The sequence below is a fragment of the Glycine soja genome, chromosome 11, assembly GCF_004193775.1.
Source record: "Glycine soja cultivar W05 chromosome 11, ASM419377v2, whole genome shotgun sequence".
In the NCBI taxonomy this organism is placed as follows: Eukaryota; Viridiplantae; Streptophyta; class Magnoliopsida; order Fabales; family Fabaceae; genus Glycine; species Glycine soja.
Window position 1 is genome coordinate 47,658,927 of NC_041012.1, and position 70,127 is coordinate 47,729,053.

A 70,127-nucleotide genomic window follows, 5' to 3' on the forward strand; every position below is an offset into this window, starting at 1 on the left:
GAAGACGATTGGTGTTGTGTATCTCAATTCTCAAGTAAAAAAAAGTTGTGAAATTCTAATTAAATATATTGCTAAATGTATTGGTCACTAAAATATTATATTGGTCATTTGGTAACATGTATCAAAACATGTTATCCACAACATGTAGCGAAGGAAAAACCTTTGAAATAAGTTTTGGTTTTGACAGGTTCAATTCTCCTTAATTTCAGCAGGAAAATCAATCAAGACAGTAAAATAAAAAAAAAACTAAAATACAAGTACAAATTAAAGTACACCATCATGAACAAAGAGGAATAACGTGAACAAAAAAGTACACCATCCATGTCAAGGGAATTTTGTTTCAGCAGGCATGGCTTTATTCTCAGCTCTATCCTGGATCATAGACATGAATGAACCTTACAAATGTGATTCTCCAGGTCGATTGCAAGATGGTGGTTGACAGTTTACAAAGTAATGCACCAAAATTTTCTGAGTTTGGAAGAATTATTGAAAAATGCAGAATTATTCTCCAGTCACTTCAAAACTGTTGGGTCAGTTTTATTCCGAGGCAATTAAATTAAGTCGCTCATTCTTTAACAAGAACATCTAGATTATATGCTAGTCAAAAAAATTTTAATTATGTCCCTATTTCAAAAAAAAAATAATATAAGCATCTTTTTGGTCAAAAAATAAATAAAGTACTCTAAAAAAGCAAGATAGTTGATCAGATGGGAAAATTAAAATTACTTGTCATTCATTTTCAAATTATAAAGATATTACCTCTAATCATTTTTATAAGAAACTAATTTTATATTAAAACTTATTTCTTATAAAAAGGAAAATATTTCAGACAAAATCATTTTCATGAAACCCAGGCAATTTAAGTGCCATAAATTTACATCTCGTATTTTCAGAGGCGGAACTAGGTGTAGCCCAATGCCCCCTGAAATACAAAAATATTATAATATTTACATGTAAAATTTTCTTTTACCCTCTTCTAATATTCACTTTAATCAATCAAATCTACTTGCCTGAGACAACCCATCAATTAAAATCGATTCGAAGTCAAGGCTTGTGACCGTGGATATTGTTTACTCTATAACATTTGATTTCACATCTTAAACCCTATACTTTCATACTAAATATACAGTATGAGAAACAATTTGTTCATTTATGAGTAAACTTCTTCATAACCACTCAGTTTTGTGCTGGGAACCTTAAAACAGTACATCATCAAAGGATTTCTTTTTAACATCTATTTATTATTTTGCATCCTTTTAATTTTATATATATGAAAAAACTTTTAACCTTAGCATTTCAAGTTTAATGCTCTAGTTTTCCTCTTCATCCTTATTTTTTTATATATTAAATTTTCGCCCCAACATTTATTTTTGATTCCGTTCCTATTTGTTTTTATTTTATCAATTCAATTGTCTTAGTGTTTTTATTCTCGCTGTGAGTTGATCCCTAGCTCAAGTTAGCATGTTTTTAGGAAAAGATAATCGTACACTTAAAATTTTATATTTGATGAACATTTGAATATGTGATTAATCGTATATGAATTTAATAAGAATACAGGGACAGTGAAAAATAATTTATATTATTTATTTAATAAGATAAAATATTTTTTATTTTTATTTTTCTATCTAAAATATTTTTTTTTTACTTTTACAAATAATTTTAATATATAATTTTTTTTTGTTTTTGCACAAAAAAATTGAAAACAAAAATAAAGTAATGTCTTTATAAAAATAAAAATAAAAACAAAGCGTTCTGGTAAACCAATTAATCTTGTCTTTAAAATCTTCTATTATCTCCTTCACGGGTAGCCTCAAAATTGCCCTGCCTCTTTCTGTTCGCCCTCCACTCCACTCAGTCTCTCAGCAAATCCTATGAAATGAACTTTTGGTCAATGCAGAACCAGACACACGTCCATGCCAAGTTGCCAACCTTACACACTAAAGCCCACTAACAAATTTGTCCAATTGTCCAAACGCACACATAGCGTTGCTGACCTTCTAATTTCTATTCACCACAAAATCCAAAACTCTCTCGTCAAATGCAAAGTGCTCCTCTTTATTTTCGTCCTTGTCCCTATATTTGACACCACAATATATAGTTATCATACACACTTATGTACCTCCATTCATAGCTCTCAAAAACCCGTTAAATCATAACTATTATCTCCTTTCTCTGCTTTACACAACAAGAGAAAACTATGAGAAACGTTTCAAAGAATAGGTTCTTAACCTGTTTCCGTCCTGTGGTTGACATAGATGACATGCTCGAGCCTAAAGCTGCTGTTGTTGATGATTCTGCTAGTTGTCGTTTTGCATGTATCCCGGTTGCAGACAAACATGACGCCAAAAATTCAACGACCAAAGCCACGCTTTCTGACCAAGATATGTTAGCACAGAATTGGATTGTCGTGCCTCGTCCTCAAAAACGAACGTTTTCTAAGATAATTAAAGCCGATTTGTTTTTATTGGTACGCAGTTTCTATTAACTTTGTTTAATATTTTATTAATAATCTGGTTGACTATTTTTAATAAAATTATTTCTTTTTCAATAATATGTTTTTATCTATAAAGTTTAAATTCAAGACTTTATTTAAGTAATTGAGTTCACTATTATTCCGACTAATGATTGGTAAAGCTGTAGTGTTTGAAACCGTGTTGATTAATAAGTAGATTTTTTTTTGTTTTTATAAACCTACATATTGTTTTGCTTTTGTAGATAAATTAAGGGTATATTACTATATTTAAGTAAAAAAGAATAAAGTTATGATCTTGAATATCTTTGCCTCACAGAATACAAGAGCACGCAATAAAAATCTTGATGGCCAAGGTTGTTTTGGGTCAAAGCGTGATTATTCGGCATACACAGAAAGTTCATCAACCGGTGATGAGAAGAAACAAGCTTTTGTGGGCACCAACATTCAGAAAATCAAGCCCCCAGAATGGTCTTCGTCGATTTCATCTTCAAATTCGCCCGAATCAAAGAACGAGTCCCCTAAAGACCAAGTAGAGAAGCAAAAGAAGTTTCGGTGCTTAGGAATATACTGGGTTCTTGTAAGCTTAGTGGTTACGGTCTTTTGGGGTAAGGTCAATGTTACTATCTGGACATCATTATTGTTATGTTTTTTCTCTATTTGGAACGGAATCTGTTGCTGGAAAAAAGAGGTTCTCAAGTTGCGGAACGCAGAATCCAAAGCACACAAGAATAGCCGTAGGGACCGTAATGGAAGGAGTGGTCGAAACAAAGGAACGTTCGTAATGGGCATTGAATCTTTTACGTGAGGATCCTTCTTTTTGTGCTAGAGGCTCTTCTTCAAAAATAAAGATTTTCTTATGCCCAATGGACAGAGACAAAAGTTTTTTGTGACGTTGACCTTTTTCATAATTGGCAATGGCAAGTAATCAAGTTGAGGAAACCTGAAGCACCTGTTCGTGTTACACTCTAAAATGTATATTTAACGAATGAAAAGTAGGAAAAATATGTATGAACTTTGATGGGATGATGGTTGGTTGTGTATCCCAAATCCTATATATATCAAGGTTGTAAATGAGCTTTTAAATTCTAAATATTTTACAATAAATTTTACACATAATATCAACGCAACAAAATCTTACACTAAGGATATTTATAATACTTATACATCTTGTATAATCAACTCAACTAAATCTCTTGCTAATAATTAGTCATTTAGATTTAAATTATGAACATATTATTTCAGGCAGAAACATTACTTGCATGAAACGCAATTTAAATGTATGCATGTCATCAGTTTTCTAAATTAACATTATTGTTGTAGTAGTTGCTATTACAGCTGTTGGGGCAACTTTTGGCAAACATTTAAACAGAGCCAGTCTTTCTTAGATGGACTCTTCTAAATGCTCAAACACACATAACATAGAATCTTCTAAATGAAATATTTACAAATTAATTAAAAAAATTAACATATAATTTTGAAAAAAATGGAAAAAAAATGTAAACTGTAATGCTGAATCAATTTGAGAAACATATGAACAATGATTAATTGAAAATTCTTCATAAAATATATATATTAGCAGCGTGTGAGATTATTCATCTTTTCACTTTTATTCTAATTTCTAAAGTCTCCCTTATTGAATTTTTTCATCAATTTGAGAAACATATGAACAATGATTAATTGAAAATTCTTCATAAAATATATATATTAGCAGCGTGTGAGATTATTCATCTTTTCACTTTTATTCTAATTTCTAAAGTCTCCCTTGTTGAATTTTTTTATCAATTTGAGAACTGCAAGGCTGAATCAATTTGAGAAACATATGAACAATGATTAATTGAAAATTCTTCATAAAATATATATATTAGCAGCGTGTGAGATTATTCATCTTTTCACTTTTATTCTAATTTCTAAAGTCTCCCTTATTGAATTTTTTTATCAATTTGAGAAACATATGAACAATGATTAATTGAAAATTCTTCATAAAATATATATATTAGCAGCGTGTGAGATTATTCATCTTTTCACTTTTATTCTAATTTCTAAAGTCTCCCTTGTTGAATTTTTTTTATCAATTTGAGAACTGCAAGGCGGAATCAATTTGAGAAACATATGAACAATGATTAAATGAAAATTCTTCATAAGAGATATATATTAGCAGCGTGTGAGATTATTCATCTTTTCACTTTTATTATAATTTCTAAAGTCTCCCTTATTGAATTTTTTTTATCAATTATTTAAATTTATTTTTTTCTAGTAAATTATTTGAAGAAATGTCTATAATCTCCACAAATCGCATGAAGTTTCTCATATGACCAAAACACATCATGAAGGAAGATTGCTTGCTCAGACCAAAGTGTTGAATAGTCAGACCAAAAAGTCATGCTTATGTTATGTTTGCTGAACACAATGGTCCCCAATAGCGCTTTTACTATTCTTCTTGGTTCGGTTCCGACACGAGTTGGACCTGTTCCATTCATCATTTCTTTGTTATTAATTTGTTTGCTCCACTGCAGTCTGCAGTTGCTCATTGGAGTCAGAGCCACACCGATGTACAGCATGAGAAACCAACGGTTCTGCGTGTATCTTCTCACCCTCTTTTTCAATTTGTTCACCCACAATTTTCTTGCAGCTCTCACAACCATTTCTACAAACCAAACTCTCACTGGAGATCAAACTCTAGTTTCTGAAGCTGGGGTCTTCGAACTGGGTTTCTTCAAGCCAGGTAATTCCTCAAACTACTACATAGGCATATGGTACAAAAGAGTCACCATACAAACAATAGTTTGGGTAGCGAATAGAGACAACCCTGTCTCTGATAAGAGCACTGCCAAGTTAACAATATCTGGTGGTAATTTAGTTCTCTTAGATGCGTCTTCAAATCAAGTTTGGTCAACAAACATAACTTCTCCCATGTCAGATTCTGTCGTAGTTGCTGTTCTTCTAGATTCTGGGAATCTTGTGTTAACAAATAGGCCTAATGGTGCTTCTGCTTCAGATTCTCTGTGGCAGAGTTTTGATCACCTAACTGACACGTTCCTTCCGGGTGGCAAAATCAAACTCGACAATAAAACTAAGAAACCTCAATACCTCACTTCATGGAAGAATAACCAAGATCCTGCAACGGGTCTTTTTTCTCTGGAACTAGACCCCGAAGGATCCAATGCTTATTTGATTAGTTGGAACAAGTCTGAAGAGTATTGGACAAGTGGTGCTTGGAATGGACACATTTTCAGCTTGGTTCCCGAGATGAGGTTGAATTATATCTTCAATTTCTCGTTTGTGTCGAACGAGAACGAGAGCTATTTCACTTATTCCCTGTATAACACTTCCATTATATCTCGGCTTGTGATGGATGTCTCGGGGCAGATCAAGCAACTCTCGTGGTTGGAAAATGCTCAGCAGTGGAACTTGTTTTGGTCACAGCCAAGACAACAGTGTGAGGTATATGCCTTTTGTGGTGCGTTTGGGAGCTGCACCGAAAACGTGATGCCATATTGTAATTGTTTGACAGGTTTTGAGCCAAAGTCACCGTTTGATTGGAATCTGGTTGATTACTCAGGCGGGTGTAAAAGGAAAACCAAGTTGCAATGCGAGAATTCCAATCCCTTTAACGGGGATAAGGACGGGTTCATAGCAATTCCCAACTTGGTATTGCCTAAACAAGAACAATCTGTGGGATCAGGGAATGAGGGGGTATGTGAATCAATTTGCTTGAACAACTGCTCCTGCACAGCTTATGCATTTGACAGTAACGGGTGTTCAATTTGGTTTGACAACCTTCTGAATGTGCAACAGTTATCTCAAGATGATAGTAGCGGACAAACTTTGTATGTCAAACTTGCAGCATCTGAGTTTCATGATGATAATAGCAGAATTGGGATGATTGTTAGTGTGGTTGTGGGCGTGATTGTTGGCATTGGTGTTCTCTTGGCCCTTCTTCTGTATGTCAAGATTAGGAAAAGAAAGAGAATGGTTAGAGCAGTGGAGGGTTCATTGGTGGCATTCAGGTACCGAGATTTGCAAAATGCAACGAAGAATTTCTCTGAGAAATTGGGAGAAGGAGGATTTGGTTCTGTTTTCAAAGGAACATTGGGTGACACCGGTGTGGTAGCAGTGAAGAAGTTGGAAAGTACTAGCCATGTAGAGAAACATTTCCAAACAGAAATTACTACAATAGGGAAAGTACAACATGTTAATCTCGTTAGGCTCCGTGGATTCTGCTCCGAAGGTAGCAAAAAGCTGCTAGTTTATGATTATATGCCAAATGGCTCCTTGGATTTCCATCTGTTCCAGAACAAGAACTCAAAGGTGTTGGACTGGAAAACAAGATACCAAATTGCGTTGGGAACAGCAAGAGGATTAGCTTACCTTCATGAGAAGTGCAGAGAGTGTATTATACACTGTGATGTAAAGCCTGGAAACATTCTCCTAGATGCTGATTTTTGTCCCAAGCTTGCAGACTTTGGCCTAGCTAAGCTGGTTGGAAGGGATTTGAGCAGGGTCGTCACAGCAGCTAGAGGAACAACAAACTATATTGCTCCAGAATGGATTTCTGGGGTGCCTATCACAGCAAAAGTTGATGTGTACAGCTATGGGATGATGCTTTTTGAGTTTGTATCAGGTAGGAGGAACTCTGAGCAGTGTGAAGGAGGCCCATTTGCCTTCTTTCCTACCTGGGCAGCAAACATAGTTGCCCACGGTGACAATGTTCTTAGCCTTTTGGATCCTAATTTGGAGGGAAACGTTGATGCTGAAGAAGTGACCCGAATGGTAACAGTCGCATTGTGGTGTGTCCAAGAAAATGAGACTCAGAGGCCAACCATGGGTCAGGTAATTCATATCCTTGATGGAATCTTGGACGTGAATTTACCTCCCATTCCAAGATCTCTTAAAGTGTTTGTTGATAACTAGTAGAATCTTGGTTAGTTTCCTACACCGATTTAAGCTCCACTTAGAGATCACAGGTGAAGAGCCACGCCTCATTGAACTCCTTTCAAGTAACAAGTAATATCTCTTCAGCAAGCTCCATTTCCTTGGGAGGAGAAAATTAGGAGTACAAGTTTGTCTGTCTTGTTAGTTGTTACTGGTACAAAACATAGCATTTTTTTTTTATTTTGGTTTAATTATTAATTTGATCCTTATAGTTTCATCATTTGTACATTTTAATCCTTATAATTTTAAAGTAATTTTTTTAGTCCTCATAGTTTATATTTTAATTCTCTTTTAGTTCATATAGTTTAAAAGTGATTTTTTTAGTATTTATAATTTTAATTTTAATTTTTTTATCTCTATAGTTTGAAAGTGATCTTTTTAATTCCTATATTTTATATTTTAATTTTATTTTAGTCTTTATCATAAAAAATGAGTAATATTATAAATAATAATTAACTACAAAAATATTTGCAAATAATTCGTAACTAATTTATTGTAAAATAATTTGTAATAAAAAATAGTTGGTAATTTATAACTAATTTTTAGTTAATTATTTTTATATATTTTTTGTAACTAAAAGGTAATTAAAATACAAATTATAGGGACTAAAAATATCACTTTCAAACTATAAAGACTAAAAGAGAATTAAAATATAAATTATAAGAACTAAAAATACTACTTTTAAACTATAGGAACTAAAAGAAAATTAAAATGTAAATTATAAGGACTAAAAAATCATTTTAAAACTATAGAGACTAAAAAATACAAATGGTAAAACTATAGTAACTAAATGAGTAATTTAACCTTTTATTTTTTTATTTTTACATAGTGTAATTGTAATGTGGATGTGGTGTACATCACGAGATTGTCTTTCCATGTTCATTTCATAATGTTGGTAGTGTAAGTAATGAGAGTTGAGTATATATAGTTGTTACAGTACTTAATGATATGATCCAGATCCAGATCCAGAGAAGTGGTTTGTGCTACCTATTGCATTAGTCTGTTAGGTTTTGTTTCTCAATCGTATTTTATTATTTTTGGTTTTTTAGTACAATGCTAAATGTATGCCCACCTTTTTTGTCTTCAAACGTTATTTTAAAGATACAATGGTGAAGATACTAATGACAATAATGAGAAAACAAAAAAAGTGGAGTTGGCATTGAATGTCACATATAACATTACTTTCTACATGTTCATGTATGATATAAACTTACATCAGACATTGGGATCCGCCGATTCTTATGTTGTTTATGTTTCTCTGCATAAATGTTTGAATTTTGAAACAGTTGGACGATGTTAGAAACTTTTGCTTCGAAGAAGGGGCCAACAAAGAAGGCCATGCCTAAGGAAGAGAAACAAAGCATGAGGTCCCAAACAAGAGAAACGCAGACCCAAGGACTAGGACTTGTGTGCTCACGGGTAGAAGGTCTTCTCAATAAAGTTGTATCAAAGGGACATGTGTCATAGGCTAAGAATATTGTTAGATTTGTATGAGGTAGTGATGGAATGCCTGCAATTATAGGGAACCGTTAGAGTTAGAGCTTACGCAATGGTTAAGTCGATGTAAGTATGCATTTTGTACAAGGAATGAAAAATTCAGTCTCTGAATTCCTTTTTCTCTATTCTACTAAGGAGGTTGTAGCCCTTGAAACATCTACTTTGGTACTTTGTGTCGTAATATGTAACAATTGGTGCTGAAATCTTATGTACCCAATCTTACATTGGATGATCTTTCAACTACTATAGTCTATTGATAATAGTCAAGCATAGAACAATATCTCCATCATGGATTCATGGTATGGTACATGTAGTGTGGAAGCATCATTTACCACTTGAAAATTGCATTGCTTTACTTGTGCAGAGGAAAACTCTGCTCTTCAAATTGAAAACTACCAAGGTTGCGTCTGCACTTCATCCAAACCATGTTGAATAGGAAAAGGTCCTGCAATCCAAAATTCTCCACTGTTGTTTTGGGCAAAAAACCTGTTTGTATGATCATCATCCTCATCCTCAAAATCCAACTCTTCAAATATATCCTCAAAACCATCATCATAACCTTCTTTAAAGTTATCAATCTCAATATTATCATCGTAATCATCATCACTGTCATAATTATTTTGATCAGCATCATTCAAGCTGCCAACATCTTGGCTAATCCTACCCTTCCTTCTCTCTCGTCTCATTCTCTTGGATTCCCGAGCCAAATCCATCCATTTATCTTGTATGAATAAAACCCCATCCTCATCCTTCTCCAACAAGTCACCCTTCTCACCAAACCCCTCCACCAAGAACACTGAGTCTCGTTCCCCTTTCAAACTCACATAAAATAATTCTGGGTGCCTTATTATCATCCCTCTCAACTTGTTTGGGAGGCCAAACTCCTTTCTGAAATGGGTCAAGTGGTCAATTAAAGTCCGCTTCTCAACCGTCATTGCAAGAACCTCCCTCACCAGTGCACAAGATCTCTTCTCTGCCTCCAATGACTCCTTGGCCAAAGCCTCAGCAGGATTCCTATAGGGGCACACCAATGGCATTTCTTCAAATTTCAGCAAGAAATCCCGATGACGTCTCTTCAAATTAAGCCCCTTTCGAAGGCTCAATTGCTTGAACTTCAAAGGACGGTCAACTATGAAACCAAGAGAATGGGATGATGATGCAGGAGGCACCAAAGGCATTGCCAGGTTGACATCCCAAGATACTAGCTCAAGTGCACGGCCATAGGGCGTGTCAACAATCTTGAATTTGTCCGGATGGTCGTTGCACAACCGGGATCGAAAATTCGGAGGGAGACCAAGATCAGGAGCAAAGTGAACCAATTTCGACAGAAGCAACCGGCGGTGCGAAGACAACAAAAGAAGCTTTTGGAGTTTGGTTGCCAACATGTTGGAAATGGAAGATTGAAGACTCAATTCCTCAGCAGCAAGGGCAGCTGCAGCTGGAGTTAATCGAACACAGAGTTGGGGATGCAACTTGGTTGCGTTGAGTGGTGTGGGTGGCCATGGCACATTGAAAAGTTCAAAAATGGATGGATAACGATGAATCATGGAAAGTATGGAACGAGGCTTAGAAAGACAAAGATAAGTGCGGCATTTTGACAGAATGTGAAGTGGGATATAGTGTTTCGGTTTGGAGAGAAGTAAAGTTTTTAACTTTTGAACAAACCTAGTTTTGTTCTTCGTGACAACATGTCTGTCGAGTGAACGGTCACGTACGAGTTTGATAGATGAACAAGAAATTGAAACTAAGACACTGTTGAGATCGTTGCGGGGTTTTAGTTTTTCATTGATAGAGAAGGATAAAGGTGTTGTTTGGCCAAGAACAAAGGTGGAACTTAGGAAAGAACTTGGTTTGGGATTGTTGAATGAGAGGAGAACACAAAATGTCATTTTTAACGCTTCAACGACTGACGTACCAAACCTGAAAACTAACAGAGAACAAAAATAATTAGAAGAATGAAATCGTAATAAGATAGAACACCAAACTCTAACTGAGTTAATTTGCAAGGCAGGTTTAATTAGAATGAACTTTGTTTATTCACCAAAAAAAAATACAAAATGAACTTTGTTTCAATTGCACATCGCGGTGGCCGCGATTCCAAGGAGGCGTCCAACTTTTTTTTTACTTTTCCGGCGAGGCAGAGACGTTCTGCAACTTCCGGCGACTGGCGAGGAAGAAAGAGTTAAAGAGAAAAAGAGAGACAATGGCTTCTTCCGGCGAGGCAGAAAGACAAAGCGGAAGAGATTAGGCTGATAGATTTTTCTGCATACAAGTGGTGGCTGATAGGACAAAGAGAAAGAAACTCGAGTTTCTTACTTTCTTGGGCCTGCACTTTTAGGGTTTGTGGGTATTGGGCCTGCACTTTAATTTTGGGAACAACTATTCCCATGCCTAAACTGGTATTGACACCTGTTATAGGACCATTTTATCCTTCTTCTTTTTTCCACCTTCAACCTTTTTCTCTTTCACAATCCACCCAATCTTTTTCCTACTTTCTCATTTCTCCACCTTTTTTCTTTTCTCTCTCCCTCAAACCACCTAACATAGTAAATTATTTTTTACATAAGAAAATCATGATTCTATAGATTTAAAACACATATCAAAATCATGATTTCATGATTTTTTTTAAACTTTTCAAAACATGACAGAATCATAATTATATTGTGTATCAAATTTTAAACACACAACATAATTATATTTTCAAAATTTCAAACAAAAAGTAGTACAATAAAAACACTTTTATTGTGTAACCATCAATGTACAACAAAAATGTGTTTTTTGTTTTATAAATGAGGGTAAAAATAATATTTAACAATGAAATTATGATTTTATTTTAAATATTTTTTCACCCCATTTGCAAAACATTTTGGTTTATGCTAGAAGACAATTTCAAAATTACATGAAGGTACCTAGATTGGTCGTGCTAATAACAACACCCTCTAGATTTTACACTCTTCAACCCAAACAATATTATTTTTGGTGGGGAGGTTTTTTATATTATTTCTTATAATTGATCATATATCATACTATTATAAAAATATAAATATTCTATTATATTTAAAAATATAGAAAAATATTAAGAAATAATTATATAATACAACAAATGTTTAGCATATAATAATATATAAATACACAGGTTTAAATATACATTTGGGTTTATTAAAAAAGCTATCCATTTGATCTTTATATTTACAACAACTTTTTTTCTTAGTTTCTATAGTATGAAATATCTCATTTTTATTCTTATAGTTGCAACCCTTTTTTTTTTATCTTTTTTATCATTGTTATCTAAAGTTACTTAATTATGTTTGATATTAATGTGGATTAAATGAGTTATGTCATGTTTTTTTATCATCAAATATTAATCGTTAGTTTGTTAATTTTTGTTAGCATGAGAAAATTAAATTTACAATTTTTTTCTTTCTTTTTTTAATCCTCCTATCAATTTTATATCTCTTATAAACTAACTTGATAACTAAAACATATATATAAACAAAATATACACAAGTAAAAAAATAAAAAGTATAATAATTATATTTATACATATAACTAATTCTGATTTGGAGCGGTATGTTTATCTTATTTTTCTTATTAATTTTATCTCTAATGGTATATTGGTATGTAAACTGCTACATAAGTTGGTAATTTAAAATTAAATGAGAGAACAACTTCCATTCAAGTTGCTCATATCAAATGGTGTCCTCTGACAGTTACGACGTGTTAAATTGACATCATCCAACTGCTTTATAATTGAAACACATTTAACCAGAGAAAGTAGAAACCCAAACATCATAAGAATAAACTAATCTGAATATTCTATGCAAGTTTATATCATGAACCCGTAGGAAAGTAATGTTAAGGGGGTACTCAGTGCCTTTCTGCCAGCAACACTTAATGTTTCTCTTCCTCCTATGTATCTTCAATGCATGGAATCTTGAAATTAATGTTTGAAGACCAAAAAAAAAAAATGGGTGTATAAATTTAGGCATTTAGCATGGCAGTACAAAATGAAAAGATATTCCTCTCCTCCGAGCATAAACTAGAGAGAAACCAATTAAAAGATAATAAAATACCAGAGAAAAACCAAACTTATCATACTGATACAGTAGGTAGCAGCACAAACCACTCCTCTCCTCCGAGCATACTCCTTTCTTGTACAGGAATTTTCTAATGAGAAAAAGATATCCGTATTCCGTAAACAGATTAAATAAAAAAAAATAAAAAATCACACTCATCAGTCATCTCTACTCTGTCTGTGTCTTGCTCCTGTTAGAAAAATTCAGTGATGGAGAGGCCTCTCGATCACCAAGATAGCATCTTGTCTGATCTCACCCACCCCAGATCTTGATCACATCAATGAGTGCAGTAACATCTACATCAAATTACATATTGATTGAATATAAAACCAACATAGAAAATAAAATCTCATGATTTACCCCATATATTACAATTAATGCATTCTTAAAAACCAAAAATTGTCATATTTTGTATCAGTCACAACTAACAAGAGATACAAATATGTCCTCTAATTTTCTCCTCCCAAGGACTTGGAGCTTGCTGAAGAGATGTTACTTCTGGCATGAGAGGAGGAGGTCGTTGAGACATTGCTCTTCACCTGTGAAGTTTGGGTGGAGTCTGATTCAGTGTAGAAAACTAAACTCTCCTGATTGTCAACAAGCACTTGAAGAGACCTTGGAATTGAAGGCAAATTCACCTCCAAGATCCCTTCAAGGATTTGAACCACTTGACCCATGCTTGGCCGGTTAGTCTCATTGTCTTGAACACACCACGAAGCAACTTTTATTATTCTAGTCACTTCCTCAATCTCAGCAATTACCCTCCAAACTACGGTCCAAAAGGCTAGCAACACTGCCACCTTGGACAACAACATTTGCTGCAAAGGTGGGGAAGAAGGTCACTTTTCCATCTTCTCATGGCTCAGAGTTCCTCCTTCCTGATACAAATTCAAAAAGCATCATTCCATAGCTGTAAACATCAGCTTTGGCTATGATACCCATCCCAGAAATCCACTCTGGAGCAAGATAGCCTCTTCTTCCTCTAATGGTTGCGAGAACCCTGCTGAAATCCCTTCCAACAAGCTTAGCAAGGCCAAAGTCTGCAACTTTGGGACAAAATTCAGCATCTAGGAGAATGTTTTCTGGCTACACATCACAGTGTATGATACAATCTCTACACTTCTAGTGAAGGTAAGTCAATCCCCTTGCTGTTCCCAACGCAATTTGGTATCTCATTTTCCAGTCCAACACCTTAGAGTTCTTGTTATGGAACAAATGGAAATCCAAGGAGCCCTTTGGTATGTAATCATAAACTAGCAACCTTTTGGCACCTTCGGAGCAGAATCCGCGGAGCCTAACCAGATTGACATGTTGCACTGTCCCTATTGTGCTAACTTCTGTTCTGAACTGTTTCTCTCCCTGGCTAATACTTTCCAACTTCTTCACTGCTATCACACTGGAATCACCCAATGTTCCTTTGAAAACAGAACCAAACCCTCCTCCTCCCAATTTCTCAAAGAAATTCCTTGTTGCATTTTGCAAATCTCTGTACCCAAATGCCACCAACAAACCCTCCACAGGCTTTCCTGCTCCAAACATTCTCTTCCTTTGCCTAATCACAAAAAACAAAAGAATTGTCAACAGAATCTCAATGCAAACAACCACTCCCACCGCCACACCAATAATAGTAGCATTACTGTTTTTACTATCATGAAACTCAGATGCTGCAAGTTTCACATACAAAGTTTCTCCGCTACTATCATCCGCGGATAACTGTTGCAGATTCAGAAGGTTAGCAAACCAAATCGAACATCCGTTACTGTCAAATGCATACGCTGTGCAGGAGCAGTTGTTCAAGCAAATTGCTTCACATTCCCTGAACCCACAGATTGTGCATGTTTAGGTAATGCCATGTTTGGAATTGCAATAAATTAACCTGTCCTTATCCCCGTTAAAGGGATTGGAATTCTCGCATTGCAACTTGGTTTTCCTTTTACACCCACCTGAGTAATCAACCAGATTCCAATCAAACGGTGACTTTGGCACAAAACCTGTCAAACAATTACAATACGGCATCGAATTTTCAGTGCAGCTCCCAAACGCACCACAAAAGGCATAAACCTCACACTGCTGTCGCGGCTGTGACCAAAACAAGAGCATTATCCAGCCACGAGAGTTGCTTGACCAGCCCCTAGACATCCATCACGAACCGCGATATAACGGACGAGTTATACATGGAATAGGTGAAATAGCTCTCGTTCTCGTTCGTCACAAACGAGAAATTGTAGAGATAATTCAACCTCATCTTGGGAACCAAGCTGAAAATGTGTCCATTCCAAGCACCACTTGTCCAATACTCTTCAGGTTTGTTCCAAAGAATCAAATAAGAAGTGCTTCCTTCGGGGTCTAATTCCAGAGAAAAAAGACCCATTGCAGGATCTTGGTTATTCTTCCATGAAGTGAGGTATTGAGGCTTCTTTGTTTTGTTGTCGAGTTTGATTTTGCCGCCCGGAAGCCACATGTCGGTTGGGTGATCAAAACTCTGCCACAGAGAATCTGAATCTGAAGCAGAAACATAAACACTTACAAATAATTCAAGTCTCAAATCGACTAATAATATAATCATATTAGAGCTTTATAAATGAGGAACAACTCTCACCGCGTGAACTAGTTTTTGAGGTTGAATTACATCCAAACTCATCTAAGATCATATAAATCACGTCCACCATTTCCAGATTTCACCTTCAGAAACTAGAGTTTGATCCCCAAACTCGACTGATCCCCAAACTCGACTTATGTTTTACAATATGTAACTTAAGTAACATCTAACTCTAATTTTCTTAAAATACATCAAAGTTGTAACTTAGTTACTTATATTTTCTAAAAAACAAGTGTGTGAATGTTAAGATACGTGTATGAATATATATTCATTTATTTAAAAGGAGTCGGTTAAGAAAATATAACTAACAATTTTAAAATACACAAAATATAACTTGTTAACTAATTCATTCTAAATAAATAAATGGAGTAAGTTAACAAATCCTATAATAATAATAATAATAATAATAATTATTATTATTATTATTATTATTATTATTACTATTATTATTATATTTATAACATAAAATAAAAATATTAACTAAATATTTTTTATTTATTATTATTATTATATTTTGTGTTATCGCAATTATATTCGTTAACCTTTTTTAAGAGGGATACCGATGGAGTAGTATTTTTTTTTTCAATTACCAATTTAACTTGTTCAAGGTTCTTGTCGATTTAAATTTAACATATATGCACATTAAATTAAATATGGAATAAATCATAAGCAAAAATAATTCCAAACTCTAACAAATGCTATTCGATATTTTTTTTCTAGTAACTATTTTAAGTTTTAACAACTGGTCAGGGACAAACTGTGTAAATTAGAGGGTGCGGTCCAAATAAAGGAGTGTAAGTGCAGGTCCTTCAAGAGTTCAACATGGCTACCTTGTCATTTCAGACTTCAGATACCGTCAAAACTGTATTGGGAGCGGATCCATTTGGGTGTTGTTAGGTGCACCCAACAATATTGCTGATGCACTCAATATTTTTTTAAAATGTCAAAACTGTCCCTCATTTGTATTGGGTGTACATGAGAGTGGTTCGTAAAAGGCTTACGGATCAAGTTGATCCGTTGATCCATATGTTGATATTTTAAGCATGTGGATCAACTTGATCCGTAAAAGCCTAATGGATCAACTTGATCCGTATGTTGATATTTTAAGCATACAAATCAACTTGATTCATAAAAGACTTACGAATCAACTTGATCCGTAAAAGCCTAACGGATCAACTTGTTCCGTATGTTAACTTGATCCATAAAAGGCTTATGGATCAAGTTGATCCATATGTTGATATTTTAAGCATACGAATCAACTTGATCCATTACGAATCAAGTTGATTCGTAAGGTTGATACGGATCAAGTTAATCTGTATGTTGATATTTTAAATCAACTTGATTCATAAAAACCTTACGAATCAACTTGATCTGTATGTTGATATTTTAAGCATACGGATTAATTTGATTCGTAAAAGCCTTATGGATCAAATTGATATGCAAGCCTTTTATAGATCAACTTGATCCATAAAAACCTTTTATACAAGGATATTTTTTACTTTTATCATTAAATGTTAGGTGTACTAGTAATAATATTGGGTGCACCTAGGAACACCCGATCCATTTCAGTCCACGTACAAAGAGATAACAACTAAAGCAACTTTGTTCGCAAGGTAACCCTGAAAAACTCTGGCCACTCGATCAAAAGCACACTTTATCTAACGGCTGAGGTTGCTTTCCCAAAATGGGGAGACCTGTCCATCTCTCCCATATTAGCCGACGCATTGGTTTTAGGTGTCCAAAGATTTTTTTCTCACTTTTTAATTCATCCTGCTAAACCTTAAGGTTTTTTTGTTTTTTTTTTTTTTTATCTTAAGTGGCAATATGGATAACTGATTTAATAAAGTCTTGAAAAAGTAGTGGTCTCGATTTTTTTAAATGTAAGATCACAAGGTTTTTTTTTTATAATATGGATAACTGATCTGATAAAGTCCTAAAAAATTAGTGGTCTCAATCTTTTCATTTTTTTTATGTAGGTCTCAATCTTTTCATAAGATCAAGTATTTTTATGAAACAATTTTGTTCTGATTAAATAAGACCATAATAGGCCCAACTATATTTCTATCTATATTATATAGCTTCATGTTCAGAATTTAAACTACAAAATATTATTTAAACTCAAAAACTTTATTTTATTTGCGCGTCATAGCTACGAATTCAAAACAACAAGAAACCTTGAGTGTTTGGTCTAGTTTTATGAAAAGCGATAATAGGCCTACCCAAAAGGTTGGGATGACTTCCGCTCTAATTGGGCATTTGACTTTCGGAGCCCATGTTTTTTCTGGTCTGTTCTTAACAACTTCTTTTTTTGTGGAAACTGGTCTGTTCTTAAACTAAATAAAGAGATAGATTATTTGTATATGATTTTTTATTGAGAGAGAGAGAGAATAAATATAATTTTTCATAATTAGATGGAAAATTGTAACAAATAATGAGAAATTGGAATGATATATTTAATTATTTGAATGTTATGGATATTTTTAATCAAAATTAAAATTGGACTTATATAAAACAAAAATTAAACATTGATAATTAAATAACTCTCCACTTTTATTCAAAGATAATAATACAAAATTCACTTTACTTACCATATTTAAATTTGATTTAAATATATTTAAGATTCTTGATAAATAACTAAATTTTATTTTGGATTCTTAATAATAAAAAATTATTATTATGAGTACTTGATATTTTTAAATTTTTATTTTAAATTTTTATCGTCAATTAAATAGTGATGTGATATAATCACAACCATTGATAATATTAAAAAAATTAATTTATAAAATAATTCATTATCACTTACTCAAAATAAAAAAAAAATATTAGAAATACAACACCAAATTCTCAATCATTAGCCTTAAACATATCTAAACTTTAATTATTTTTTTTTATAATGTTAGTGGGTTTATAAACACCCTATGATCCAAGACTTGGTTAGACGATAAAGCGTTTTCCTATGTCTCCCCGCATTGATTGGATTAAGACTTGCCTACTATAAATCCAAATCTAGCAGTGCTCCATCAATTAGCCATGCCCATGAATGTAACACTCAAGTCAGATTCAAATTCAATTAATACACCAAAAAACAGCTGTGATTGAAAACATTTTGACAATCCTGAAACCCCGTTTGTGTTTAGCAAGAGGATTCATTTCGTGTACGGTGTACCGCATGGCAACACTCCATTCACTATGTTACAAAAATTGACCCAGGACCTTCGTGTCCAATTGCTAATAAACTAATGTTATGTGCTGTTTCTTTTGGTCTCTTGTCACCTAATCCAGCATTTATCATTTCTGATTTCCAAGAGTTAGCTTTCAACCTCACCTTTAATGAAATCCCTAGGACCCGTCCCTGTTGAAAACTCTTCCTAGATTGTTAGGCTTTTGGCTTCTTTTGTCCTCAACAATGTCTCATGCATGCCACACATGACTTTACATTTTAATGAGTTTCCACTAACGTTACTTAACAATAACACCATTATTATTATTATTATTTTCTGTTTATAGTATTGCTATAAAGTCATTTCTACTATAAAAAATATTAATATTTATAAAAAATTATGAGCGATTGAGTGTACACAATTAATTTTTTTTCATAATTTATTTCATACTCAAACTTAATATTTAAATTCTTAATTAATTGATTAAAATACACATGATGTTATTATTTATGTTAACCGTTATGGTATAGTAATTAGTTAGATAAAGTATATATTGTTTACTTATAGACCAATAAAAAATTTATCACAATAAATTGTGTTACACGATTTCTCCACCGAATAGCCAAATTGAATATGGTTGATAATTTATTGGTCGATATCGTGACATAAATTAGGTGTGAACGATGAAAAATACAATCAGCAGGCGAGTGGACAATTAAGCATTATCTAATCACCAATTAGTTGACGAAGAAACAGGGACTTAATCCAAAAGTGGAAGAAGCAACCTATGTGAAAAGACCAACGCACCCTTTCACACACAAAACTAAATTTTCCAGTTTGAAAGAGGTAAGAAAATTCATTAATTTCTAGAAACCTCTCATGAAAAGAGTCATTAATCCGTGAGAACCGTGAGTGACTATATATCAATCTTCAGAGTCCTAAAAAAGTTTGATCACTTTCGCATTGACCTATATAACCTTTTCTCTCCGGTTACCAGAACCGTAAGTTGCTGAACATGAACCCGCAATCGCCGGTTCGGGCGGAACCGGAGCCTCCGGTTCCGACGTTCTCCCCACGGTTCGCGCTCACGTCCGGTTCGCAGCGGAAAATCGCGATCGCGGTCGATCTGAGCGACGAAAGCGCCTACGCGGTGCGCTGGGCGGTGCAGAACTACCTGCGACCGGGCGACGCCGTGATCCTCCTGCACGTGCGTCCCACGAGCGTTCTCTACGGCGCGGACTGGGGCTCCGTGGATCTGAGCGCGGCGGAGGACGCCGATGACGGCGGAGGAGGCGACGAGGAGTCGCGGCGGAAGCTGGAGGACGACTTCGACAACTTCACGTCGACGAAAGCGAGCGACCTGGCTCATCCGCTGGTGGAGGCGCAGATACCGTTCAAGATCCATATTGTGAAGGACCACGACATGAAGGAGAGGCTGTGCTTGGAGGTGGAGCGGCTCGGGCTCAGCGCCGTCATTATGGGGAGCCGCGGCTTCGGGGCGTCGAAGCGAGCCGCGAAGGGGAGGCTCGGGAGTGTTAGTGATTACTGCGTTCATCATTGCGTGTGTCCCGTTGTGGTTGTGCGTTACCCCGAGGAGAACGATAACGGTAAAGGTGACGGTAACGGTGCTGGTGGTCTTGTTGTGCAGGTTGGGGAACCGGTGGAGCTTCCGCCTGTGCCGGAGGAAGAGCATGAGGTGTATCATGATGCTTCCGATGAGCACAGAGGTTTGGTCTGAAAATTGAAATTCAACTTTATAAATTTTTTATTGTATTATTTATGATTTAATTTTGCATAATGTTTAAATGGTTTGACTAATGATCTTATTTGTGTACATTGATAGCGGAGAGGAATGAGTATTGGACAGAACTTAGATATGTTACTTTCTTCAATCAAAGTTGGCATTTGTCTAAGTTTTCATCTTGACTAGAGAACGGTGTAAAAAGTAGTTATAAATGGATAAAGTTCTCTATAAACACTCCGCAGCCTTGCCGTCCAAGTGGGCGGGCTGTGGACTAGTTCTTTGACTAGCTCCAAGTGAACACTGCAATACCGGCTTCACCACCCCACGCTGCTCATTTGCAATTGAGAGACATGGTGGAAGGCTCTGATATCAATTGATAAGAACCACACCTCAAAAGCTAGCTGTTGGGTAGTAGTTGGAGAGCCCAAGGCCATGAAAAAAATAAGAAGGGAAAATGAATTGAGTTTCTTTCATGAGCTAAAATCAACTCATGTACTTAATTTTTGTGGAAGTTCTCTCGTTTAACTGCTCCAAAAGTTCAAGTGCATAAGTTGATTTTAGCTTATGGAAGAAGCTCAATTCATTTTAATCTTTTTCTTATTCAATAATTATTTATGGAGAAATTTATCCAACAAGACTCATGTCTAAGTTTTGTTGTCCCAAGAGCTCTCTGTTGAGGGGTTTTGGTTTGATGATTTTTTCCGAGGTGATTGTATGGAACTTTACTGTTGGATAAAAGTGTCTGGGCTATAAGATTACGTGTGTCTGGACACATGTTACAAACACAAGAAACCGTGTCAATTTGTTTAAAAACATGGAAGCTATAACTACTAGCTTCTGTCTAAAGTGGGAAACCACATCCCAGGGATGTAACCAAACACATTATAACTTGGGCGCTGAAGCAATAAAGGGGGAAAAGGATTGGTAAGGAAATCTGAAACAGAGACAAAGAAGATTTGGCTTGATGGTTAACGCAATAGCAAAAATTAGAGAAAAACTATATGTGACATTTAAAACATCCTGATCCATATTTGAAGTAACTTGGATAATAAGAAAAGACTACAACTGTAGTGAGTGATCCATGTTTAAGGTCTTTACAAGTTTTACTTTGGCTACCTAGGACCTAACACAATCCTCCTCCTTTATCTGGGTTTGGGAATGACTGAGACCATAGAAAGAGTATTAGGTATGGCCAGCCTATAAAGTGTATCTGTGCTGCTATAGCATTGATGATACTTGTGCTTCAAAAGCATGAACAGTATTAATCTGCAATAGCCCAAACAGCTACCTAGCTTTTTAACAGAAATAAAGATTGAACCCTTTGTCATGCATCAGAAGTCTAATTCTGAATTCAAACTTGTAAATGTGTATTTCATCGGAAGTGTTTGTAGAAAGGCCAGATAGTTATCATTGATTTTTGAAGTCAAGTTTTGCATGTAGTTTACTCTAATTTTAAATGGTTTTATAGTTGTCGACCTAAGGCTCAATCCAACTCCTATCACTTGTTAAGTGTTGCATTCAAGCGTTTGTCTAAATCCATATCCATAACGTGCATAACACTTATGTTTATATTCTTTTCTGTATATGACTGCTACAAGTTAATTCTTGAAGTTAAAAGCTGAAGCTACTAAACTGAGCCGTGGTTGAACACTTACCCATGATATGCACTTAGCAAACTTCACAATTATCCACTATATGCTCCCCACTCATCCCACAATGCTTTGCAATTGGGAGATAACTACCTCTAGGTGTGGGGAACACTTGTATAGGCTGGCCATACCCTAGAGTAGGCAAATTTCACCAATTCCCAGATACACACTAAGGCTAATGTTGGATTTGAGAGGTTTTGGTGGAAACAGTTACTAGAGTGAGATCTTTGCAAAAGGAAATAACAAACCAAAAGATGGATATTTATTTTCATTTTTCATGTTAAGTTCTAGATTGACATGCTACCTGTTGGAATGGTGTTTCCCATAGTGATTACAAAAAAGAATAAAAAATGCAATATTTTTGTTCTTTAGAAGCCATCAAATTATGAAATAACCCAAACCTTGTAGGATTTTATCTATCACTTGGGAGTATATTGTTACAGGTTGATTAGTTTCTTCTTATTTAACTTGCTTATTTTTGGTTTGTGAACAGATGCTTAATGAAAGTATAGAGCAATGTCTATTTCCCTACTAACTTCAGGTAAGGCATGAATAACTTCTGCAATTTTTCAATAACCATTTTATCCTTCCTCAAGTTTGAATACCAGCCATTATCGGATCCTGTTGGATTAAATTCTTTTCTAAATGTATAGAAACACCAATGGATAACTGTTACTTTCTGTGCACTTTCCCATGCTGGGACTTGGACGAGGGAAGTGATAAGGAGTGGTGTTCCCAGTTCTCTCTTTCTGTATTATCTTCTAGAAATATATTTGGTTGGACTATGAAAACCACAACCCCAATGTTATAGAAGACTATAAGTCCACTAACTCTGGACTGATGTTTTGTTTTCTTTACAAGTAAAACTTTCATTTTGTCCATGAAATTGACACCATTGATCAATTTAGTCCTCGACCTTAAGAAAAGCCAAATTTAGTCATTGACTTCGTTACTATCTGTCAATTTAGTCTTGAATTTAGGAAATATCATCATTTTAGTCTTTGATTTTAACTCCTTTCAATCAATTTGATCCCTGCCCAATCTAGTTTCTAAACATTAGGAACCAAATTTGCAGTTTTTTTGTTTGTTTGTAATGTTTAAAGATAAATTTGACAAATGATGTCAATTTCAGGGATTAAATTGACATTTTTTTTTCTCACTGGCAGCTACCTTCTCTTTTTTTTATGACATTTTTCACTTAATAAATATGTTAGCTACTACCTTCAAAGTTTCTTTATATATCATGGCAAATAAATTCAAATTTACAGGCCTTTGATTTTTTTTTTCTTCCAGAAACTGCTCACGGCAGCAAGGCATGTATCAAATGAAGAAGAATGTGTTAGAATTGATAAGTATCTTCGTTGGACAAACTATACATTGTAAAGTGGCTGTTTGGTTGGTTAGCATTTGTATGCTTTTGTACAAGTTTGTTTCTACACTGTTTCAATACCCAGTGACAGGGTTGAATATGCTACCTTTCTACTTTGACGATTGATTTGGAGGCTCTTGATCCTGATTGGAAATCAATTATAGATTTAAGAAACAACGAAAGTTTTATTTTACTGTCTTGCTTCCTGTGAATGCCTGGTACAGTTAATGTTGAAGTAAAGTTGGACGATGACTGAGAATCACAAACATTTTACGTTACCATTTGTCTCGGACGCCTTCCAATAAAACAATTTCCCCGTTTGTTTGCGTTGGATTACAACATGCTTCTAGTTTGCTGTCCATCTTGTTTCATTATGTACTCATTTGTTGATTTTTTTTTTCATGACAGCTTATTCAAATTTGTGCAAATGAAAAAAATTAAGGTTTGGGCTGTGGTGTGGTACTATAATTGAAAATTAACTGATTATAAAGCGAGAGAATGGTTATTAGTGTTTTTAATAAGAGTGCAGATAAATCAACTTGAAAACAAAACATTAGTTTAGCTGAAAGGGAAAATCTCATGAATGCTAATTAGCAATCATTTGCTGAGTTAGTGACTCGTAATTAATCGTGCATCACGTGGTTTACTATCTATATGATTTTTCGGGAATTCTGTCTTGTATAAAATCAACACGCTTGAACTCCATATTATTATGCATTTATGCTTGTTTCAAATAAGTCAAGCTTCAGGGTTAATATGACTGGCTTGTTAGGAGGAGTTGACCGCGAGGGTAGGTTTTATACCACCGGCGACGAAAATTCCATGATTCAACAGTTAAATTAAGTGACCCAAGTACAACGTGTCTTGCTTTGCTTGATTTGGAATTTGACATAGTTTTCTTGATCAATTACAAGACATAACATAACAAGCATTTATTTGCTTTTTTGTCAAATTATGATTCAGTTCAACGATAAAAGTTGGCATTCATGACATTGTCATTTATTGTGGTGTTGTGTGTCATCTCATTTTTGTGGTCCAGTGTCATACCAAGGCTTGAAAGGTGATTCGTATCAGGGTTTATATAAGGGGCTTCTATCGTGCATCCTCATTATTACATCTTACACCTTTCATTATATTCTGAAAAGTTCATTTCCAAATGTAAATTTGCATTCTGAAATAGGCTTTCCGGAATGCAACGAGAGATGTTCAATGCAATAGTAGGAGTGCAAGATATAAATGTCTAAAACAGGAATCGTCTGGTATTACATTATGTACTATATTTGTGTTCTTTCGGCCGGATGGATTGGGTCGGTGCAATTTGTTGACAGTTCTTAATTGGGCCGCACATAGGTTTCTCCTATCTGGACCACTACGGTAACCATTGTATACATATAAACCATCAGCATCCTTTTTTTTGTGTGATAAAAGCAAAGTATATAATTATTTTACAATATATAATTGTATACGTTGGTTACAATTAAGGATGTATTTTACAATACATATTTCAAGATAAATAATGTCAATATAAATATAATATCATGTTACAAAAAAATGCCTATTAAGCTAATAAGTTGTGTTATTAATATATAATTATTTTTAAAAAAATATATGCATTGAACCATGTCAGTAGAACCCAAAATATGTCCTCAAAATGTATCTAATCTAATTTATTGAACTTAAACTCATAAAAAAGAAACCAAGTCGAGTTGGGTTAGCCATATAGGATGGATAATGAACAGCCCTAGCAATGCATAACCTTATAAGGTGTAGGTGTAAATGAAAAAAGGAGAGCAAGAATGACCTCGTATATTGTATATTTGATAAAACTAGGATGATAAAATGGCTTCAATAGATTAGGTTAATTCACTTAACCTACCAAAATGGGGTGGAATAGATTCAAATTTTTAGTCCATTATCAAAATGAGTTCAACCTAATTCACCTTATTTTTTACAAGTTGACTATCTTTTGTCTATCAATTTTTTGCAGGACAAGCTTAAGGCACGTCTCAGAGTCCATAAAGTCAAAGGTTGTAGTGACGAAGATGGACACATTGTATATTAGGGTTTTCACGAGCGAAATTATAGTGGCTTTTAAAAGGGGGAAAAGGTTCACAAGAGCATACCAAGACGATGCTAGATTAAGGATTACTCATGAGGTTCAAAAAGCCAAAGATGTTGATGGCATGACCAATGGTTTGGAGGATTGTCATGAAGAGCTTGCCGAAAGGAGGGACAAAGAGAAGAATTGGAGGAGGGTGTGTGTTAGTTGCTATTCATAAGTTAGTTTGGTATTGAAAATTTGCAAGGAACTAGCATTGTGCCTCCAATTTATGGTTCTTTTTGTAGAAATTATACATATTTTCTTTATTGAGTGATTTTATAGAGTAGAAACTCCAATTTTGTGACTTAATGTTGAATCCAACTTAGTTTCAGGCCAAAGAAGAAAAGGTTAAAGCTGCTAATGACTCGCCTAGTGAGACAGATCCGCTTAGCGAGACATCTAGCTCTCTTAGCGGATGGGAAACCCTAGAAGAGGATAAATCAGAGATTTGCATGCCCAGCGTGCAACCAGTCCGCCCAACAAGGACATTGTCTTTTCTCGCGCTTAGCACGCCCATGCTAGCTTAGCGGATTTTCACTTAATCACGTTCAGCGAGACATGCTCGTTGAGCGAGCCTTCGAAAGCTGAAGAGTCCAAAAGTCTTTAAAACACTGTAGTTGGTGGAGTTTCAGAGGGAGAACCAGTAGAGAGTAGGTAGAGAAGAGTTTTGAGCAACAAAGAGAGTTTAGCTCGGGAAAAACAAAGAGATTTAGGGTTTAGAGGCTGGAGAAGATATTCTCCATCATCTTTTTCCAATTCCTTTCACCAAAAATAGTTTCTTTCTTGTAGTTTAGAAGCTTTTCTTGTAATGGAAGACTAAGTCTCTTTGTTGGGGAGTTACTACCGAACCTCTTGATGTAACACTCATACTATCTATTTAATGTTATTTCTTTGTGTTCATTGCTTCTATCTATGCTTATTTTACATGCGTGTGGCTTGATCACCCATTTGTATGTGTAGTTAGGCTTTTTAGTATTGGAAAATGCTTTAAAACCTTAAAACTTGATAGAATAAGCTAGAAATTTGTATGTTTAAAAATGAAGTGCAGTGATCTAGTTCATTTTACATTGTAGGCTTAGTGCAACTCTTTTAGAACAAGTTTGTCAAGGAATCAAGGACAAAATATAAAGAGAGTTAGGCTCATTCATGTGAAGAATCATGGTTTAAGTAGTTTCTCAGTATAAGAATACGAGGATAACGTTAAATAGAGAAAAACACATTTTATACAGCAAGGGAAATTCAGTAGGACACTCCCCAACGCTTTTAACTTGATAGTTGTCACTTTTTATAACTTTAAATATTCTATTTATGTTCAAATAGATTTTGTAGTCCAAAACCCAACATTTGCCTTATTTCAATCCTTATAAGTGTTTACATATTGAATATATGTGGTCTAGGTGAAATAAATTTCCTGAGGATACGATACTCGGTCTTATCATTTTATACTACTTGTGCGAATCGGTACACTTGTCGACAACAACCAACAGTGTGGTAGTGAAAGATGTTAGTGAGGACAATCAGAGAGAGATGATCATTGGTGTGAGAGAAATAGGGTGTTGTCTAAGAACAAATTGGAACAAAAAAAGAAGAGAAAAAAATTATAAAAAAAACAACCATTGATATAAAATTAAGATTTAATTACTCATTTGATCCATATAGTTTCATCATTTGTATCTTTTAGTCTCTATAGTTTTAAAGTAGTTTTTTTAGTTTTTATAGTTTATATTTTAATTCTCTTTTAATCCTTTTAGTTTGAAAGTAGTTTTTTTAGTTCTTATAATTAGCATTTTAATTTTCTTTTAGTCCATATAATTTGAAAGTGATTTTTTTAGTTCCTATACTTTATATTTTAATTTTCTTTTAGTCTTTACCATCAAAATAAGAGTAATATTATCAATTACAATTAATTACAAAAATATTAATAAATAATTCATAACTAATTTATCACAAGATAATTTGTAATAAAAAAATAGTTGATAATTTATAACTAATTTGTAGTTAATTATTTTTATATATTTTTTTACAGTAAAGAATAACATGTAATTAAAATATAAATTATAGAAACTAAAAATATCACTTTTAAACTATAGGGACTAAAAGAGAATTAAAATATAATCTATAAGGACTAAAAATGTCACTTTTAAATTATATGAATTAAAAAAAATTAAAATATAAACTATAAAAATTTTAAAAAACCACTTTTAAACTATAGAAATTAAAATATACGAATCGTGAAATTATAGAGTTCAAATAAGTAATTTAAGTTAAAATTAAAGAAATCTAACAATCCAAAAAAAATTTCTCATGATGAGAGACACTATAACTTGGGTCATATACCTATTATATAAAGTGAACACCTTCCTTTGAGTTAGTATTATAACTAGTTAGTATAGTAATAAGTCTATATTATCATGTGTGTCATTTATATATGATTATGTATTTGAAATTTAATAAGTTGATAGTATCAAAGTTTTATATGTTATTATTAAATTGTATATTATTTTATATAGTAAAATTGTTAGTTTTTTGTAATAATTACTATAAAATGATATTTATAAGTAACTTTTAATAAATAAACAATTCTATATATACTAATAATATATGAAAATTAAATTCTTTAAACTTTATCATCATGTCACTAAAAGATTTTTGTCATGTATGTGATGTCCCGTAAAAAAAATCATGTATATGATGTAGAATGAATTGATGAAGAATTATAAAGATTTGCATAGAAATTATTATAATCCATTAATCAATAATAATACGAAAAGAGCCTCTCTTTTTTTAAGTACCAAAAACAAGTTTTCAATCATAATAGGAAGAGTCAGCATCCTGTATTATAATTTATCTCAAAATATCTCAAAGTTTTTGTGTCTTTGTGGATTCTTAACGTCACATCAGGAGAACTACTTAAGAAAATCAAACCTGAAGGCTCAAGTCTATCACAAGTTCACAACGTGAGGCATGGTTGAAATACATATATAAAATGATACTCAATATTATCCTCAATAAGATCCAGCTAAGAGACTCAAAAAATTATTGAAAAACTCTTAAGAAAATTTTAAAATGTACCAATTTTTTAAACAAAATAATAGTATAATATAGAAAATATTACTGTATAAATGGTTTTAAAAAATATCTTCGTTAGTATAACCACTATCCAATAAAAAAATTAAATTAATATTATGAATAAAGTTTAATATCTACCCACTTTTATATCGTAATTCAATCACAAATCATCATTTAAATTACTTTAAAATAATTATTTTAAAATTTAACAAATTTATCATATATAATATATATTATGATTAGATGATTATATAAAAAAATTTATACTCTCAATGTATAATTTTTTTCTCCTATAAATATTAGAAGTTTACATAAATAATATAATATATTATATTAACATTAACATAAATATATATTAATATTCTATACTGACAATATTATTTATTAGTATAATATATTATATTTTTAATATATACTCAAAGTAACTATATATATAGTAAATAATAAATTAATTTTTGTTAAACAAAAGATATACTAACAAAGGCTATTCTAACACTAAATCCTTACTAAATGATAAGTTTCTTTTTATGGTGATATATAATCAATTAAACTGCTTGCAAAATGACTTATCCACTGCTTAACTATCTATTCTGATTTCTGTCATCAAATTTTCAAGTCTATCCTTGTTGACCAAGCATCCTCTTGTACGTGGACTTGCTATATCATCTATATATGGGGGCAGAAACTCATCCTTGTATAGCTTCTAAATTTACCCTAATTCCTAGCTCGTAAAATACAAGGGAATTTATTTTGGCTTGCAACTTCCGTCAGTTCCAAACGTGTGCCGGCCGGGGCAGACATGCATGCTGAAAGACTTGTTTCATCTTTACATTTCTCGAATTAATGGGACCGATGGTGGAGCCACGATTATGAACGAACGGACTAACGATATGGCTGAAAATGAATTGGACAACTCAATCACCATATTCTATTTTTGAATTGATAAGTCAACTACATAAGCTGCATCCACAATTTATAGAATTAGAATATCTAACTTGTAAATATGATATGCATGAACCAGTATTTAAGATATGCTTCATTTTTATTTATGACTTAACTTTCTCTCTATATATTTATCTATATCTATTGTACACATGTATATTAAAATTGAATTTCTGTCTGCCAATCAACATTAAAGGATTTAGGTTCATCCTTTAAATTTAATTTTTTTTGTATTTGGATCTCTTTATAATATCAATGTTAAATTAAATTAATATTTCTATCAATTTTTAATCTGACGTGACATCTCTCTAACCAAATTAATAAGATAAACTAACTAAATAATCAATTTGATCTAATAGAAAAACTTTAAGGAACTACCGTATAAGAAATTTAAATTTAAAGAACTAAATTAAAACCAAAAATGTCTTTCAAAAGAAATTAAAACCTAAAATATAAATAAAGAACCAAAATTTTATTTTAGCCAACTGATGTGTTTTATGTGAATTATTTTCTTACGAGTGAATAAGAACAATCAATCTTGGTCATCATTATCATACATGGATGGGCATATTTGCATTTATCAACATATTAAAAAATCATTGAACTTGTGGACTGAGTAACTCTTCCATATATGTTGACTCAACTATCACATTAGCATTAACATTACACTTCAACGAATTGAATGGAATTGATTTTCATCACTAGCTGATGGACCCCCCAAATGAATATATGGCCTCACTTCTCCATGTTCATCAGTCTAAATTTAATACTTTGTCTTAAACCCAGACTTGTATCAATGAACCCTCATCTCTTCTGGAGTCAAAAACTTAAAGCATACACTTTGTTCAAAGTCACTTGATTGGTCCCTCAAACAAAAACTGAAAAAAGTAGGGTTGTTTCATTGCCTTCCTAATAATCTTTGCAACTCTACTAACAAACTCATTTTTCAAGCCTCTCCTATTAGTATTTACACCTTCACACATCCAACTAAGATCTATTATTTATTTGGAAACATGGAATTACAGTCCAACAAGAGTATTATACAAATTTTTAAAAAAAATCAGCAGCATAATTCCTATATTTTGAACAGTTTCCATTTGTTTTTTTAAAAAAACATGCTTTTTACTAACAAACAACAAACGCATGCATATTTCTCCATTACCAGTACATAATCAAACACTGTATCTTAGAAAAGATCACATCAATCGGTACATCAAGTAAAACACATGCGTAATTCCTAAATTATCAACACCCAATTTAGCATCTTATATCTCAGACAGAAACATATTGAGTTTTGGTCTCCACTAACAAACAAACATATGTATACCTTCTAAAATACTAGCAAACAATCTAACATTTTTGCATCTTAGACAGAAACAAACTTGTTATTTTTTTTCTCTCCACTAACAAACAACACATCAATCCACACAATAACTCAGTCTGGACCATGAACAAACTTGCATTAAAGTTTTCTCTTTTCTTCAATATGTTGTGCAAGCCAAGTCCTTAGCCACGAACTCAACATGTTATGTGAGAATTGAGACCTACCTAATGATGTGGGTCAAATGGTATCATATGTAGAGTTTGAGTAAATATTTGGTTTGATTCTCACATAACACTTCTTTATAAAGGGAGAGAAGTTTTAATATAATTGCAATGAAGCCTCAGACAAAAAAGTAATACCATAGTTGATTTAAAGAATCAAAAGTTATAAAAATACATCAAGATTATCAGAGTAAAAGGTTCTAATTAGGATGATTTAAAAAAAAGAAAACGAGACTTACAAACACAAATATATCTTAAAAAATTCTTTTACAATTATTGAATTAGTTGGTATATAATTGGTTCATAATAACTGAACAACTTACATGAGAGCTCGATAAAAGACTAAAGAGAATGCTTCGTCCTCCCAGTCAAATAACACGAAAAGACTCATGCATGTCCGTGACATTGTTCAGTTAATGATTCTTAGGGGATACAATATCAAATATTATAATTGTGTACTTAATACTAGAGAAAATTAATCTTTAAGTAATTATTGTTAAAAATAATGAAATAAAAAAGAAATTGAGAACTATTATCCTCTAAAAGATAAAATTTCCACACTAAAAAAATAATTAATGAAGAATAACTTTTATAGTCGCATTAGATGAAAATAAAGAATATTCTCAAGAAACATTATCAATAATAATAAGATTAATTTCTAATTCAAAGACACTCATCATTTTTATTATAAGGCTAAAAAACAATACTAATTAACTCATCACACCATCATGGATTATCATAAACATTTATGAGTCATATATATACAATTTAATAGTTTATAAAAATATCATTCTAAATAATTAATTAATATTCACACTCAAAGAAACATTAACACAGTAACGAACACGAAATAGGGCATTGAACTCGTCATCGCCATAGAAAGTACACAAAGGTTGAATTGAAAATTTCTAAAGCAGAACACTGAACAGTGAACACCAATATACACTGTACTGTACTACAAACACGGGAAGAAATGAATAGTTGGAAAAAATTCTATTGTCGTTTTCGCGCCACGTGGTCGTTGGTCAGCGCAATTTTACATATTGCAATGCATCAATGGACGGGAAAATAAACCACAAAGAGAGATAGAGGATCAGGATCCATCGTCAATCGTTGTCAGTAGATAGTGGCAAAATATGAAAGAAAATCGAGTAGAAACAAAGTGCCAAACCACCACCACACAACCCAAACACACTCCACACACCCCAACAATTCTCCACCACAAGATGAAAACTAGCCACTACCCTCATACACATCTCCTTCTTTTTTATTATATAGTTTATTTCTTTTTCTTCTGTGTAGACATTAGACAATAGTACTAATTCTTTTATCACTTTCTCATTTGCGGTTGTGGGTGACTTGATTACATCGCCTAAATTAAAATCACCAATTTGATTAAATTATGTGATTAGACTAGGTTGCTTCCTCCTTGTGTGCTTCTAAATTCGAATGGTTAGTTGATTGGCTGAGATTTTGTTTGTGAACCTCCCTCAGCCACAACCTCTCTTGAGGCTATTAAAATAGCTTTTCTTGCTTCGTACGACTTTTTTTTTTTATTTCTGTGTTACTATTTTTAACTTATTATAGTATCAATAAGCTTCAACGTAGATAATAAGTTCTTTAGTGTATGTTTGGAATTTCAATGCAAAAAAACTTTTAAGATAAAAACAATTTTATCAAAAAATTGAGATCTTACTTTTATTTTTTGAAATATGCATTATCATAATTTTAATTACAAAACAAATATGCATTTAAATATGCTAATAAATGTTGATTTTTTGAATGTGTATATGAAAAAAAAACTTATTCCAATGATCTTAAAAGATTAATCCGTAACTTTTGAGTACTAAGGTATACAAAAGAAAAGAAAAACTTTTTTTACAGTGATGTGATTGGCATGTAGAAAGCTTTGCCCCACATGATGTGATTGCCGGCCGCGCCAGCCATGATTTGCTCTGGCAGTGCATTGAGGATGATGCTCATGCAGTGCGAATCAGTATTTAATTGTGTTAATTATTTAGTAATTGTTAATTGCATTTTTATAATGATGGTAATACTAATCCAGCCAACTAATCTTGGGCCAAGGAGACTAGCTCCCAGATATTTGGCCACACATTTAATGAAAAAAAATGAAAATATCTCTCTTAAAATAATGTATTTTTGGTTAGAGCATATCAAAATGTGGCTAGGCGTAGGCAATGCAGTTACGACATTGACCGTGTACGACTATCGGCTGGTGAGAGTAGATATTAAGCAAATCAAGCAACTAGGTGCAAATTTTATGTGTGTAGTTAACTTTACAAATTACAACACATTAAATTTATGGATGATATTTGGATTCTATTTTTGTAAAATACATCTTTAAAAAAGAGATCAATAAAATCCATTGATAGATAGTTAAATTTTTTAAATATTTTATCAGCATTCGATTCTTTATTAAGGGTTTGACTCTTTATAATGTGTATGAAAAAAATGTTAAAAAAATTAATCTTTGACTATCCATGATTCAAATAATACGTTTTTAAAAAAAAGAAAAAAACTTTGAATAAGACTAAATTCTAAAGTAAGAATTAGTTTATAACCATCAAAGCTCAAAACCCATAAAGACATCTCGAATGGGTTTGAATTCTTATCGTATGTATGGAGAATATTTTATCAAAAAAATTACTTTAGTAATTTTTATATTTTTTAAAAAATTAATCTTTGACTATATATAAGAAAATATCTTTGAAAACAAGTAAAAAAATTTAGTTATATTTAATAAGATATTTCACTTAGTTTTTAGTTATTTTTATGAGTAGAAAAACTTATTTGATTGTTCAATAAATATTTCTTTTTTAATAATTTTTTAAATGCTACTAAAAAAATTATTTATTAAACAACCAAATAAATTTTTACTAGAAAATTATCTGAAATATATTTTCAAATATAACCTAAAGATATTTTAAGGCTATATTCGACAAAAATACCTAGAAGTTGAAAGTTATGAGAATTAGAAATTAAAAATTGAAAAACTAGTTTATTAAATCAGAAATGTTCAATAAAACTACTTGTTAAAGTAGTTAAAAAGTATAAAATAAGAAATAAATATATTTATATTTTTATAATTTATGTTACATTTTTTTCATGTTAAGTATTCTATCATTAATCTTATATTATATCTTAATTTTTTTAATTTAGTTTAAAATAATATAAAAAATACACTTAAGTAGACATTATATTTTTATTATGTTAATTAGTGTAATAGTTAAAATAAATCATCTAATATAAAATTATTCAAAAAATAATAGATAAAATATAGTGTTGAAATAATAAATTAAATATTATTAATGGTACAAATAAATATTGTAACATAACATGTAAAATATATTAACGGAAGAATAAATAGGAAATTTAATAAATACATTAAAGATAAAAAAAAGAAATATAAAAACTAAAAACTAACATTTTAGAGAATGTTATTTTAAGTAATATGTCAAAAAATACTAACCGAACAGTCAAATCAACTTGTTAAGTAATAAAAAAATATAAAAATTTAGCTGAAATAACTTATTAAGCATAACTTAAAATAACATTTTAAAAATGTTAATTTCTAATTTCTAACTTTTATATTTTTAATTTTTAATATATTTATCAAATTTTTGTTTATATTTTTTAAATAAATTATAACTTTATTATTTTTTGACTAATTCAAGCATTAATTTTATATAATACTTATAATTTAATAAATTAATTTTTAACTTTATGCTAATTTATGAAATTTTCAAAACATAACCTTTAAGTAAGACTAAATTTTGAACTCGGAATTAGTCACATACTGTCATACTTACCAAAAGATCTAAGTTTACGGGAACATCTAGGAATCAAACAAAAAAAAAGAAAAAAAGAAAAAGAAGACCCTAATTATAATTTAAAAATAAATATAACCTTGTGCAACTTAAAAACGTGACACGTGAAGCATCAAGCATGACATGGTAATTTGAAATTGGGAGATTCTTATTTATTTCTTAATTCACATGGTTGTTGATAGGTCGTAACCAACGCATTAGCACAAACTGCTACATCGAAGCAACTTCCTCACACGCAGAATTTTTGCTTTCCAGAGCCACAGGTTTAGCTGCGTGTCTAACCCTGCTCATCGCATTTTCACACACGCTTTTCTCTTTCTTGGTTGCACTCCGCTTCACACTTCAACCCATTCATGCCATATTTTTATCACAATTTTTATTGGTTCATATGTTCTGTATTTTTTTTATATAACAAAGAGATTGACATGTCAAATTGGGGAGGCGGAAAATTCCTTTCTTGTTTTAGTTTATATTATAAAATCAAATAAAGTTTATATAACGTAAAAAATAAAAACAATTTACTCTATGAAGAAAAATAATAAAGTAAAGAGTCTAAATTTCATGTTAAATTTTTTTGAGAGAATAAATTTATTTATTTTTAATTAATATAAAAAGTATGAAATTTATTTATAATTTTTCTTTAAAACATAAAGTGAAAAGAAAATTTATCACGTGTGTGAGTGTATCATCTTATATATTAGCCTGATTCAATTCAAAGAAACTTTTGATAATTGTGAATTTGAAATTGAAATTATACTGATGTATTTTAAAAATGAGTTTAAATTATACTTCAGGTTGTTCTAATTCAGTTCGATTTCATATTGTTTAAAGTAAAAAAAATTAAACATTTATATAAATAATAAAACTTAATGGATAATACTTTGATTTGGTACCATATTTATATCATTTATCTTGAAATAAATATTATAAAATATACGTTAATTATTATTACATAATTTTTCTACTACTAAATCTTTTATAATATACAGTATTAAAATGAAATGAACTTTTCATCTCATGTCATCAAATCATAAAGTTAAATTCGAAATTAAAATAAACAACCTTAGTAAAAATTCAAATCGAATTAAATGTGTCTCACGAACACTCCTAATCAGTGGTTTAATAAATTTACTTGGAAGTCAAAAGAAAATATCTTAAAAAATCGACAGCTTCAATAATTTCAGCCTAATTTTTACTTTTGGGCGCGAATTGCAGCCTGATTCATCTCTACGTGTCAAAATTCAATGTTTCATGCTCAGCATTACTATCCAATTAATTGACTCCCAATAAACCAAAAGAAGCAAAACACCCTAAGATAAACGAATATAATTAGAGAATTTGATATCATGAATAAGGAATCACATTCATTTGCTTCGTGGTTTTTCCTATGTATTCATCACAACATAAAGCATCCTCACCTACTTATAAACAGAAGAAGAAAAAAATGTTATTTTACAACAATAAAATAGAAGTAAAGAGTTACATCACCCCCACAACCATGATCCTCAAAATATCAAAACAAAAAATAATAGGAATAATAAAAAAAACGATCCATACACTTGATTGCCATTATCAAAACCTGAGTGCTGTAACGTTAGAGAAAGTTAATAATCAAAGAGCCCATAAATAATATCCAATGGTACGGCCCCGTAGATCACGCGGTTGAGATTCCTCGTGTCCCTTCAGATCAAACGTCTTCAGATGCTCTATCACCACAGCAACCGTCTGGAGACGCCGCTCTAGCACTCCGTTGCTCAACCGCCACATCATCGGCGGTTCTCCGCCGCAACCGAACCAACCAACCTCCTCTCTCCACTTCGCTCCGTTCACATCCCCAATTATTCGAATTCCAACCCTGCAATAAAACCAATCAATTAATTTTAAATAAATTTTAAAACTTTTTTTTATCAACAAATATTAATTAATAGTTGATTTTTTGTTAATTTTTTTAGTGGAGATTCGAACGGCGACCTCTTCTTCCTTCCATTTCCCACTTATATCTCCATCTCCTAGTGCTTGTTAATCGTTTGAAAACGTGAAAGTTGGCAAAATTGAACAAAAAAATAAAGAAATTTATTTTATCATATAACATGAATAAATGAACGAATTATCCTCTTGTATGGTAAATAATTGCAATTACAATTACGAAATTTATATATTAAATTTAAGTGATGCAAACTAAAATAGTAGTTGAATGCATACCTGAAAATCATTGTCCTCCTGGCGACGGCGTTTCAATGTGGTCGAAACCTCGTCCACGTTGTTGCACCGGCTAACCGACTCTTCGCTGCTGGAAGAGCTCGGGGCTGGTGGCGGCGGCTCGGAGGACCAAGGGACAACCTGGTTGTCTCCGTCCTCCTCGTCGGCGGCAACCTCGTCCTCGCTCTCATCGTAGTCATCCTCATCGTCGGTGTCTATGTCGTCGTCATTGCCTCCTTGGCTCTCTTGACCTTGTTCGGTGGTTCCGCCGGCGCATCTCTCGCACAGCGAGACGGTGTTTCCGAGGGCGGCGCCGGAGGCCTTCCACGGCGTGGGCGACTGGCACGCGTGGCAGAGGAGCGTGCGCGTGTGTCTTTCCACGAGGAAGTTGGCTCCATGAACCTTGGCGTCGCAGTCCCAGCATAAGCTAGCCTGGTCCGACTCGCAGAAAGTCCGAGCCGGAAGCTTGCACAACTCGCAGTTCTTCATCTCAAAAACCAATTATTTATGATTCAGATTTCAGACTCTTCTCTTCACAGCTTTTCTTCTCTCTCTATCTCTCTTTTCCTCTGCTTCTTTTTTGTTCTGAAATTTTCTCTCTTTCCTCTGCTGGTACGGTATGGTTGAATGGGCGTGAGAAGGAAGAGAAGAGGAAAGAAAGAACAAGTTGCTGAGATATATATAAAAATAAAATATTAATCCTTGTTCATAAGCAAAACCCGAAACTGCCCTCTGTCTATTTAATAGTCCATAAAATACTAAAGTAATTTTCACTCCGATTCTTATCTGCCTTATGATTTGTAGAATGGAACAGCGCGTAAATTAAATTATAGAAATGTTTCCACCGTTAGTTGGGTCTGTGCCTTTTAGGATTATGTGTGAACAAGGATTTTTTTTTAAAAAGAAATTGTTTAATCTTCTACTTTTGCGTGAGATGATTTAATAACTTTAAGACGTGTATTATTTATGATATACTAATATGGATGTTGTCGCATCTCCAAGTATTTAGTAATAGTAACCCCTCGTCCTTCCCCCAACCCCAAGAGTGTGTTCTTTGGGTTTAATGAGTAGTTGTTATCTGTGTGAATTATGATCCAATTCCAACTATTATTATTTTTAAAACAAACGAAAATGAAGAGCATGACTTTTTTTTTTTTTATGGTGTGTTTGATTTGTATTTTTATTTTTTTAAAATTATTTTCATTTTTAAAAGATTAGAATTTTGAAAACATATTTATTTTGAGTTCTTGATTTATGCTTTTAAGAAATAAAAATACTCAAAATACGTTTTCAAAAGAAAATCTATTTTTAGATTTGTTTAAAATTACATTCCTTATATCAGTTTTCATTTTATCCAAAACGAGGAGATTCCTGATTTCAACTAAAAATACTGAAAACGAGATTTTTTATTGTTTTCAATTTTTGATTTTTTTGAGAAAAATATTTTCACTGAAAATATTTTCAACAATCCAATTAAATGTATTTTTATCATCATTTTTTATTTTCATTTAAAATAAAAATAGAAAACAATCAAACCAAACACATGTGAGCTAACTTGAGAAAAGAATAAATCACGGTATACATTAGTATTGACTTATTTCAATAAATTGGAAAAAAAATCTTCAAAGTATTGTTTTTATTTTTCTTAAGAAATTCCATCATCAAACTTATAAATAAATTAATCAATTATTTACGTAAAAAACGTTTAAATTAATTAGAAAATAAATAAATAAATAAAGTCATAGGTGCATACCAGGTGCAATGTATGTAGAGTTGTGGACCTTATGCATGGAAGGTCTTATCACAACTAAAAATCTCTGCTCTGTGTTACATTAGCTCAATTGATTATATATATAAAATTCGGTGTTATTCACTTTTTCTTCTTTTTTTTCTTAAAAAAGCTTAAAGAACATTTCGTAACATTATTTAGATGTGATTTTCTTTCTTGTTTAATTATGAACTTAATTTTAATTATAAGATGCTAATAACGGAAAACAAAGTTTTTCTTTTTTTTAGAGAAAAAATCAAGGTTTTTGTCGGAGAATAAAATTCACATAAAAAATAGTAGTTTTAATTTGCGTGCATATTTAAAACTTTATCTTCATTATCACGTATAGAGCTGTTTTAGCTTCTATAGAATAAAATGCATTTTTTTATCAAACAAATAATGTAGTATTAAACTAATAGAAATATATAACTTTAGAAATGCCACAACATTTTACTTTAAAAATAGAAGTCACGAAAAGAAAAATAATTATTCAGATAACATTATGTATTCATACTCACAATTTTTTACATATTTTTTTTATATAAATTTTGGTAGATACTCTATAGCGAAAAAAAGTTTGAGTAGATACTACACGTATATTAGACGAGAAATAATTTCGTTTGATTGAAAAAGAAATATGATAGATTTCAAAGTTTACTCTTTGATTATACCTAATACTTTTTAATATTTGAACACAATATCAGTTGTTAAGATAAAATAACTTTGTACTTGATGATATTTGATGATATTTTAATGTCAAGCGAGATAATGTTCATTTTGATGTTTGATTATCCATTACAGTTGAATAAAATAAACAAAATGTTGATAAATTATATTTAAAGCCAACTCTTAAGTAATGTGAATATTTTTTTTATATTCGGAAACAAATAGTTACATATTTTGATAAGTTAACAAATAAGAATAATAAAAAAGTATATAGAAGAAGGAAGCAAAGTGAGGAGTGGTTTTGTGGTGTGCGGGGACGCCAGGTGTCTGCATGGAAGGGAACAAGAAGGTTTGAGTTTTGTGTGGTGTTGGACCAATGGACCCCAGACTCTAGTCCATGCATCCCACGCCTTATAAGCATAAATGCTTCTTTCCTTTGGGCTTATTTGATATTTTTCCAGGAACAGTAATACGTTATGTACGTGGCGCTTAGGCATCATGGAGATTCCGATTTGCTTAGGTGGCTCCATTTCATTCACTCCGCCATCTGGATTTAGATGTGGTCATGTTTTTCTGATTTGATTTCCCTCTCTCACCAACTCCATAACTTGTCATCCAAATCACAATCGCCCATGCCCAAACTGCTCTTCACGCGCTTTCAGCACCCACGTGCCCTCTGCCACCTTTGCCATTCCTATTGGCTGCTCCTTTCTTCCAAACTATGTGCACTGTTTTCTTTTTTCTTTTAATTTGTTCCTGTGTGCGCTTATGGCGAACGTGGACAAGAACAACGCCGTTTTCGTGATCGCTTTCTCTCTCTGAATATGATTCCGGGGAAGGAAGGTTTACGACCCCAAGTACGCCACTAAGTCAACATTGGCGGGGTTCCTCTTGTTTTAGAGATTTGAATATTCCATTCCAGAATGGACGTTGCAGAGGGCAAAAAGAATTAGCTTTGTTTGTGAATTCTAGTTACTGCAGGAGGTTTCATGTTGATGGACCATGAATTTGGGATTTTTTTTTATCCGTGGAAAATAAAAATCAAAGATAATATCAACCCTTTAGAATAACTCACCCACCATATTTCAATCAATTAAACTATGTGGGCTTTACAGAATATCTATCCTTTATTGGCTGATTGATGAAAGTATGACGTATTTAGAAACTATTTATTGAAAAAAATAATTTAGAATTATATTATTGAATTAGGATTGTTTTGATCAATTAACAGGTTAATCCGTTTGTTAAATTAAGAGTTCAGTGTTACATCAATATTTTAATTTATTTAAAAAATTGGATTGGCAAGCAATACATATGATATTAGGGGTGAATATATGGGGTCAGGAAATGTTAGGTGCATCCAGCAATATTGCTGGTGCACCTAGCAATTAGGTGAATATGCAAAACTGTCATTGTGTCAAAGTTTGAAAATAAAACTAATTTAACGAAAGAATAAATTGTTGTACCGGAACAAATTATTTTAATGAAAGAACCTTCTTTTGAAGAAGCTACCGGAAGAAGGTTCTTCCAATAGAACAATTTGTTCTATCAAAAGAACCTTCTTCCGGAGAAGTTACCGGAAGAATTTCTTCCAGTAGCTTTGTTCTTCCAGAAAAACCTTCTTCCAGAGAAGCTTATTGGAAGAAGTTCTTCCAGATAAACAATTTATTCTTCCGGAAGAACAAAGTTACCGGAAGAAGTTCTTCAGGTAACTTTTCTGCACCAAAGTTTTTTCGGATGAACAAATTGTTCATCCGGAAGAACCTTCTTCCAGTAACTTCTTTGGAAGAAGGTTCTTCGGTAGAACAAATTGTCCATCTAGAAGAACTTTCTTCTAGAAGAAGGATTTTTTTTTTAAATTAGTTTTATTTTTAAACTTTGGCACAAGGACAATTTTGTCCATTCACCTAATTGCTGGGTGCATCGACAATGTTGCTGGGTGCACCTAGCATGTCACTATGGAATTGCTGGGTGCATCGACAATGTTGCTGGGTGCACCTAGCATGTCACTATGGAGTCGAGTCCCCAAATCCGCCTGCGAAACCCACAAATTATGATCCTTACAAAATTTAATCGGTCTCATAGGAAAGGATTTTTGGCCCACGGACTAGCTTGCATAACACAAAAGTCACTTTAAATTTGACGTGTAAGACTTTGATGTTTTATTATTCTTTATTAATCTTGAAAATGTTTGATATTTTATTTTGAGTTTAATGTTTAATTGAATATTTATATTTATATTTTTTTATTGGATATTAGTCTTGGAAATATTTAATATTTTATTGAGAGTTAAATGTTTAATATTTAATTGAACATAATGTTTAATGTTTGTTAGGGCAAATAATGGTTTTACAACTCTCAAGTGTTTTGACTAAACAAACAAGGTCAGTCTTATGAAGAGTCTCAAGACGATAATCATTTTTATGAAGTATACGTGTTTTCATATAATTATACAATAGTTAAACATAGTGATTCATTTCTATCTTAGTCTTATAAAAACATATGTGCATAGTCTCATCTCCTAGTAGGAACAAAATGCACATATACTCAGGGCATAACACGAAAAACATATTCAGAGCATAACCTTGTTCTTAATTTGAAATGTGATGTGTATATTTTCAATGACGGTTTGAGATAATTGTAGGCATTGCACATGGCATATTTGGAGGCAAAGAAACTGGATCAAGTACAGAGAGAGTAATGGGAACCTAGTAAGTTCGCCAATTACTTGTGATTGCATGTGAACGTGTCATTGTTAATGTTGTGCAATCGAGGGGGAAAGTAATGTTAGATATACTAACCTGAATATAATTAAAATACTCATCAGCATTTCCCCAAAGATGTACAAACACCTAATATATATATATATATATATATATATATATATATATATAAAGTAAACAAGAAGCCAGTTGGCGTGTTGTTGTCAGCCATCAAGATATCAGATATTACAAGTGACTCATACTAAAAGTCTTCAAAAATTCCATATAATTGTAGCTAATTAGCTTAACAGTTAATACCAAATGCAGTGGCAAGAAATAAAAAGGAAGAGAAAGCAACCTTCATGTATGCACGCATTAAAATCAAACTGGTATTAAGCCAAGAAAATTGTGCCTGCCATGGAGCATTTGCAAAAGATTCAGCAACTTAAGACTAATATCAATCAATCTAGCAGCACCAATATAGAAAAAGGCAATTCAGCATTATGCAATTACCACTAATAATCACAAAAGTTGAAACTATAAGTCACAAATCTTAATTCTATTTTATTTTATTTTATTTCAAGATCAGTCACTTGGCACAATGACATTATGTAGCCAACCACATTTCACACATCCTGTGATCCATAAAATTACAAACAAGTGTAAAAATATAAAGTCTATAAACTACATAATAAATTTACCTGAAAGTATCTGCAGTCTCTGCATCTGAGAATTGCACCAGTGCCTAGACAGTGGCAGTTGAACTAAGCCTGAAATCTTGCTAGCAAGTAACTATACTATACATGAGATGGACTACATAATGCATCTAAATACATGACTACTACATCTCTGAGATACTTTCAGATTCAAGTTAAAATAACACGAAAAACGTTTAAATAGCATGCATCTACATACATGATTCTCTTGACTGGGACTGGGATAGTGATGATACAAAATGTTCAACAAAAAGAGTAGATTAAAGTTAAAATAACACGAAAAACGTTAATAATGTCGTTATTAGTGATGCCCAGTCTTTCGACGATTATCATTAATTTTAAGTGTCACCTATATATAAAGGAAATCTGCGACGATTAATACATGCATGCATATTTATGTGGTACTGCGAGCGTCAATGGCATATATATATATAAAAGTCGTTCTAAGTCGTCGTCAAGACTCAAGGTCTACGCATTTTGTCACTTCACTTTTGGCCAAGCTCTATCAGCCTACTGCGTTTCTTCTTTGTCTTGGAATATTATTAAACATAGTGGGGACGGGGTTATCAACTTGGTTGTAGCAGCCTACATTAAGTTGAATAGTTATTAGTATTTTAGTATCTCTATTGTATAGAATAAATGTTTATTTACATATAATTAAATATTTTGAAGAAATTATAGATATAACTTTACGGCATGTTTATGACTAATGAGTTCTTTTTAGCCTAGCTATTTTAATAAGGTGTATGAGATAGTTTACGAAAAAACTTACCATTTACCATATTAAAATAGTTTAAACATATAACCCTCTTATAGATTAAACATAAGCATCTGTATGATAAACATTTGTTTACTAAACACTTAATTAAGTTGCTTACCAAAACATATTCTAAAATTAATAAAAATAAATAAATATTCTTACAGTTTTTTTAAAGTGTGAAACATTGCATACAATAAAATAATTAATGACTTACTTTTACTTAATTTAGATTAATATATTACAAATATTGATTCATTAAATTACCTAATAATGATTTCAAAGAGGTACAAATTATTTTATTAATTTTTTTTATAAAACAAATAACTTGCTCATTTAGGAGACATTTATTTTATGAAATCTTATTAAATTTCTAAAATTGTAAAAATAAAAATAAGTATTCCAATATTTATTAAAAGATAATCAAAAAATATTCAAACAACTCATTCTCAACGAATCTATATTATACATGTTTATTCTATTCAATACATTAATAACTATTCAACTCAATATTATATATTATATAATATCACATCACTTTATAACACTAAAAACTAAAATAACTATTCAACTCAATATTATATATTATATAATATTACATCACTTTATAACATTAAAAACTAAAATAAAATCATGATTTAACCATGTTGAATCTAATCAATTAAAAATAACTTAAACATGAATATTTACACAGTAAAATAAAATGATACTCTTCTTTATGCTAAGACCAAATCATGTACTCTTTGTTAAAAAGGAAATGAATTATAAGATAACAACAATCCTTAAAAATAATACATGTCTCTAAATTTTTCTTATTTTATTTATATTCTAACTATAGGATCCATCATGGACTATCGACCTTCTTGATAACTACTCTCAAATTGCAGACTTATTTCTGGTTTGCTAGAAGAGGAAGCTGAACTAGAAAAATGCTTGTTCACAAAAAAGGTTGGTTGCGTGGGAATTGGCATGGTTGCTGTCTCTATGTCAAGCATGTACAAAACATTTGACATAGTGGGTCGATCACCTGGTTCATCTTGTATACATAATAGCCCAATAACTGCACATTTAATGAATTGATTTTCGTTGCATGTTTCACCAAGGGATTGATCCATTAAATCCAGTAGCTTCTTCTCTGTCCATAACTTCCATGCCTGATACAAAATGTCCAGAGAAATTATTGGTAAGTCAACATATATATCGCAAAAGCATGCATAATCCAAAAGTGCAACACAAGAAACATACATGACCCAAAAGGCTAGAAATTTGTTTGGACTGATAGAACCCGGTGTTCTTTTTTCCACTAAGAATCTCTAGTAGGACTACTCCAAAGCTGAAAACATCCGACTTGATTGAAAAAAATCCATCCAAGGCATACTCTGGAGCCATATATCCACTGCAAAAATAAAAATAAAAAATTTAGTTATATGTATGTGTAAAACATCAAATTCGATAAATTAACAAAGACACGTCACAAGTACTTTGGTGAACTTACTAGGTTCCAACTATTCTCTCTGTACTTGCTTCAGTTTCTTTTCCCCCAAATATTTTGGCAAGGCCAAAGTCTGATATCTTTGGATTCATATCCTCATCTAGAAGAATGTTGCTGGTTTTGAGGTCTCTATGAATCACTCTCAATCTCGAGTCTTGGTGAAGATAGAGAAGGCCACGTGCAATGCCTAGAATTATCTCAAACCGCATTGGCCAATCCAGGAGTAAAGTTCGTGTCCGGTCTTTCAAGATATACATTTCACATTTGAAAGAATAATAAGGTTATTAAATTTATGATTGAAATAATTAAGGTGCACTTTAGAGAAGTTATGTGATGTAACATGTGATACTCACCAAATATAAATGAGTCCAAGCTCTTGTTTGGCATGTATTCATAAAGTAAGATTTTTTCATCTCCTTTTATGCAATAGCCCCTGAGTCTAACAAGGTTCCGATGTTGAAGTTTTGCTATCAAAATAACCTCATTCTTGAATTCCTGTAAGCCTTGAGTGGAAACACTTGAAAGCCTTTTTACTGCTATATCTTGACCTCCAGGAAACGTTCCCTGCATAAAAAAATTTCCATATATCATGAGAAATTCTTGCAAGGACTCATTGTTAGGTGGGTAATAAAGTTAAATGAACTAAACCAATCACCTTATACACAGGCCCATAACCTCCTCTTCCAAGTTTGTTAGAATCTGAAAAATTAGCTGTAGCTGCTAGAATGCTTGCAAAGGTATAACAGGGTACTTCAATGCCTTCAATGTCTTTTTCTGCTAAACTTCCTAAGCCAATCAAACCTTTCACATGTCTTTCACTCTCATATAAGCTCTCCTGAATCCGAGCATTTGCCTGACCTGAACTCCATAACAAGATTACATGTGTGAAGATAAAAGATTTTGAATTCAACATGCAAAACTAAAAATTATTACCAAGCTCATGAGCTTTTTTCTTTCTCCGCACTATGGCAAATGCTATTGTGCATGCCAGAATAGCCATGCCACTAAGAATTACTATAAGAATCAATTCCAGCTGGTTGGTTGAATGCTCTTCTGTCCAAGGAAGGAAATAAAATGCAAAAAGTGAGAGGGAAAATACCTTGAATTGACTCAACAGTTTATTTAACATTCTAGTCACGACGTTACTTTGGTAAATCCAGAACCAGTACTAAACCCAGCTACACATGGAACAGTAAGAAAACTGTAAATATACCGAAGAAAATCTCTTGAAAGATTGTTCTTAATTGGAATTTGGAATTTGTTCAACAATGCTTGGCAGAAGAAGGAAACCAAGGTGCATGGCTATAATAAAATGCTAACCTAAGGTGCAACTCATGATTGTGTTATTCCACTTATAGTTTGAGTCACAACGGCACCTGCTTCCTCCTTCCCTTGTTTCTCTGCATGTCGAATGGGGCCAATTGTGGCAATCTATTAGCTCAGTACAGGGCGGTTCTGGTGCTGGTAGCCAAGTAATTTTAATCTTTCCATCATCATCAGCTTCAGAACACTGATCAGTTACATTAAATGGAAAATTAGGCGTGATATTTTGATTGCTGGAATTACAGGGATATGAACCATTTGGCTGAATGTAAAACATTCTGGTATCTTCATCGATCCAAATAACTTGGTGTGATGTTCCTCCCAGTATCTTGAAGGTAACTTGGCCTGTCGATTTATTACAATTGAAGTTGTTGTACATGGGGTCTCCACAGTTTGGCCCAGTGCTTAGCGGATAAGGAATCACGTATATGCCGCATGGTTCACAAGATTTTGCATAAGGTACTGCACAAGAACATGCTTATTCAGGGATAAATCATGTGGCAATCATGCATGTTTACAACTGCTTTATCTTTCAACTTTCAAGTTAGCAAATCCTTAATCTCGTTCACACACACAAAGAAACAAAGTACATCCAGGCAAGGACGGATCCAAAAATCGACTAAAGGGGCTAAAAATAATTAAATAAACTAAAATTTTATCAATAAAAAATACTTAAATTAAGCATATGGCATGCTCAATTTAAGACACTAATACAAAATAATAAATAACAAATAACATGTATCAATGAAATTAACCGATATAAATTACCTAAAAAGATAGCAGGAGAACAAAAAGTCTGATACAATAAAAGTAAAGAATTACCAAAATATTATTTTACTATATTGACATCAGTTTAATTTGCAAAAAAGAGAATGAAATTTCACCTTTCAATTTGTGTATTCTTAGAATACAAAAAATAATTTTATTTGTTTAATGGAAAGGGAGTTAAGAATATCTGCAGTTTTAAAAAATAGTATTTTTTTGCATTACATGAATATTGTAAACTTAAACAAAATTTAAAAAAAATGATTAAAAATATAAAAATATAACTAAAATTTCATCATTATTATTTAATATTGAAATTATGTGGTAAAAAGAAATTAAATTTTAAAATTCTCACTTTTGAAAATAAATAATTAAATTTAATTATAAAGGTTGATTATAGACTATTTCTACATCCATTGAAAACTGAAAAAAAAGTTGATCCTATAATAAAAATAAAACTTAAAAATAAAACATTAAAATGATGGTGAGAATCTTATAAATTGTATGCATTATATGCAATTTATGTTTTCTTTTAAATTCTAAATCCGTTTGAAAAAATAGTGTGAAATGAAGGAGTATTATTTAAAAAAATATATATTAATCATAGAAATTAGAATCGCCACAACAAGTACTCAAGGATTAATTACCCAATTCATAATTTACAAAAGACATTGCTGCATAAAAATACAGCGCCCCCACACCACAATACCTTCATCTACCAGTCAAGCTTTACACATATAGTAAGCCCACCTTCACAAGAGACTAAGTACATATAAAATCTGTGCAGGAATAAAAATATGCATCGAAGAGAAAATAAAATAACGAAGGATTACTAATGAATTTATTAGAAGTTGAGCAAGAAGATTGCTGCATCCATCTCTGCATCCCGCACACCACAAATGATTTTTTTTGGTTCACCAAATTAGGAATTCTCAATTTTACTCCCACTAATGATTTTAGTTTCTATTAAGTACTCTTTAAATTAAGTGTATTAACATGAAACACATAAAGAGATGAGAAGGAGGGCGTACCTATATCTGATCTCTTAACCAGGATAGACAGAATAGGACCAGGAACGAACTCCTCTAGAAAATCACTATTGTACCTCTCTGGAAGAGTAGATAAATCTCGTCTCCAGATCTTGCATGTCGAGGAGTGATCTCGATCATATGACGTACTATTACTATATGAATATGCCTGGCACTGAGACTCAGAACACTTGGTATTATTGTTAAGGCATAATGATTGACATTCTGCTTCTGTTCCGTCAAAGGATTCTTGGTCTGGGAGATCACCAACTTTTATGTTGGTTAAGTTCAGGAACATCACGTCCTTCTTGTCGATACACGATGATGTTGATTTTCTAACACATCCTTTGTCTTGGATTTCTCCGGCAGGCCGGCGACGGAATCCTGGTAAACATCTGCAAGGCTCCAGATTCAGATTCAAATTATTTTTGTTACAGAAGCCGAAGCTCCCGCAACAGTTATATATGTCGCACTTGTCAGCAGGCCTTGACCAGCGTTTATCCCATTGCCGGTCATCCTCATCCCACTTGAGAAATTGTATCTCCCCGCTATAATTCATTAATAGCATTGATTTCCCGTATCTGTAAGGTCTCTCTGGATATAAAGTTATTCCTGATAATTTGTACGGTACTTTACCCGAAGTGGCGTTTTCCAACAACCTAGCAATTCTATAATCAATTGCATCAAGTGTCCAGTAACGCTTTAAGTGCTTTTCCACTACGAACTTTTGACCATGAATCAGCTTAAAGGAGAAGTTCCCAGGCAAGGGGTCAGTGGCGTCTTTCCAAGAAATCAACGATAAATTTGCATCCATTTTCATGCCAGGTAGAAACGTGTCTGTTGGGTTTTGGAAGCTCTGCCACAGGTAACTCGTAATTCCCAAGTTATCGTCCATTAGTACTAGGTTCCCTGAATCTAGGAGCTTCACTGTTGTGTTTTTGGACGAGGAGGCTTCAAGTTTAGAGGACCAATATCTTTTTGATGAAGCACCTTCTACCACCATATTTCCATCCTCTGCAATTCGAAAAACTCTACTGGAATCTTCAACAGGCTTGTCTCTATTGGCAACCCATACCGCTTTTTGTGTTTCCTTCTCCAACTCGCGATACCATATCCCCAAGTAGTATTTTTTTTCTCCACTTAAAGAAAAGAAGCCCAGCTCAAATGTGCGGCTAGATGAAACAAGGTTCCCAGTCCTGTTCTGAGTTATCTCCTGGCCAGCGATCAAAGTATCTCCAGCGAAACAGAGTTGGAACCATAGCGCCAAAGAAACAAGAAAGGAAAAGAACAACAGAAGCTCACCAGTTCTCATGACTAATGCAAATTAAAGCTTCTTGATAGCTCTGATCCTTCCTCTCAAACATTTGAAATCAAATGCTATCGAATCAAACTTGCTAGTATTCGAACCACGCGCTTATTAGGTGCCATTAATTGTTGACCACCTATACGATAGATAGACTTTATAATAGTCGTAATTTAACTGGGATAGTGATGATACAGAATTTTCAACCATAAAAAAAGTAGACTAAAGTTAAAATAACACGAAAAACTTTTATGATGTGGTTATTAGTGATATCGACTTTTTCCACTATAATCATTTATGTTGGATCTCGTTAATAATGGAAATCTGCTATGATTGATACATGCATGCATATTTATGTGGTACTAATGGGAGCCACAATGACATATATGTCTAAGTCATCGTCAAGACTCAAGGTCTACGCCATTTGTCGGTACTCTCCCAGTCCTTATACCTTGATCACTTTCACTCTGGCCTGCCTCTGTCAGCGTAAGGCGTTTCTTCTGGGGCTTGGAATATTATTAAACTTTGTGGGGTTAATCGACTTGGTTGTAGCAGCCTATATTGAATTGAATAGAATAGTTATTAGTAGTATTTTAGTATTCGACTTTAATAAAATAAATGTTTATTTATATATAATTAAATGTTTTAAAGAAATTGTAGAAATAACTAATTATGACATGTTTTTGAGTTGTTTTTACCTTATTTTAATAAGGTGTATTAGATAGTTTAGTAAAACAATTATAAATTATATAAAAAAGTTTAATGATTTTTTTATCAATGTTAATTTATTAAAATGATAATTTTATTAGTGAAGGATATCAAACTCTTGATCTTTATATTCTTTTTTAATGATTCAGTTGATCTTATATCTTTTAAATTATGGTTAGTTGAATCTTTTTTAATGATTCAGTTGATCTTATATCTTTTAAATTATGGTTAGTTGAATGACAGCATAAAATTATTTTTATATAAATATATATTATATAATTTTTTTTAATAAATCTAAAATAATATATCACATTTTTATTCAATTAATTATAATATTATCATTTATCATTCAATTTATTCACAATATTACATAACAAAAATATCTATAATAAGACAGGCATGAAAATATTTTTTAAACACAACCCACCCATCCTGGTTGGATCATATTTGGATAAACCTACGTGTGAGGGGCCTTTACACCTTTTGGTGTCTCTGAATCAGCCTACTAGCTGTCATCTTGTTTCTTTTGGCCAATGTTATTTCCTGGAAAAACATCTTTTACATTTTTTCTATTACTATATTTTTAGTCAGTTGTACACATTGGTGAAGAAAAGGTTGAAAAACAATAATAACGAAAAAGAACATTCGTGGGCATTTTGCCCTCAAACTCTTTGCATGGATCCAACCAGGTCCTATTACGTTATTACATGTGTATAGGTTGGGTACTTGGATTCATGGAGCAAAGTTCGCTAATTCTTGTTTCCATTGAAATATGATAAGAGAAAGAGGGTGTGAAATTATCATGGGTATAAAAATTTGAATCATCTGTTTAGAATGTGAATTGATCAATGACCCGTCTAAACAGTCCAATTAATTAATATTAGACCAAATTAAAACTTTCATCTCCTCCAAGTTGGAGACAGTGTATCGTTGCATGAGCTTTTCCTCCCTCTTGTTCTAGGATGCTCGAGGTTTGTTACTTCATGTGGATGTGTGGGTGATCAACAAATTAAATGACGCATGATAAAATATGTCTTATACGAATCATTAAACTGTCTATACCGGTAGGAGGGATCGTATTCTTTGTCAAATAGTAGTACTTGATACCAGAAACATTATATACGAAGTTGATCATTGGTATTTCAGCTATGAAGTTGATCACTCTCACACTTGGTGTGCATCCTCATTTTTCAGATCCTCATGAAGTCTTGTTTTTTGTCATGATTTTTGTTTTTTCTCCTTAATGTGTGTTTGGGGGTAGCATCTAGAATGCACGTATCGGTCAATTTTCACGTCCAAATTTATAATAATGTGTTTAGGAGGTATTACTTAAAGTTCTATTTTTGGTGAAAATAATTCGTTATCAGATTTTATTTATCTTTTAAATAATAATAAAATTATTATTATTTAAGTGATTGAGTCTTTGTTTTTTTTTTCATTAATTTTTTTTTATTATTAGAAATTGAGTTCAAGTAATAGAGATTAACAATAATTGATGTCGTAACGCATATATTCTTTGACTAACTGAATTGGATTCCTTTTATCTCAATTAACGATGTTGATGGCTTCTACAAAATGATTTCGTATATAGTTTAAGTGAACCAAATAATTTCTTTCAATTTCTGTTCAGGGATGCATTTTTATACAAACTTCATCAGTTCATGATTCAGCTGTAATTTCCATTACTACTATATGAGCAACATTATCGCCTATGGCGTCCCATTTAAATAGTTTAAGTAATGTTCTCTGCAGAACCGAGAATAGGTGAAATATTTAACGAGTTTAACAGGTTCATCAACCGTTTAAAATTGAATCAAATTCTTTTAATTTAATGATCAATTAGTTCAATCTGTTAAGCATCTTAAGTCAATCCAATTTTGAGTAGCTTTAACTACCCAAAAGAAGGTATAGTTTTTAGCATAAGCAGCTGTGTTTTCAGTTTCATTTGAACTAAGTGAATAGCTTTAGGCTTGTTTTTATCTCTTGCACAAATTCCTTTCCTTGTACTTCACGGAGGACTTGTAAGGACACACGTTTGATATTTGTTATCAAAATAATTTGCCTTCTATGAGAATACATAGTTGTAAAAAATGTTCAACCCAAATGAGAGATGCTATTCTCACCCCTAAAGTTGTCATTTACATCCCCCACAGGCGCTTTAAATTTCATTTACAAAAAATGTCCTTCCCACAAAATCATGTTTATGTTTCCATTGTGCCTGATTCTATTATGAAATATTTCGAAAACCCTTCTTACACAACAGAACATGTTCCTATTTTGTTCAATTTTTACAAAAAAATTGTAATTAATTGTATATATAAGTTACATTTTTTAACAGTAATGGAATTAATTGATATAAATTACCTTTTACTATTTAAATGTAAATAAATGATGATACAAGTCATCCTTTTTAGTTATAACCAAATTGATCATAATTAACTCATTTACTATTAGTTAAGGTAATTCATTCCTATAATAATTAATTCAATTAATTTTATAAATGATAACTTCTATCTAATTAATTCAATTTTAATTAAAACAAATAATATATATGATACTGACTACTGTTAATATTTCAACTATGTTGACACCTTTAATACGAACCCGCAAAAAAATCGATTACAAAATATCATTAAACCAGAAGAAGAGAATAATAAAAGTCATGGGGGATAAGAACTTGAACCATGCAAAACAGAACCATCTGAATTTATAATTTGTGAGATAGTATCTATTCCTATTATAGTTAGTAACTTTATAGTATAAACTGAGGGTCTGAGTTCTACCAACAGATATCAGTATGAACAGGGACTCTACAGACAAGAAGATCCACACAAGTATTTTCTTCTCGATAGATGTATCCTACTACGAAAGACATTTATTTAGTTAATTCTATACAATTACACCAATCCGTTATCACATGGCTACCTAAGGGAGGCAGGTATTTTATTCAACACTAGTACTTAGAAAAGAAAAAAAATGCCCGCATAGATGATCGATGAAAGGATATCCGCCAAATATATTGTCAATTAACCGTCACTTGTTAGAGGATTTTTTTATACATAAAAAATTAAGAAAAAAACAAAGGAACTTAGATAAAAGGATGAAATTGACAAAATATATCGCATGAATTTGACATCTCCAGTTTTTCAATCAAATCAAGTATTCAACTTTTGCTATAATACATGAAACATGTTCCAAATTATTGTTATAGCACTGCACTAGCTCTGATTTGATGCAGAACAGCGGACAGAAATATTCTCTTAATGGCTTCTTCCTGATTGTGCTCTGAAAATTTTGAAAGATTTCTGGTAAAATGGTCAGTCATTCAATTAAGAGATATTAATGCCATGGAATCTAGCTAGCACTGCTAAATGCCCAAACCCTCAGTTTCAAGCAATTCCATTTGACATGGTTTAATCTTGTGTTAGATTAGATTTCTTTAATTTTAAAAGTATGAAGATTTAATTTGAAAAGTTAAAATCACGTGAACTAAAATTACCCATTTCAAAGTATAAAATTCTTTACACTCACATTCAATATATCAAAATTAAAATTTATATACTACTTTATAAGTCATTAAAATTAATCTTATTTTATGACTAAATTTTTAAAATAAAATAATAAGTTTATATGGAAACCTCGTTATTTTATTAAAGGTATCCTTTCGTCATCATTGAAATCTTAGATTGAAAGCATGGGCAATTAGTCATGGCGATGCCATATACATACCTTTTAAAATAGCTTAAGTCTAACTAAAAACAAAACTTTAGATTCGAATTCTAGTGATGATGTTTTATTAGTAAGTCGGTCATGTGTGAATATGATTATTAGTTTTTGCTATGACCGGTGGTATAACTTACACAACTTTCCTAAACTTTTAATGAAAGATAAAATGTAACAAGCAACTAGCAAGACATGTAATCCGTGTTACTTTAATTGTACATTGCCTATGGCTGGTGTGAGCTTGGGCAAAGCAAAGGAGAGGCAACTGTATACAGGTGAAATTCATATTAATGCTCACATGAATTAGATGAGAGAGGCATAGATTTCTACACCCATAGCGTTGTCACAGTAATCACATGAAATTGATGCCTCAACCATGTCTAATACCTATATAATGTATTGTTGAATGTTGACAACAATAAAAGTTCTAAGCCCACAGTTTGACCTGACAAAAATAGTGTTCTGACTAGGGTTGGTCAATCATGAAGCATCCAACCCCATACGGGGTAAACAAATAGGATTATATACTGTCAAGACACCTTCAGACTAGTTTCATCCTGAAGCTGACAATCATATAAAGTATCATGTTCATGCTTGATCTTCTGTATTCAGTCTCGTTAGCCAGTTGCTATGAACTTTCAACTTTAAACCGACTTTGCATATTCCTCTTTTTTTAAAAAGAAAATAAATTGTAGATATATAAGATGCTTTTTTTTTAATTTTTTGAGTTGCGACGTTCTAGGATTAAAAATAATTACTTAAAAAACCTCTTATTTTTTGTTAAAAGTTAATCTAAACACACTATATATGTTGTCGTCATGGAGAGAGTTTCTCTCAAGTTTTGAGATCTTAAAAAAGAAACTCCTCTCAAATTCCCGTGCACCGTCACTTCTCCAACTTGAAAATCACAATTGACAAAAAAAATATTAAAGTCAAATATGTTATTATTATTCCTTTAAAATAAAAAATAATAAGAAATTACAAAATGGAAAAAAGATCATTGACAAATGCATGACTTTCTAATCAACTTTTTTCTTAAATGCATGATTATTTGAAAGAAGCTTAGCGACAAATGCTTCTTAATTTTAAGTATGTTATCAAGTTATAACTTCTAAAAATAAGTATCATTTACTGAACTTATTCTAAAAAAACCAAGCAAATGTACATTAAGAAATCTTTATAGAGGGTTTACTAATATATACTCACTTCTTTTCTAAGATATAACTTGCTAAAATATTGTTTGTAAAAAATTATGCGAGTATACTTAAATAAATCCCGTGCCCATATATGTGCAAACTCTATAGTTAACTTTAGTTTTAGACTACTTAATTATGGTTTATTTGTTTATTGGCGAATAAATTATTTGAATATTTTTATAATGTTGCAATATCATATATATCAAATATAAATGTGAGCTCAGCGGTGGTCCTAAAGCACACTATACATTTCCATTTTGATATTCTCATACCCAACTCAATTGGATGCATGTCTATTTGGTAAAGTCCATTGTTATAAGTATGTTGATTGGGCTATACCTGGCCGGTACACCTGAGATCGCATTCATATTGGTTTATGTGGCTCAGAAATCTTTCAATTAATTATTTGACCATTATCAAGGAGAAAGAAGAGGGACATGAGATAACTCAGAATACTATGTTTGTTCTTTCAAAAGCTGTTTCCAATATATAAAAGAGAGAATCCACCGAACCAAGTATTGCATGATAAATTCCTTCGGCTGCCCTGGGTTTCTTGTGAATTGTGCAATTAGAAAGTTTTTGTATATTTGACCCGATCTTTTGGTCTTCCTTTGACATTCATCTCCTTGGTCTCATTTGCAGAAAGTCAACCATGATAAAAAATGGTAACAAAAAAGCAGTCATAAAACATAATTTCTCAGCTTAGACTACGATTTGGCACCAAGAGATGGAAAATAAGAAACTGGAAAAATGTTAGAGAATCAAAATTTTCAATTTGAGAATTTTTAAGTAAATTGATTTGTGATATTTTATTAGTTTTTTAATAGATGGGCAAATCTTAACCGTTAACACTTTTATTAACAACTATTAGTTATTATTTTTTTTCCAATCCAAAAACCACCACTTAATCTAATTAAATTTGTCAAAATCCTAACATTTTTGCTAGCCGTACACTCTTAATAATATATTTTTTAAAATTAATCTTTATTATAACGTTTAAAGGGATTTTTGTTAATAACATTATTTCCTTCCAAAAAACTTCCCAACACCTATCGTATATTTACTTATTTTATTTATAAAATAAAAAATAAATATTAAAAAATTTATAATAATCTACATGATACTTAGCCAATAGATTCCCTCGGTCTAGCATATAGAATGTCTACAATTTTTTAATTGGCTTACATTGTCTCTTGAATAAGTTGTGGAGGAAAGTTCTAATGGTGGCTGCATTGAATACACATTAGAGGCAGCGTGTAAGCAGTGTGTTGGGGGGAACCTAGTCAAATCCGATTAGATAGACGAAAAAACCCCTGACAAACTTCTTGGAAGCGGGGAAGCAATTGCGGTTTATTCTGGAGAACCAAAGCCATTTAGCTAATAATTCTCTGTTTCTTAACTGTCATCCGATGAGGTTTCATCAAGTTTCTCTCATCTCTTTCCTTGAATCCACTTAACATATGCATCTATATAAACACTCCATTGTAGTAACCTTTCCCCACCTCAAAACAAAATATATTCACATTCTAAAAACTACATTTTTTTTATTAAGGGATGGCTGGGATTGGCAAGGGTAGTGTTGAATTTGAGGATTTGTTACCGGTGATCGCCGGTAAACTGGGTGGTGAGGGTTTGATAAAGGAGCTTTGTAAGGGTTTTCGGTTATTAATGGATAAGGAGAAAGGGGTGATAACGTTGGAGAGTTTGAGAAGAAACTCTGCTATGATGGGTTTGCAGGATTTGAAGGAGGAGGAGCTTGCGAGCATGATGAGGGAAGGGGATCTCGACAGTGATGGGGTCCTCTCTGAAATGGAGTTCTGCGTTTTGATGTTCAGATTGAGCCCTCAGTTGATGAAGGACTCGTGGTTTTGGCTCCAACAGGCTCTGCATCAGGAACTCAACAACAACGTCACCAAATCTTAGCGCAAAATCATACCATGATCTTTCTCTTCTACCCATCAACTCAACCTTATAGTTCTGTTTGAAATACTCTCGTTTTTGCTGTCGGATTGGGATTTCTTGTTTCAAATTTTCAGTTGCTTCAAATATAACTCATCCTTCTGCCACTGCTCTATTGGATATTGGAGAAACACATGTATTACATTACACCGTTCGTACAAACTCACACAAAAGATGAAAACATAACAAATGAATTGTATGGCTACATTATATAGGTTAAATTTAAAATATCATTCAACAAATATTATATCTCAAGTAAGAAAATTGATTTTAAAACACTTCAAAAATTTATTCTTAATAAGGACCCTAATTAACGAAGCCAGTCGTCTACCAATTAAGCTTCTTTCAAAGTTATTTTAATTTAAATTTAAATTAAGTGTAAATAAAGAAAAATTCGTAAACGAAACCATTTAAATTATAGTCAGCTGCTGCTTAGGAAGATTTCTATTAGATTTTTTGCTGCCATTACCCTGAAAATTTGGTGCCACTGCTTTGAATGCCAAAAATACTTTCAGACTTAGTTTCCTGCTATCTTTGCTCAACGTCAAGGAAAGGAACGTGCGCTGGGGAAGTGAGAGATGGTCAGCAAGTTCGTCCTCCTTCAAAATGCAGTATATTCTTAGATTTATTGAAGCATTTATTTAAATATCTATGTGTGATTTTTTTTAACAATGTTATTCTATTTTTTTTTTACTGAGTTATTGATGTGAGAAAATTTACCAAACTTTAATGAGGTCTAGCATTACCTGAGAAATTCAAGTTGAATTCCCCTTGGATCAACAATAGGTTAATACATGATGATGAGTTATTGGCTTATATAATAACTAATTTAAAATAATATTTAAAGATCTAGAATTTTTTTAATTAATTGGCAAGCCCATAAAAATCAATCCATTTATAACATACATTTAATATAGTATATTTATAAATATTTTAATTTCTTATTACTTTTTTAGTTTCTTCTTAAGCATATAATTTTCCAATCTATTTTATTATAAATAATAACAATAGAATCATAATATTTTTAAGTAGAATATATCATAAATTAATCACATGATACTTTGACTTATATTAAATAGATCAAAACTAAATGTTTTTATAAATTTTGTCATAATTATTATTCTGAAAATTACTTTTCATAAAAATATATTGAATGTTCTAAATTCTGAAGCGGGCCTATATAGATATGAAGGCCGATGCAACAAAATGAAAGCTTTTACTATATCTACTCCCCTTTTTTGCTAAGTATATTTCCATTTATTTCTCTAATTTTTATCATCACGTATATATCGTTTATACCCATAATATTGATATATACTTATTATTCTGAAAATTAATTTTCATAAAAATATTTTTTTTAACATTCCAAACAGTATTTTCCAAAACACAATTTTTTTTAACATTCTAAAAAGTACTTTTATGAATATTGTTTTATGTTTTGGAAAGTACTTTCTAAAATGTTAAAAAATATGATCATGTTGTGGAAAGTACTTTCTAGAATAATTTTGTTTTTCTTAACATTCAAAAAAGTACTTTTTGTATACTATTTTTGTGTTTTGGGAAGTACTTTCCAAAAATGTTAAGGAAAACATTTGGAAAAATTCAAACACAACATTAGGATCATTAAAAATATCATATAAAGGAAAAAAAATGTACACTAGTGAAGCAATTGAAGTAAGAAAAAATATAATTGATATTGGTCCTTCAATTTGGATGACTCTAAGAGACGCTTCACTACAACAAATTTAAGATCTTGTTATACATTGATGCATAGATAAAATGAGAGACATCAATGGCGTTGTGTGGGTGAACAAAAAAAAACATGAAGAAAAATAGTTGGGAGCACAAACATACCACATTGGAGTTTGGAGGATAAAAAAACCTAACACTAGAGCAAAATATAAAGGAGGACTAAAGGGAGACTAGAGTAAGATATTGAAAGAGGATGAAGAGAGTGAAAGAGATGAGGGAGTGTGATGAAAAGGAAAAGAAATGTGTTGTTGCTATGAAAGAGGGAGTGTGTTGTTGCGCTGAAAAGTGGAGTGTTTGAGGAGAAAAAAAGATTTAAAAGGTGGAGGTTATTTAAGTAATTAACTTTTAAAAAAGAGAAGGGGAGTGTGCTTACTAAAAGATGTGAGCGATATAGCAAAGCCCACAATGAATGATGAAACAAAATGTCCCAATCCCAAATCAATGCAATTAAGTCCATTTATTTCCTTTCTAACATTGGTAAGAAGAAGAAAAAACCCTTCAAATGACCGTGAAAAATATCATTATATTTTTTTTTTATCTTAAGGTTTAACCTGTTTCTTAAATTTAAATCTTAGTTTGAATTATTTATTTACATAATTATTTTCTTGAGATTATAAAAAATATGACACATTTAAAAAAACTAACTTAAAAATTTATTTTGTGATATTATTTTTGAATAAATTAACAAACTTTTTTTAATAAATTAATATTTTTTTCTAATTGTTAATTACATAGTCTAACTACTGTCATTTGGGAGGTTACCACCATATCAAATTCTAGAACTGTTAATTCCCTCTTTCCAATTTCTTAAAGGTAGAAAGAAAAAAGTGCTAAAACATCCAATTGTAAAATAGTCCTGAACTAAGTTTCAGCTTCATCTCATGCATTTTATGGAAAAAGAAATCATGGTGTGAGACATAATGTACAACACATAACAGAACATAATAATATATCTCCCTTACTTTTCATCGTGGGGATGAAAATCATGAAGACAACAAAACCAGATCGATCTCTCTCACGTCAATGTGACAATGTGCATAGCCTATCAGCTGCTGGCATCTATCATTCACTTTTTATGTCTTCTCTGTGTACTTCACTACTAAAATTGATCATGCTTGCTCCTCTCCGTTAACTTAGTTTTCATATCATTTTATTTTTTTATTTTTTTTTGTTCTTTGCGTGTGTTTTATTTTTTATGGTCCTTAGCACCAAAATGCCGACAAGCCAGAAACATTTTAGCCCCATCTTCAACTCCACACGTAGTATGAGTTCTTTTTATTGGCTCTTTTGGCCATCAAGCAGTCGTTGTTGTAAATGGAAAACAGATTTGATGTCATGTTTATAAAGTTATTCAATGTTAGGATCGTTCAAATAATATAAAAAAAAAATTCAAATGTTAGAAGTTTGAGGGGAGTTTCGGAAATTTGAAATTAATATAAAATTGTTTCTTAATGGGTCAAGAGATGAATGACAATAATAGTTTAACATAGTAGTAATATCTTATCTCAAAATTTTAAAATAATAATTCTACGAGTCATCTTATATGACCTTTAATTCACTTATATATGCCATTGTTTTCTAAATTTAAGATTTTATCCGTCGTTTCACCATTATTATTATTATTCCACTATTAAATTTTCAAGTTTCGACAATAAATTCCTTGTATGAGAGCACATGTGAATATGTTTGTGATATATAAGTGGTGATGTCCCACAATGAAAGAAATATAAGCTTAGCTAGGTCGGTCAAGATGGCTAATCTTTTGAAGCAAATGATTATGTCCAATATATATGTTCTGATTTCCATTAGATCATTACTCCAAATACTCTTCAATCCCAAATGCTAACAAATTATATCAACTTTGACGTGGAAATGCTCCCCACTTTTATTGGCCTTCCTTGTTTGTGTTTCTTCCCCCTCTTAGAAAGTTGAGGGAGGCATACGGATCAAAGTTAATTATGTCTCCTCCACTTAATCATCCTTAGCTCGTTTCAAAGAGATTACGTGACAATTCGAGTGTATTTCTATCATACTACTGTTGGTTAAGGGCGAAGGTCCCACGTGTTAGCCATGCTCGTTACATGAAAAGATGGGTAGAAAATAGCACATATAGGGTATAAGTAGTTTGTCATGAACAAAATGAATCAAATCATGAAGTTATCAATCCGTTTATTCATTTCCTTTTTGGTGATTCATTTTCATGCTTTCTGAGCCTTATCCTTTACCTTAATTTGCGTCACATCAAATATATAATCCACAGCAGAAATCACCACATATGTTTTTTTTATTAACTTTTAACATTACCAGCTAGCTAGCTATGAGAGTGAGGCAGGGTTGTCGTTGTGGAAAGCTCTAAATTTGAGGCTATCGAATTGTGAAATCAGTATATGAAGCTTTGTCTTGTATTTTATATAATCTTCTTAACTGGCTTGGAAATAAAATCTATTGTTCTATGTTTCTTGTATATAAGTATATAGCATGACATTTACCGGCATGTATGTTCCCAAAGGAATTCGATCCCTTTTAATTTCGAACATTCAGAATGAAAAAAAAAAAATCATTTTGATCCCGTAAAGAGTAAATTAATAACAATTATTTAATTTTTGAAAAATAAAAAATTATGATTTAGTCTCTTGAATGTGTAAATATTAAAAAGTGTGACAATTAATTGATTTCTGAATTTTATAACTTAATAATAAATTAATCATAAAATACAATTTAATATTAAAGTCATTTTTAAACATTATAGCTAGCTTAATAACCAAATAGTTAATAAACTCAACAACAGAATTAAATTATAATACTTTTTATATATTTAATAACTAAATTAAAGATTTTTTAAGAATGATTATTTACCTCATAAAAAATGTGTTCGCCAACCAAATTCTTCGAAATAGATTAATAAAAAAAAAGTTACAATATATATATATATATATATATATATGTGTGTGTGTGTGTGTGATAACCTAAATATATAATATGGCCTTTATCTGATCCCAGGCATTAGGGAGTTTGATTCCCTGCTCCTTCTTATTTCAATTCAGTTTTTTAAATACTGATAGCTCTTGTACTCTTGGTCATAGGCTTTAAATTAAAGCATACCCGATTCCTTCACCAGAAAAGCGTATATGATCAGTATGAAATAATTAATGATCATTGACCAGGACGCAAAACCAGAATAAAACTTCTCGGAGATGGTATAGGTCGGCCATTACTAGTGGTAATATGGAAACCAAAACACGTGTCCCCTTAATTTTCGTGTCCCACAATTAGAAAATAACATTTATAAAAAATATAACGTCGACAAGGGTTAACAAAAATTAATGTTATATTTTTCTACAATTTTGTTACTACTTTGTAAGAAAAATAAATATATATCTGTATATAAAAATAAAGAAAGCAAATGTACACAATGTTGCACAAAAATAAAATGTATTTAATACTTACCATATAAAAAAAGTAGGAAGATTAATAAGATATTCATCCTCAAAAAAAGAAAGATATTGTAGAGAGATTTAAAATTATTTAAAAATAATAATTAAGAGACAAAGTTGTTCTTAATTTAATTGGGGAAGGGTAGGGAAAGGACGGGCGTTTTCAATCCATTAAGAATCTAATATGGTTAATTCTATGCTTCCATAAATAATTAGAATGAACAGATTTAAGAGATTGTTGAAGACATGACTTCCTCAAATATATTTGATCCTATAAACTATAAAGTATTATACCAAAAGTAAAATAGTTTTCTTTTTCTCAAAGAGAAACATTATAGTGCAAGAGAAGAAGGAATTGAATAAAAAAACTCCTTAGCCATAATGCAAGAAATAAAGAATGTGCAGTTCTTCAAACCATATATAATAAGTGATCCGCTTATAAAAAAAATAATCAAAGAAAAAAGATAGATCATTTGATGGTGAAAATATTATAATATATAAATGATAAGATATAATTTAAAAAAAAAGATAGAAAAACTGTAAGGGGTGAACTTTAATCTTATCTTAAATTCCATACATACCATATAACATTATTGTGATATTTTGTCCATTATTAGATACAAATCCAGGTAGTGATAGATGATGGTCGTAATAATAATAATGATTATCATGGTGGTGTAGACAATGATACAGTAATAATAATGATATAATTGTAATGATAATGATAACAATGATGATAAAAATGTGACAATTGACAATAGTGATAATGGTTACTCTATATATGATAGTGGAAGTGACAATTATGGTTATCAAACTCTCAAATTAACTTTAAATTCTTATGAGTTTACGAGTCTATTTACTCTCCGCGAGTTGACTCCAGTGCAAACTCTATGTAAACTTGGTGGACTCAATTAGATCAAAATTGAAGTCATTTTAAGTTATTTTCTATGTATTTACGATTCAACATACTTCTATTTGGTGTGTTGTTTCTAAATCGAGGAACCCTCACCTCTTAAAATTAATATCAAATCCTTATTCTCCAACAAAATTAAACCCTTAATAAGAATGTTCTATCACTACTATTCTCTCTGGAAATTATTATGTGGTAGTAATGCAATACTAGATTTGATTATTTAAATATTGTGTAATTTAAGTTTTATTATTTTTTTTATTATGTTGTTGAATATTTATTTGGTATATTATTTCTAGTTGGAGCAAGTTTACATGGCAATGGTTTCTTCAAAATAAGTTTTATATTTTTTATAGGATATATTTTAATTTGAAATAAAAAGTTATAAACGTATGAGTTGCTTAACTTTTTAATCATTAGTGCAAATTTAAACATGGATTATTTAAATATATATTATGTGACATTGTGGGAGCTAGTTATTGTTTTAATATAAGATAAGACACCCAAAGTATTTTAAAATGATAGCATTAGAGGATGTGCAATAAGCACAACATTTATTCTACATAATACCTAATCACCAGGAGACCAAATAAACACATCAAAATTCAGTGATTTTTCTTTAAGATATAAAAATTATAGAAATGTAAATGGTAATCTAACAAAATTGGTAAATAAAAAATAAGAAAAAAAATGTAGAGATATAATAAGTGGAAAAAGGTAAGAAATAACGTAGATATAATAAATGATATAATAGAAAGAAAAAAAAATGAGAGAAATAATATATGTTAATGGAGTATTTATAATGTTAAGGTATCTTACATATAATTACTGCAAAACAAAACAAGTATTGATGAGCTAAAACTAGAAAGAGTAACATTAATTTCACATAATTCCTATAATTTTATAATAAAAACATAAGAAAATGTGAAACAAAATAAATAAGGAAATAAGGGAAAATAAAAAATATTAAAGAAAAAACGTTGTGAAATTAATAATGTTATTCAACTACAAAAACTAGTTTCTACTTCTACAGGAAGTATTAATTCCATCTTATTCTTTTATGCAGATATATATTATAATTAACGTCCATTATGTACAGAAGAAAGGGGTGCAAGAGTATATGGTTATCCATTGTAACATGAATCTCCAGGTTCATTTTGACAACTGAATAATGAACGGGAGACTAGCAACAGATATGCAATCAAATTCGGAAATGAAAAGACATGTAGGTTTAGGTGCGTTAATTAATATATAGATCATCCTCTAGACTTTGGAATTCTGGCTGCGTTGTTTATTAGGCCACGTAATGAGTTGTGTAGCCGTTGCTAACTCTTAACCAGAGACATTCTCAATCACGTTCTACCACTGCGGACCACAATTATAATTTACTGCCACAAATTCTTCAGATCAATTAAATTTAAAACATAAAGGCCTATATATGTATACAGATACAGCAGCTATATTGATATAGGAAAATAATACTACTTGATATATATGGAATCAGTAACAGTGAGTGGATAAAGACAGGTTCTCTTTCAAGGTCTACCAAATTTGGTTGCATGGCGAAATTATTTTGGTGCATGTCATCAGAATAATTCCTCACTTTTAGGTGATTTACTTGCAGAAAATATTCTAACATTGAGTATATGAAGGCAAAATGTTAGTGGAGATCTCTACTTTAACGAGAAAATATGAAAGAAAGAGGAAGGTTTAGGAAAAGGAACAAAATAGAGTAAAGATGAAATATTTTTTTAGATCGTTTAGAAAGTCATGTTAAAAGTGTTTGTATGTGAGAGAGAAAAAAAAAGCGTAAATATGATTATCTATTATCATTTATCAATAATATAACATGCATCTAATTATTTTACATCAAATAATGCCAGGTGTATGCCACATTATTATTAAGTAATGATACGAAAATTTAAAAAAAATAAAAAAAATTATGAAAATTACATTGAGAAATTAAGTTTAACTGTATATATTTATGTATTAAAATTATATTAAAGCCTAGCAACAAGATTCACTTTACTACCTGAACAATACTGTATACTTTAAGAGGGGCAGGCATAGGTCTGTCTTCAACTATTGGAAAATCCCTCCCCATTAACATTAATTATGAAAGGGAGACGTTAGCAACCTCTAGATGCAGGACATTTAGGTTATGCACTATGTTGGAGAAGTTGACCGATCAAGTACTTAGGTGGCATAAGGGCATTGGACAAACTTCGATTTCTATATGTTACTCGAGGCCTTTGATGAGGATATATAGCATCCTGTAGGTGCTGTTTTTAGTAAGATTAGGACAGATTATTGCGATACTTACCTAAACCTACGATGCATCTTAGTTGAAAGTTCGGATAAGTTCTTAAATATGAATTCGAAGATTGTTGTACACATATTATCAACAAACGAATACAATGTTTCAAATGATACACAGTGTATCATGTGATCGAATTAGATTTATGGTGAAAAAGTAATTAATTAATTTTTCATGGTGAATCAACAAACTTATTAATTAATCTGATTAAACACTTTTACGTCATGTTAACATTTATCAAATAATTTATTAATTAATATCATTAAACACTTTAAATTAAATCAATTAACTTAAAAGTTTTTAAATTGTGAGCTCATAACATAAAGCTTATAAACTTCAACTAACTTGTAAGTTTTTAGTTACTTTATAAGTTCCTTTTATCGTGATAGTCTTTACCAGTACTGAAATATAATTAAATAAATTTGAATTATTAATTATAAAAATAAAAACACTTATTTTTTCTCTAAATGTATATTATTTATCTTTTTAAATATTACTAGTTTTCCATTTGTTTAGTCTCTTAGTGTTATATTTTTTTTATAATTTGATCCTTTTTTTTATTATGAGTTTTTCATACGATTCCTTGTCTTAAGAAACGCATAAAATTTTACGGATAAAATCATTTAAAAATAAATTTAAATTGAAAATATAGATATAAAATTATATTAAATTACTATAACAACAAATCAAAAAACCTATAACTTGAATTTCGCTCTTACATTAAAATTTGATTGCCACGAATGTCAACTATATTATCAAATTGAATATGTTTAATTTTTAAAATTTTATTATTTTTTCTCTTAAACCTAATACATATACTTATATTTTTTTACTTTCATAAGAATTAATTAAAATATTTTTCTCTTAATTCTTTTTTAAGAGATATTTTTTAATGTGTGCTTAAATTAAAAATATTTACGTAATTCACAACATAACTATTAAATATATTGCACGTAAGAAATAATTGTTTTCAATAGGGTTTGTTCAGCTGAAATAATTGGATGGCTTTTAAGTTTTCTGTTAATAGACACTAATAGTTTACATTCTCATAATAAATCACAGCTAAAGTTGGCAAACTTAATCTCTCAAAACTATACAAAATTTATTTCCCTTTAACTTTAAGGGTTAATAAAATAAAATAGTCGCCTCTCCCTTCTCCTCATCCATGTGCTGATGTGCTGTTGTAAATCCCTATATATAGTTTTACTAAAATCAATGACATTCGTATATATACTTATATCAAGAGTAACTGATCCTGATATTTCTCTCTCTATGCTAGTTGAGTCAAAACCTTATTGTACTCATCATATTCGTATTTCGAAAGAAACAATCGTTTAAATTAAAGACGTGCAAGCTTATAAACATGGAAAAATTGTAGACACTGATAAAGAGATAAAAAGAGAAGAGACATAAGTTCCTGATATAATTGAAGAAGTGATACGATAAAAAGAAAAAAACTAAAGATTGTCAACTAGATGTTTATGTACTGTTAGAGTGCTCCAAAATTGGGCTTCTAATAAAGATAGCTTTTGCCCAAACTTACAATATATAGCTACATGGGAAAATTTTCAAGTATTATTACCTATTGAGTTCTATCTTCAAATTAATATTTTACCAAATAATTGTAAATATAATATGTATTTAAAATAAATAAAAACCATTTGAAATGTGAGTTAATTGACTTGTATAATGTTTTTCTTTATTAGATATATTTTTTCCATTGTTAATAGTTTTTTTTTTTTACATAATTGATATCTTTATTTGTTTTTATTAATCTTTAATTTATCTCTATAAAGTAATGTTATTCAAGTGAGAGATTGTTAGAATTTTAGGAACTAGTATTATCTAATTATTGGATAAAATTTTAGATAATTAATATTAATTATGAACCTAATACTTATGATAGTTTAATTTATCGATATTAGCTCTTTGCACCTATGATGTGAATGAGTCTCTGATGGAAAACTCTCATTTGAGAAAAATTATTAGATGATATGAAATCATCATATGTACATGATTCTAACAGACTCTTAAAGAAACATATTTATTTTTTTATATTTACAAGATAAAATTAATAATGCTCGAATTCATTTCATATAGAGATAAATAATGACCATAATAATCTCATATCACTTAATAATTTTTTCTCGATTGGAAACCTTACTCTTGTTTAGTAGTCATAAATTATTGTCTCATTGGACAGATTTGTGCAGTAAAACATTGCATGAAAAACCCTAATTATCAAGTGTTGAGGATTTTTCTCATTTTGTTATGTTATTCGTGATCTTTTTTGAGAAATATACATGAATTTCTTCTTCTCTTCTCCGTACACAATTTCTAACTCTTTTATAATTATTATTATAATTCATGATTGTGCATATATTGTTTTGTTATTAAAATCCATCACTTTTCTTCATTGCTACCTTGGGCACCACCAGACTTTGTTGCCTCTAATCAAATTACTGTACGTCAAGCCACTCTTCTACACTTAATCGGTCAAATGAGTTTTTCAGTAATGTATTTAAATTATTAAAGTGCTGTGCATGACTGTGATAACACACATTCAGTGTTGTTTGTGTGTGTAGAGCTAGAAACAGCGACTTACAAATTCAATGACAAAGTAGCGCATTAATCAGTGGGAAGTGGAGTGGGTGTACAGAATCACTGAATTGAATCAGTGATGGGTCCTGGAAGAAAAATGAGCAGTTTACTTGAAACTTGAAGTGGAGTCAAGATAAGGAAGCCAAGGCTTTTTATTTCCATCATCTATCGCTATCTTCACTTGGAAAATATTGTTTCCCATTCATTTTATCTGTGCAGGTGTCGCGAGTATTGGATAGTTAGGCAGTTATTTGGAGTCACGCTAACGGAATAGAGCATATCCTACCCCTGGCCTACAAGTCTAAAGAAAAAGTTTTGCATTTACAACTTACAAAACAATGCCTGTTTATTACTTTCTTAAAAACACATGAAAACAAGTTGATGTATGTCTATTCCAGTATACTGAAAAAGTTTTACATAAGTTAGAAATTGATAGTTTATAAATGCATTCCTCCTTTAATCTATTATAACCTTTTTTAAAAACAAACCTGTAAGGCTCATACAAATATCAATACAGACTATATATCAAATATAGTAAACCTAAAGCGAGGTCGGTACAATGTCTTTCCATTTTCAATACCTATATTCTTGAAAGATATAACACGTCTCCACAATAGCTACTTTTCAAGACTGATCCCATGTTCATTATTTTTTTCATTTACATTAGTCATCAGTTTACAGCTAAACTCATAGCCAATCAAAATTAATTATTAATTAAGACCATTAAGAAAGATTATTTAAACATAAAGGCATACAAATATGTGATCCTTTTCAATAATTTAAGGTTTATATCTGTCCTTTTAAATTAAATTATCCGTCTTTAACATTAATTTTCCCAAGAATTATATGCAGCCTTGCAGTCTGTTACTTCGCCTTTATGAAATTTTGATGCCTAGCTAACTAGCGAAGTAGATTATATGTAGTGATAATTTCCCCAGCAACGATATTCTAGAGAAAAGTAAAGTCAATAAAATATGTATCATGCTTCTATTTATTTTATATTTTACAATCAAGGATTTTTTTTAAAAAAAAAAATACAAGAAATAGTCTAACCTATTTACATCAGTTTCAGTCATAACTAATAAAACTGTTTTATATACAGTAGCAGAGCTAAAAATATGGATCCTGCTAATAAGAGTAGTAGTCAAAGAACATTTAATATTCACATTAATTATTAGTATACTCAACCAGACAACATTTGGCAAAAAATATAATAACACAAAATATGTTACGACCTGTTTCTATGCAGTATTTAACATTGAGTCCAACGAGAGCAACTATAGCCGTAATCTACTTACCGCGCAGCCAACGTTGTTGCTGGTTTTCTCAGCAGCAGCCGCGGTAATTGTACCCTATATACTTCCCTTAGTCTTTACCCGGATACTGCCCTTCCAATAGCAAACACCAACTTTATGGTTCCCTTCTTTGAAACTTTTCTGCTTATACAAAATTATTAAGAACATGTTTGGATCTGCTTTCTGTAAGTAAGACGCACGTAATGGACGTAGAAAACTGAAGCTACTTTTTATGTTGATCGTATATGTTAGACAGAGAAAGAAAGTTTGATCAACATTATAAAATTTTTTCCAAAGACACTAATTCCTTGTTTAGTAGGAGAAAAATAAGACACTTAGAGAAGATGAAATAATTAATATATATAGAGAAAGAGGTTGTTTAGTGTGAGAACAAGATGGTGAAACTAATTTTAAAAATTGGTGAGATCTACGATATTATTTTTTACTTTTTTTTTTCATCTCATTATCTCTTTTTTATTTTTTTACTTCTTTCTCTTCAATCAAATAT

The 70,127-nt window shown here is 31.5% G+C and overlaps 7 protein-coding genes and 1 pseudogene across 10 annotated transcripts; 4 read left to right on the forward strand and 4 right to left on the reverse strand.

Annotated features, from left to right (window-relative positions):
* Window positions 1–1,827: 1,827 nt before the first annotated feature.
* On the forward strand, window positions 1,828–3,592 carry LOC114375910. The gene is made up of 2 exons (XM_028333770.1): window positions 1,828–2,467; window positions 2,790–3,592. Exons 1-2 carry the CDS (start codon window positions 2,198–2,200, stop codon window positions 3,276–3,278), a joined length of 759 nt encoding a protein of 252 aa, XP_028189571.1. The 5' UTR covers window positions 1,828–2,197; the 3' UTR covers window positions 3,279–3,592.
* Window positions 3,593–4,790: 1,198 nt separating this feature from the next.
* On the forward strand, window positions 4,791–7,681 carry LOC114376331 (G-type lectin S-receptor-like serine/threonine-protein kinase At2g19130). Its single transcript, XM_028334412.1, has one exon. It carries the CDS (start codon window positions 4,853–4,855, stop codon window positions 7,382–7,384), a length of 2,532 nt encoding a protein of 843 aa, XP_028190213.1. The 5' UTR covers window positions 4,791–4,852; the 3' UTR covers window positions 7,385–7,681.
* An 855-nt stretch (window positions 7,682–8,536) lies between these two features.
* On the reverse strand, window positions 8,537–11,208 carry LOC114376332 (protein WHAT'S THIS FACTOR 1, chloroplastic-like). 2 transcript variants are annotated; one of them, XM_028334414.1, is made up of 2 exons: window positions 10,944–11,208; window positions 8,537–10,822 (listed from the first exon to the last, which is right to left on the reverse strand). In XM_028334414.1, exon 2 carries the CDS (start codon window positions 10,789–10,791, stop codon window positions 9,295–9,297), a length of 1,497 nt encoding a protein of 498 aa, XP_028190215.1. In that variant the 5' UTR covers window positions 10,792–10,822; window positions 10,944–11,208; the 3' UTR covers window positions 8,537–9,294. The 2 variants fall into 2 exon arrangements, with proteins under 2 accessions (XP_028190215.1, XP_028190214.1); XM_028334413.1 differs by having other exon boundaries at window positions 8,537–10,829; window positions 10,944–11,207.
* Window positions 11,209–12,877: 1,669 nt separating this feature from the next.
* Window positions 12,878–15,693, reverse strand: LOC114375882 (annotated as a pseudogene).
* Window positions 15,694–19,585: 3,892 nt separating this feature from the next.
* On the forward strand, window positions 19,586–23,839 carry LOC114375258 (universal stress protein PHOS34-like). Of its 2 annotated transcripts, XM_028333033.1 has the most exons (3): window positions 19,592–20,465; window positions 22,625–22,672; window positions 23,425–23,839. In XM_028333033.1, exons 1-2 carry the CDS (start codon window positions 19,754–19,756, stop codon window positions 22,630–22,632), a joined length of 720 nt encoding a protein of 239 aa, XP_028188834.1. In that variant the 5' UTR covers window positions 19,592–19,753; the 3' UTR covers window positions 22,633–22,672; window positions 23,425–23,839. The 2 variants fall into 2 exon arrangements, with proteins under 2 accessions (XP_028188833.1, XP_028188834.1); XM_028333032.1 differs by lacking the exon at window positions 22,625–22,672 and having other exon boundaries at window positions 19,586–20,465; window positions 23,425–23,595.
* A 12,508-nt stretch (window positions 23,840–36,347) lies between these two features.
* On the reverse strand, window positions 36,348–37,866 carry LOC114373189 (zinc finger protein CONSTANS-LIKE 1-like). Its single transcript, XM_028330715.1, has 2 exons — window positions 37,208–37,866; window positions 36,348–36,860 (listed from the first exon to the last, which is right to left on the reverse strand). The coding sequence occupies exons 1-2, from the start codon at window positions 37,691–37,693 to the stop codon at window positions 36,693–36,695; spliced, it is 654 nt and encodes a 217-aa protein (XP_028186516.1). The 5' UTR covers window positions 37,694–37,866; the 3' UTR covers window positions 36,348–36,692.
* Window positions 37,867–44,485: 6,619 nt separating this feature from the next.
* Window positions 44,486–49,892, reverse strand: LOC114376688 (G-type lectin S-receptor-like serine/threonine-protein kinase At4g03230). Of its 2 annotated transcripts, none has more exons than XM_028334923.1 (8): window positions 48,425–49,892; window positions 46,626–47,090; window positions 46,239–46,355; window positions 45,961–46,163; window positions 45,659–45,869; window positions 45,309–45,546; window positions 45,059–45,209; window positions 44,486–44,967 (listed from the first exon to the last, which is right to left on the reverse strand). In XM_028334923.1, the coding sequence occupies exons 1-8, from the start codon at window positions 49,731–49,733 to the stop codon at window positions 44,665–44,667; spliced, it is 2,997 nt and encodes a 998-aa protein (XP_028190724.1). In that variant the 5' UTR covers window positions 49,734–49,892; the 3' UTR covers window positions 44,486–44,664. The 2 variants fall into 2 exon arrangements, with proteins under 2 accessions (XP_028190724.1, XP_028190723.1); XM_028334922.1 differs by having other exon boundaries at window positions 46,239–46,358; window positions 48,425–49,891.
* A 6,730-nt stretch (window positions 49,893–56,622) lies between these two features.
* LOC114375576 (calcium-binding protein PBP1-like) lies at window positions 56,623–57,552 on the forward strand. Its single transcript, XM_028333401.1, has one exon. It carries the CDS (start codon window positions 56,906–56,908, stop codon window positions 57,272–57,274), a length of 369 nt encoding a protein of 122 aa, XP_028189202.1. The 5' UTR covers window positions 56,623–56,905; the 3' UTR covers window positions 57,275–57,552.
* Window positions 57,553–70,127: the final 12,575 nt, after the last annotated feature.

Excerpts from the sequence above, each read along its gene's own strand:
- LOC114375910 (XM_028333770.1), top strand. The coding sequence starts at position 2,198 with ATGAGAAACGTTTCAAAGAATAGGTTCTTAACCTGTTTCCGTCCTGTG. Across the intron at positions 2,468-2,789 it reads AAGCCGATTTGTTTTTATTG|AATACAAGAGCACGCAATAA; the intron begins GTACGCAGTTTC and ends TTTGCCTCACAG.
- LOC114376331 (XM_028334412.1), top strand. The coding sequence starts at position 4,853 with ATGCTTATGTTATGTTTGCTGAACACAATGGTCCCCAATAGCGCTTTT.
- LOC114376332 (XM_028334414.1), bottom strand. The coding sequence starts at position 10,791 with ATGACATTTTGTGTTCTCCTCTCATTCAACAATCCCAAACCAAGTTCT.
- LOC114375258 (XM_028333032.1), top strand. The coding sequence starts at position 19,754 with ATGAACCCGCAATCGCCGGTTCGGGCGGAACCGGAGCCTCCGGTTCCG. Across the intron at positions 20,466-23,424 it reads TGCTTCCGATGAGCACAGAG|AAACTGCTCACGGCAGCAAG; the intron begins GTTTGGTCTGAA and ends TTTTTCTTCCAG.
- LOC114373189 (XM_028330715.1), bottom strand. The coding sequence starts at position 37,693 with ATGAAGAACTGCGAGTTGTGCAAGCTTCCGGCTCGGACTTTCTGCGAG. Across the intron at positions 36,861-37,207 it reads AGGAGGACAATGATTTTCAG|GGTTGGAATTCGAATAATTG; the intron begins GTATGCATTCAA and ends GTTTTATTGCAG.
- LOC114376688 (XM_028334922.1), bottom strand. The coding sequence starts at position 49,733 with ATGAGAACTGGTGAGCTTCTGTTGTTCTTTTCCTTTCTTGTTTCTTTG. Across the intron at positions 46,359-46,625 it reads AATCATGAGTTGCACCTTAG|AAGAGCATTCAACCAACCAG; the intron begins GTTAGCATTTTA and ends TTCCTTGGACAG. Across the intron at positions 45,210-45,308 it reads GAGAGAATAGTTGGAACCTA|TGGATATATGGCTCCAGAGT; the intron begins GTAAGTTCACCA and ends TTATTTTTGCAG.
- LOC114375576 (XM_028333401.1), top strand. The coding sequence starts at position 56,906 with ATGGCTGGGATTGGCAAGGGTAGTGTTGAATTTGAGGATTTGTTACCG.